Genomic DNA, 70,792 nt, shown 5'->3' with positions numbered 1-70,792 from the left:
ACTGACATCAGGAACCTGGCCTGGTGACTTTTGTTTCTCAGGGGAAAGTCCATGGTTTATATCCTGGACCAGTTGGACCGCAGGGACCGGCTGCTTGCTGAAATTCCGAAAGCACCAGGATGCCTCCCAGATGCAAGGTGTCCCCACAGGTAATTGTGTCTGGTTTGAGAGTGCCATGTGCCTCCTGCAAACTGACATCGGAAAGCTGGGCTGGTCACTTTGGTTTCTCTGGGGAAAGGCCACGATTCATGTCCAGGGCCTTGCGGCCCGGAGTGGCCCGCTGCCTGCTGAAATTCCGCACGGATCAGGATACCTCCCAGACCGAAACTAAAACCATAGGCAACTGTGGCTGGTTTGACAGTGCCAAGTGCCTCCAGCAAACTGACATCAGGAACCTGGCCTGGTAAGTTTTGTTTCTCTGGGGAAAGGCCATCGTTCTTGTCCGGAGCCAGTTGGCCCGGAGTGGCCGGCTGCCTGCTGAAATTCTGCATGGATCAGAATGCCGCCGAGATGCAAGGTGCCCCACAGGCACCTGTGGCTGGTTTGACAGTGCCAAGTGCTTCCTGCAAACTGACATCAGAAACCTGGCCTGGTGATTTTCTTTCTCCGGGGAAAGGCCATGGTTCATGTCCAGGGCCCGGTGGCCCGTACTTGCCTGCTGCCTTCTGAAATTCCACACGGATCAGGATACCTCCCAGATGTAAGGTGCCACCACAGGCAAATGTGGCTGGTTTGACAGTGCCAAGTGCCTCCTGCAAACTGACATCAGGAACCTGGCCTTGTGACTTTTGTTTCCCAGGGGAAAGGCCATCATTCTTGTTCAGAGCCCAGTGGCCCAGAGTGGCCGGCTGCCTGCTGAATTTCCGCACGGATCAGGATAGCTCCCAGATTCAAGGTGCCGCCACAGGCAACTGCGGCAGGTTTGACAGTGCCAAGTGCCTCCTGCAAACTGACATCAGGAACCTGGCCTGGTGACATTTATTTCTCTGGGGAAAGGCCATTGTACGTGTCCAAGGCCTAGTGGCCCAGAGTGGCCGGCTGCTTGCTGGAATTCTGCATGGATCAGGATGCCGCGGAGATGCAAGGTGCCCCCACAGGCACCTGTGGCTGGTTTGACAGTGCCAAGTGCCTCCTGCAAACTGACATCAGGAACCTGGCCTGGTGACTTTTGTTTCTCTGGGGAAAGGCCATCGTTCATATCCTACAAACTGTGGCCCAGAGTGGCCGGCTGCCTGCTGAAATTCCGCACGGATCAGGATACCTCCCAGATGCAAGGTGCCCCACGGGAAACTGTGGCTGGTTTGACAGTGCCAAGTGCCTCCTGTCAACTGACATCAAGAACCTGGCCTGGTGACTTTTGTTTCTCTGGGGAAAGGCCATGGTTGGTATCCTGAGCCTGGTGTCCTGGAGTGGCCGTCTGCCTGCTAAAATTCTGGACGGACCAGGATGCCGCCAAGATGCAAGGTGCCCCCAGAGGCAACTGTGGCTGGTTTGACAGTGCCAAGTGCTTCCTGCAAACTGACATCAGAAACCTGGCCTGGTGATTTTCTTTCCCGGGGAAAGGCCATGGTTCATGTCCAGGGCCCGGTGGCTCGCAGTTGCCTGCTGCCTGCTGAAATTCCACACGGATCCGGATACCTCCCTGATGCAAGTTGCCCCCACCGGCAACTGTGGCTGGTTTGACAGTGCCATGTGCCTCCTGCAAACTGACATCTGGAACCTGGCCTGGTGACTTTTGTTTCCCTGGGGAAAGGCCACAGATGATGTCCAGTGCCCCCTGGCCTGGAGTGGCCGACTGCCTGCTGAAATTCCGCACGGATCAGGATATCTCCCAGATGCAAGGTGCCCCCACAGGCACCTGTGGCTGGTTTGACAGTGCCAAGTGCCTCCTGCAAACTGACATCAGGAACCTGGCCTGGTGACTTTTGTTTCTCTGGGGAAAGGCCATCGTTCCTCTCCAGGGCCCGGTGGCTCGAGTGGGCGGATACCTGCTAAAATTCCGCACAGATCAGGATACCTCCCAGATGGAAGGTGCCCACCCAGGCAACTGTGGCTGGTTTGACAGTGCCAAGTGCCTCCTGCAAACTGACATCAGGAACCTGGCCTGGTGATTTTTCTTTGTCTGGGGAAAGGCCATTGTACGTGTCCAGGGCCTGTGGCCCGTAGTGGCTGGCCCCCTGCTGAAATTCCGAACGGATCAGGATACCTCCCAGACCGATAGTACCACCTCAGGCAACTGTGGCTGGTTTGACAGTGCCAAGTGCCTCCTGCAAACTGACATCAGGAACCTGGCCTGGTGACTTTTGTTTCTCTGGGGAAAAGCCATCATTCTTCTCCAGTGCCCGTTGGCCCGGAGTGGACGGGTGCCTGCTCAAATTCCGCACGGATCAGGATACCTCCCAGATGGAAAGTACCACCACAGGCAACTGTGGCTGGTTTGACAGTGCCAAGTGCCTCCTGCAAACTGACATCAGGAACCTGGCCTGGTGACTTTTGTTTCTCTGGGGAAAGGCCATCGTTCATATCCTACAAACTGTGGCCCAGAGTGGCCGGCTGCCTGCTGAAATTCCGCACGGATCAGGATACCTCCCAGATGCAAGGTGCCCCACGGGAAACTGTGGCTGGTTTGACAGTGCCAAGTGCCTCCTGCCAACTGACATCAAGAACCTGGCCTGGTGACTTTTGTTTCTCTGGGGAAAGGCCATGGTTGGTATGATGAGCCTCCTGTCCTGGAGTGGCCGTCTGCCTGCTAAAATTCTGGACGGACCAGGATGCCGCCAAGATGCAAGGTGCCCCCAGAGGCAACTGTGGCTGGTTTGACAGTGCCAAGTGCTTCCTGCAAACTGACATCAGAAACCTGGCCTGGTGATTTTCTTTCCCAGGGGAAAGGCCATGGTTCATGTCCAGGGCCCGGTGGCTCGCAGTTGCCTGCTGCCTGCTGAAATTCCACACGGATCCGGATACCTCCCAGATGCAAGGTGCCCCCACAGGCAACTTTGGCTGGTTTGACAGTGCCAAGTGCGTCCTGCAAATTGACATCAGGAACCTGGCCTGGTGAGTTTTGTTTCTCTGGGGAAAGGCTATTATTCTTGTTCAGAGCCCGGGGGCTCGGAGTGGCCAGCTGACTGCTGAAATTCCGCATGGATCAGGATACCTCCCAGGTTCAAGGTGCCGCCACAGGCAACTGTGGCTGGTTTGACAGTGCCAAGCGCCTCCTGCCAACTGACATCAGGAACCTGGCCTGGTGACTTTTGTTTCTCATGGGAAGTGCCATCGTTCGTGTCCCGGACCCGGAGGCCAGGAGTGGCCGGCTGCCTGCTGAAATTCCGAACGGATCAGGATACTGCCCAGATGCAATGTGCTCCCACAGGCAACTGTGGCTGGTTTGACAGTGCCAAGTGCCTCCTGCAAACTGACATCAGGAACCTGGCCTGGTGACTTTTGTTTCTCAGGGGAAAGTCCATGGTTTATATCCTGGACCAGTTGGACCGCAGGGACCGGCTGCTTGCTGAAATTCCGAAAGCACCAGGATGCCTCCCAGATGCAAGGTGTCCCCACAGGTAATTGTGTCTGGTTTGAGAGTGCCATGTGCCTCCTGCAAACTGACATCGGAAAGCTGGGCTGGTCACTTTGGTTTCTCTGGGGAAAGGCCACGATTCATGTCCAGGGCCTTGCGGCCCGGAGTGGCCCGCTGCCTGCTGAAATTCCGCACGGATCAGGATACCTCCCAGACCGAAACTAAAACCATAGGCAACTGTGGCTGGTTTGACAGTGCCAAGTGCCTCCAGCAAACTGACATCAGGAACCTGGCCTGGTAAGTTTTGTTTCTCTGGGGAAAGGCCATCGTTCTTGTCCGGAGCCAGTTGGCCCGGAGTGGACGGGTGCCTGCTCAAATTCCGCACGGATCAGGATACCTCCCTGATGGAAAGTGGCCCCACAGGCAACTGTGGCTGGTTTGACAGTGCCAAGTGCCTCCTGCAAACTGACATCAGGAACCTGGCCTGGTGACTTTTGTTTCTCTGGGGAAAAGCCATCATTCTTCTCCAGTGCCCGTTGGCCCGGAGTGGACGGGTGCCTGCTCAAATTCCGCACGGATCAGGATACCTCCCAGATGGAATGTACCACCACAGGCAACTGTGGCTGGTTTGACAGTGCCAAGTGCCTCCTGCAAACTGACATCAGGAGCCTGGCCTGGTGTCTTTTGTTTCTCAGGGGAAAGGCTTTCGCTCCTATCCATGGACGGGTGGCCAATAGTGGCTGGCTGCCTGCTGAAATTCCGCACGGTTGAAGATACCTCCCAGATGGAAAGTACCACCACAGGCAACTGTGGCTGGTTTGACAGTGCCAAGTGCCTCCTGCAAACTGACATCAGGAACCTGGCCTGGTGACTTTTGTTTCTCAGGGGAAAGGTCATCGTTCGTGTCCAGTGCCCGGTGGCCTGGAGTGGCCAGCCGCCTGTTGAAATTCCGCACGGATGAGGATAACTCCCAGATGAAAGGAGCCCCCAGAGGCAACTGTGGCTGGTTTGACAGTGCCAAGTGCCTCCTGCAAACTGACATCAGGAACCTGGCCTGGTGACTTTTGTTTCTCTGGGGAAAGGCCATGGTTCATGTCCACGGCCTGGTGGCCCGGAGTGTCCGGCTGCCTGCTGAAATTCCGCATGGATCAGGATGCCGCCGAGATGCAAGGTGCCCCACAGGCACCTGTGGCTGGTTTGACAGTGCCAAGTGCTTCCTGCAAACTGACATCAGAAACCTGGCCTGGTGATTTTCTTTCTCCGGGGAAAGGCCATGATTCATGTCCAGGGCCCGGTGGCCCGTACTTGCCTGCTGCCTGCTGAAATTCCACACGGATCAGGATACCTCCCAGATGTAAGGTGCCACCACAGGCAACTGTGGCTGGTTTAACAGTGCCAAGTGCCTCCTGCAAACTGACATCAGGAACCTGGCCTTGTGACTTTTGTTTCTCTGGGGAAAGGCCATCATTCTTGTTCAGAGCCCAGTGGCCCGGAGTGGCCGGCTGCCTGCTGAATTTCCGCACGGATCAGGATAGCTCCCAGATGCAATGTGCCGCCACAGGCAACTGTGGCAGGTTTGACAGTGCCAAGTGCCTCCTGCAAACTGACATCAGGAACCTGGCCTGGTGACATTTATTTCTCTGGGGAAAGGCCATTGTACGTGTCCAAGGCCTAGTGGCCCAGAGTGGCCGGCTGCTTGCTGGAATTCTGCATGGATCAGGATGCCGCGGAGATGCAAGGTGCCCCCACAGGCACCTGTGGCTGGTTTGACAGTGCCAAGTGCCTCCTGCAAACTGACATCAGGAACCTGGCCTGGTGACTTTTGTTTTTCTGGGGAAAGGCCATCGTTCATATCCTACAAACTGTGGCCCATAGTGGCCGGCTGCCTGCTGAAATTCCGCACGGATCAGGATACCTCCCAGATGCAAGGTGCCCCACGGGAAACTGTGGCTGGTTTGACAGTGCCAAGTGCCTCCTGCCAACTGACATCAAGAACCTGGCCTGGTGACTTTTGTTTCTCTGGGAAAAGGCCATGGTTGGTATCCTGAGCCTGGTGTCCTGGAGTGGCCGTCTGCCTGCTAAAATTCTGGACGGACCAGGATGCCGCCAAGATGCAAGGTGCCCCCACAGGCAACTGTGGCTGGTTTGACAGTGCCAAGTGTTTCCTGCAAACTGACATCAGAAACCTGGCCTGGTGATTTTCTTTCTCAGGGGAAAGGCCATGGTTCATGTCCAGGGCCCGGTGGCTCGGAGTGGCCAGCTGACTGCTGAAATTCCGCATGGATCAGGATACCTCCCAGATGCAAGGTGCCGCCACAGGCAACTGTGGCTGGTTTGACAGTGCCAAGTGCCTCCTGCAAACTGACATCAGGAACCTGGCCTGGTGATTTTTCTTTGTCTGGGGAAAGGCCATTGTACGTGTCCAGGGCCTGTGGCCCGTAGTGTCTGGCCCCCTGCTGAAATTCCGAACGGATCAGGATACCTCCCAGACCGATAGTACCACCTCAGGCAACTGTGGCTGGTTTGACAGTGCCAAGTGCCTCCTGCAAACTGACATCAGGAACCTGGCCTGGTGACTTTTGTTTCTCTGGGGAAAAGCCATCATTCTTCTCCAGTGCCCGTTGGCCCGGAGTGGACGGGTGCCTGCTCAAATTCCGCACGGATCAGGATACCTCCCAGATGGAAAGTACCACCACAGGCAACTGTGGCTGGTTTGACAGTGCCAAGTGCCTCCTGCAAACTGACATCAGGAACCTGGCCTGGTGACTTTTGTTTCTCTGGGGAAAGGCCATCGTTCATATCCTACAAACTGTGGCCCAGAGTGGCCGGCTGCCTGCTGAAATTCCGCACGGATCAGGATACCTCCCAGATGCAAGGTGCCCCACGGGAAACTGTGGCTGGTTTGACAGTGCCAAGTGCCTCCTGCCAACTGACATCAAGAACCTGGCCTGGTGACTTTTGTTTCTCTGGGGAAAGGCCATGGTTGGTATGATGAGCCTCCTGTCCTGGAGTGGCCGTCTGCCTGCTAAAATTCTGGACGGACCAGGATGCCGCCAAGATGCAAGGTGCCCCCAGAGGCAACTGTGGCTGGTTTGACAGTGCCAAGTGCTTCCTGCAAACTGACATCAGAAACCTGGCCTGGTGATTTTCTTTCCCAGGGGAAAGGCCATGGTTCATGTCCAGGGCCCGGTGGCTCGCAGTTGCCTGCTGCCTGCTGAAATTCCACACGGATCCGGATACCTCCCAGATGCAAGGTGCCCCCACAGGCAACTTTGGCTGGTTTGACAGTGCCAAGTGCGTCCTGCAAATTGACATCAGGAACCTGGCCTGGTGAGTTTTGTTTCTCTGGGGAAAGGCTATTATTCTTGTTCAGAGCCCGGGGGCTCGGAGTGGCCAGCTGACTGCTGAAATTCCGCATGGATCAGGATACCTCCCAGGTTCAAGGTGCCGCCACAGGCAACTGTGGCTGGTTTGACAGTGCCAAGCGCCTCCTGCCAACTGACATCAGGAACCTGGCCTGGTGACTTTTGTTTCTCATGGGAAGTGCCATCGTTCGTGTCCCGGACCCGGAGGCCAGGAGTGGCCGGCTGCCTGCTGAAATTCCGAACGGATCAGGATACTGCCCAGATGCAATGTGCTCCCACAGGCAACTGTGGCTGGTTTGACAGTGCCAAGTGCCTCCTGCAAACTGACATCAGGAACCTGGCCTGGTGACTTTTGTTTCTCAGGGGAAAGTCCATGGTTTATATCCTGGACCAGTTGGACCGCAGGGACCGGCTGCTTGCTGAAATTCCGAAAGCACCAGGATGCCTCCCAGATGCAAGGTGTCCCCACAGGTAATTGTGTCTGGTTTGAGAGTGCCATGTGCCTCCTGCAAACTGACATCGGAAAGCTGGGCTGGTCACTTTGGTTTCTCTGGGGAAAGGCCACGATTCATGTCCAGGGCCTTGCGGCCCGGAGTGGCCCGCTGCCTGCTGAAATTCCGCACGGATCAGGATACCTCCCAGACCGAAACTAAAACCATAGGCAACTGTGGCTGGTTTGACAGTGCCAAGTGCCTCCAGCAAACTGACATCAGGAACCTGGCCTGGTAAGTTTTGTTTCTCTGGGGAAAGGCCATCGTTCTTGTCCGGAGCCAGTTGGCCCGGAGTGGACGGGTGCCTGCTCAAATTCCGCACGGATCAGGATACCTCCCTGATGGAAAGTGGCCCCACAGGCAACTGTGGCTGGTTTGACAGTGCCAAGTGCCTCCTGCAAACTGACATCAGGAACCTGGCCTGGTGACTTTTGTTTCTCTGGGGAAAAGCCATCATTCTTCTCCAGTGCCCGTTGGCCCGGAGTGGACGGGTGCCTGCTCAAATTCCGCACGGATCAGGATACCTCCCAGATGGAATGTACCACCACAGGCAACTGTGGCTGGTTTGACAGTGCCAAGTGCCTCCTGCAAACTGACATCAGGAGCCTGGCCTGGTGTCTTTTGTTTCTCAGGGGAAAGGCTTTCGCTCCTATCCATGGACGGGTGGCCAATAGTGGCTGGCTGCCTGCTGAAATTCCGCACGGTTGAAGATACCTCCCAGATGGAAAGTACCACCACAGGCAACTGTGGCTGGTTTGACAGTGCCAAGTGCCTCCTGCAAACTGACATCAGGAACCTGGCCTGGTGACTTTTGTTTCTCAGGGGAAAGGTCATCGTTCGTGTCCAGTGCCCGGTGGCCTGGAGTGGCCAGCCGCCTGTTGAAATTCCGCACGGATGAGGATAACTCCCAGATGAAAGGAGCCCCCAGAGGCAACTGTGGCTGGTTTGACAGTGCCAAGTGCCTCCTGCAAACTGACATCAGGAACCTGGCCTGGTGACTTTTGTTTCTCTGGGGAAAGGCCATGGTTCATGTCCACGGCCTGGTGGCCCGGAGTGTCCGGCTGCCTGCTGAAATTCCGCATGGATCAGGATGCCGCCGAGATGCAAGGTGCCCCACAGGCACCTGTGGCTGGTTTGACAGTGCCAAGTGCTTCCTGCAAACTGACATCAGAAACCTGGCCTGGTGATTTTCTTTCTCCGGGGAAAGGCCATGATTCATGTCCAGGGCCCGGTGGCCCGTACTTGCCTGCTGCCTGCTGAAATTCCACACGGATCAGGATACCTCCCAGATGTAAGGTGCCACCACAGGCAACTGTGGCTGGTTTAACAGTGCCAAGTGCCTCCTGCAAACTGACATCAGGAACCTGGCCTTGTGACTTTTGTTTCTCTGGGGAAAGGCCATCATTCTTGTTCAGAGCCCAGTGGCCCGGAGTGGCCGGCTGCCTGCTGAATTTCCGCACGGATCAGGATAGCTCCCAGATGCAATGTGCCGCCACAGGCAACTGTGGCAGGTTTGACAGTGCCAAGTGCCTCCTGCAAACTGACATCAGGAACCTGGCCTGGTGACATTTATTTCTCTGGGGAAAGGCCATTGTACGTGTCCAAGGCCTAGTGGCCCAGAGTGGCCGGCTGCTTGCTGGAATTCTGCATGGATCAGGATGCCGCGGAGATGCAAGGTGCCCCCACAGGCACCTGTGGCTGGTTTGACAGTGCCAAGTGCCTCCTGCAAACTGACATCAGGAACCTGGCCTGGTGACTTTTGTTTTTCTGGGGAAAGGCCATCGTTCATATCCTACAAACTGTGGCCCATAGTGGCCGGCTGCCTGCTGAAATTCCGCACGGATCAGGATACCTCCCAGATGCAAGGTGCCCCACGGGAAACTGTGGCTGGTTTGACAGTGCCAAGTGCCTCCTGCCAACTGACATCAAGAACCTGGCCTGGTGACTTTTGTTTCTCTGGGAAAAGGCCATGGTTGGTATCCTGAGCCTGGTGTCCTGGAGTGGCCGTCTGCCTGCTAAAATTCTGGACGGACCAGGATGCCGCCAAGATGCAAGGTGCCCCCACAGGCAACTGTGGCTGGTTTGACAGTGCCAAGTGTTTCCTGCAAACTGACATCAGAAACCTGGCCTGGTGATTTTCTTTCTCAGGGGAAAGGCCATGGTTCATGTCCAGGGCCCGGTGGCTCGGAGTGGCCAGCTGACTGCTGAAATTCCGCATGGATCAGGATACCTCCCAGATGCAAGGTGCCGCCACAGGCAACTGTGGCTGGTTTGACAGTGCCAAGTGCCTCCTGCAAACTGACATCAGGAACCTGGCCTGGTGATTTTTCTTTGTCTGGGGAAAGGCCATTGTACGTGTCCAGGGCCTGTGGCCCGTAGTGGCTGGCCCCCTGCTGAAATTCCGAACGGATCAGGATACCTCCCAGACCGATAGTACCACCACAGGCAACTGTGGCTGGTTTGACAGTGCCAAGTGCCTCCTGCAAACTGACATCAGGAACCTGGCCTGGTGACTTTTCTTTGTCTGGGGAAAGGCCATCGTTCCTCTCCAGGGCCCGTAGTCCGGAGTGGCCGGCTGCCTGCTGAAATTCCTCATGGATCAGGATGCCTCCCACATGAAAGGTGCCCCCACAGGCAACTACGTCTGATTTGACAGTGCCATGTGCCTCCTGCAAACTGATATCAGGAACCTGGCCTGGTGATTTTTCTTTGTCTGGTGAAAGGCCATTGTACCTGTCCAGAGCCTGGTGGCCCGGAGTGGCCAGCTGCCTGCTGAAATTCCGAACGGATCACGATTCCTCCCAGAGCGAAAGTACCACCACAGGCAACTGTGGCTGGTTTGACAGTGCCAAGTGCCTCCTGCCAACTGACATCAGCAACCTTGCCAGGTGACTTTTGGTTCTCTGGGGAAAGGCCATCGTTCGTGTCCAGGGCCGGGTGTCCCTGGGTGTCCGGCTGCCTGCTGAAATTCCGAACGGATCAGGATACTGCCCAGATGCAATGTGCTCCCACAGGCAACTGTGGCTGGTTTGACAGTGCCAAGTGCCTCCAGCAAACTGACATCAGGAACCTGGCCTGGTAAGTTTTGTTTCTCTGGGGAAAGGCCATCGTTCTTGTCCGGAGCCCGCCAGCCCGGAGTGGCCGGCTGCCTGCTGAAATTCTGCATGGATCAGGATGCCGCCGAGATGCAAGGTGCCCCACAGGCACCTGTGGCTGGTTTGACAGTGCCAAGTGCTTCCTGCAAACTGACATCAGAAACCTGGCCTGGTGATTTTCTTTCTCCGGGGAAAGGCCATGGTTCATGTCCAGGGCCCGGTGGCCCGTACTTGCCTGCTGCCTTCTGAAATTCCACACGGATCAGGATACCTCCCAGATGTAAGGTGCCACCACAGGCAAATGTGGCTGGTTTGACAGTGCCAAGTGCCTCCTGCCAACTGACATCAGGAACCTGGCCTTGTGAGTTTTGTTTCTCTGGGGAAAGGCCATCATTCTTGTTCAGAGCCCAGTGGCCCAGAGTGGCCGGCTGCCTGCTGAATTTCCGCACGGATCAGGATAGCTCCCAGATTCAAGGTGCCGCCAAAGGCAACTGCGGCAGGTTTGACAGTGCCAAGTGCCTCCTGCAAACTGACATCAGGAACCTGGCCTGGTGACTTTTGTTTCTCTGGGGAAAGGCCATCGTTCATATCCTACAAACTGTGGCCCAGAGTGGCCGGCTGCCTGCTGAAATTCCGCACGGATCAGGATACCTCCCAGATGCAAGGTGCCCCACGGGAAACTGTGGCTGGTTTGACAGTGCCAAGTGCCTCCTGCCAACTGACATCAAGAACCTGGCCTGGTGACTTTTGTTTCTCTGGGGAAAGGCCATGGTTGGTATCCTGAGCCTCGTGTCCTGGAGTGGCCGTCTGCCTGCTAAAATTCTGGACGGACCAGGATGCCGCCAAGATGCAAGGTGCCCCCAGAGGCAACTGTGGCTGGTTTGACAGTGCCAAGTGCTTCCTGCAAACTGACATCAGAAACCTGGCCTGGTGATTTTCTTTCCCAGGGGAAAGGCCATGGTTCATGTCCAGGGCCCGGTGGCTCGCAGTTGCCTGCTGCCTGCTGAAATTCCACACGGATCCGGATACCTCCCTGATGCAAGTTGCCCCCACCGGCAACTGTGGCTGGTTTGACAGTGCCATGTGCCTCCTGCAAACTGACATCTGGAACCTGGCCTGGTGACTTTTGTTTCCCTGGGGAAAGGCCATAGATGATGTCCAGTGCCCCCTGGCCTGGAGTGGCCGACTGCCTGCTGAAATTCCGCACGGATCAGGATATCTCCCAGATGCAAGGTGCCCCCACAGGCACCTGTGGCTGGTTTGACAGTGCCAAGTGCCTCCTGCAAACTGACATCAGGAACCTGGCCTGGTGACTTTTGTTTCTCTGGGGAAAGACCATCGTTCCTCTCCAGGGCCCGGTGGCTCGAGTGGGCGGATACCTGCTAAAATTCCGCACAGATCAGGATACCTCCCAGATGGAAGGTGCCCGCCCAGGCAACAGTGGCTGGTTTGACAGTGCCAAGTGCCTCCTGCAAACTGACATCAGGAACCTGGCCTGGTGATTTTTCTTTGTCTGGGGAAAGGCCATTGTACGTGTCCAGGGCCTGTGGCCCGTAGTGGCTGGCCCCCTTCTGAAATTCCGAACGGATCAGGATACCTCCCAGACCGATAGTACCACCTCAGGCAACTGTGGCTGGTTTGACAGTGCCAAGTGCCTCCTGCCAACTGACATCAGCAACCTGGCCGGGTGACTTTTGTTTCTCTGGGGAAAGGCCGTGGTTAATGTACAGGGCCGGGTGTCCTGAGTGGCCGGCTGCCTGCTGAAATTCCGCACGGATCAGGATACCTCCCAGATGGAAAGTGGCCCCACAGGCAACTGTGGCTGGTTTGACAGTGCCAAGTGCCTCCTGCAAACTGACATCAGGAACCTGGCCTGGTGACTTTTGTTTCTCTGGGGAAAAGCCATCATTCTTCTCCAGTGCCTGTTGGCCCGGAGTGGACGGGTGCCTGCTCAAATTCCGCACGGATCAGGATACCTCCCAGATGGAAAGTACCACCACAGGCAACTGTGGCTGGTTTGACAGTGCCAAGTGCCTCCTGCAAACTGACATCAGGAGCCTGGCCTGGTGTCTTTTGTTTCTCAGGGGAAAGGCTTTCGTTCCTATCCATGGACGGCTGGCCAATAGTGGCTGGCTGTCTGCTGAAATTCCGCACGGTTGAAGATACCTCCCAGATGGAAAGTACCACCACAGGCAACTGTGGCTGGTTTGACAGTGCCAAGTGCTTCCTGCAAACTGACATCAGAAACCTGGCCTGGTGATTTTCTTTCTCAGGGGAAAGGCCATGGCTCATGTCCAGGGCCCGGTGGCCCCTACTTGCCTGCTGCCTGCTGAAATTCCACGCGGATCAGGATACCTCCCAGATGTAAGGTGCCACCACAGGCAACTGTGGCTGGTTTGACAGTGCCAAGTGCCTCCTGCAAACTGACATCAGGAACCTGGCCTTGTGAGTTTTGTTTCTCTGGGGAAAGGCCATCATTCTTGTTCAGAGCCCAGTGGCCCGTAGTGGCCGGCTGCCTGCTGAAATTCCGCACGGATCAGGATACCTCCCAGATTCAAGGTGCCGCCACAGGCAACTGTGGCTGGCTTTAGAGTGCCAAGTGCCTCCTGCAAACTGACATCAGGAACCTGGCCTTGTGAGTTTTGTTTCTCTGGGGAAAGGCCATCATTCTTTTCCGGGGCCCGCCTGCCCGGAGTGGCCGGCTGCCTTCTGAAATTCCACACGGTTGAGGATACCTCCCAGATGCAAGGTGGACCCACAGACAACTGTGGCTGGTTTGACAGTGCCAAGTGCCTCCTGCAAACTGACATCAGGAACCTGGCCTGGTGACTTTTGTTTCTCTGGGGAAAGGCCATGGTTCTTGTCCACGGCCTGGTGGCCCGGAGTGTCCGGCTGCCTCCTGAAATTCCGCATGGATCAGAATGCATCCAGGATGAAAAGTGCCCCCATAGGCAACTGTGGCTGGTTTGACAGTGCCAAGTGCCTCCTCCAAACAGACATCAGGAACCTCGCCTTGTAAGTTTTGTTTCTCTGGGGAAAGGCCATCGTTCTTGTCCGGGTTCCGCCGGCCCGGAGTCGCCGGCTGTCTGCTGAAATTCCACACGGTTGAGGCTACCTCCCAGATGCAAGGCGCCCCCACAGGCAACTGTGGCTGGTTTGACAGTGCCATGTGCCTCCTGCAAACTGACATCAGGAACCTGACCTTGTGACTTTCGCTTGTCTGGGGAAAGTCCATAGATGATGTCCAGTGCCCCCTGGCCCGGAGTGGCCGACTGCCTGCTGAAATTCCGCACGGATCAGGATACCTCCCAGATGCAAGGTGCCCCCACAGGCAACTGTGGCTTGTTTGACAGTGCCAAGCGCCTCCTGCAAACTGACATCAGGAACCTGGCCTGGTGAGTTTTGTTTCTCTGGGGAAAGGTCATGGTTCATATCCTGGACCCGTAGTCCAGGAGTGGCCGGCTGCCTGCTGAAATTCTGAACGGATTAGGATGCCGCCCTGATGCAAGGTACCACCACAGGAAACTGTGGCAGGTTTGACAGTGCCAAGTGCCTCCTGCAAACTGACATCAGGAACCTGACCTGGTAAGTTTTGTTTCTCTGGGGAAAGGCCATCGTTCCTGTCCGGGGCCCGCTGGCCCGGAGTGGCCGGCTGCCTGCTGAAATTCCACACGGTTGAGGATACCTCCTAGATGCAAGGTGGCCCCACAGGCAACTGTGGCTGGTTTGACAGTGCCAAGTGCCTCCTGCAAACTGACATCAGGAACCTGGCCTGGTGACTTTTGTTTCTCTGGGGAAAGACCATCGTTCCTCTCCAGGGCCCGGTGGCTCGAGTGGGCGGATACCTGCTAAAATTCCGCACAGATCAGGATACCTCCCAGATGGAAGGTGCCCGCCCAGGCAACAGTGGCTGGTTTGACAGTGCCAAGTGCCTCCTGCAAACTGACATCAGGAACCTGGCCTGGTGATTTTTCTTTGTCTGGGGAAAGGCCATTGTACGTGTCCAGGGCCTGTGGCCCGTAGTGGCTGGCCCCCTTCTGAAATTCCGAACGGATCAGGATACCTCCCAGACCGATAGTACCACCTCAGGCAACTGTGGCTGGTTTGACAGTGCCAAGTGCCTCCTGCCAACTGACATCAGCAACCTGGCCGGGTGACTTTTGTTTCTCTGGGGAAAGGCCGTGGTTAATGTACAGGGCCGGGTGTCCTGAGTGGCCGGCTGCCTGCTGAAATTCCGCACGGATCAGGATACCTCCCAGATGGAAAGTGGCCCCACAGGCAACTGTGGCTGGTTTGACAGTGCCAAGTGCCTCCTGCAAACTGACATCAGGAACCTGGCCTGGTGACTTTTGTTTCTCTGGGGAAAAGCCATCATTCTTCTCCAGTGCCTGTTGGCCCGGAGTGGACGGGTGCCTGCTCAAATTCCGCACGGATCAGGATACCTCCCAGATGGAAAGTACCACCACAGGCAACTGTGGCTGGTTTGACAGTGCCAAGTGCCTCCTGCAAACTGACATCAGGAGCCTGGCCTGGTGTCTTTTGTTTCTCAGGGGAAAGGCTTTCGTTCCTATCCATGGACGGCTGGCCAATAGTGGCTGGCTGTCTGCTGAAATTCCGCACGGTTGAAGATACCTCCCAGATGGAAAGTACCACCACAGGCAACTGTGGCTGGTTTGACAGTGCCAAGTGCTTCCTGCAAACTGACATCAGAAACCTGGCCTGGTGATTTTCTTTCTCAGGGGAAAGGCCATGGCTCATGTCCAGGGCCCGGTGGCCCCTACTTGCCTGCTGCCTGCTGAAATTCCACGCGGATCAGGATACCTCCCAGATGTAAGGTGCCACCACAGGCAACTGTGGCTGGTTTGACAGTGCCAAGTGCCTCCTGCAAACTGACATCAGGAACCTGGCCTTGTGAGTTTTGTTTCTCTGGGGAAAGGCCATCATTCTTGTTCAGAGCCCAGTGGCCCGTAGTGGCCGGCTGCCTGCTGAAATTCCACACGGATCAGGATACCTCCCAGATTCAAGGTGCCGCCACAGGCAACTGTGGCTGGCTTGAGAGTGCCAAGTGCCTCCTGCAAACTGACATCAGGAACCTGGCCTTGTGAGTTTTGTTTCTCTGGGGAAAGGCCATCATTCTTTTCCGGGGCCCGCCTGCCCGGAGTGGCCGGCTGCCTTCTGAAATTCCACACGGTTGAGGATACCTCCCAGATGCAAGGTGGACCCACAGACAACTGTGGCTGGTTTGACAGTGCCAAGTGCCTCCTGCAAACTGACATCAGGAACCTGGCCTGGTGACTTTTGTTTCTCTGGGGAAAGGCCATGGTTCTTGTCCACGGCCTGGTGGCCCGGAGTGTCCGGCTGCCTCCTGAAATTCCGCATGGATCAGAATGCATCCAGGATGAAAAGTGCCCCCATAGGCAACTGTGGCTGGTTTGACAGTGCCAAGTGCCTCCTCCAAACAGACATCAGGAACCTCGCCTTGTAAGTTTTGTTTCTCTGGGGAAAGGCCATCGTTCTTGTCCGGGTTCCGCCGGCCCGGAGTCGCCGGCTGTCTGCTGAAATTCCACACGGTTGAGGCTACCTCCCAGATGCAAGGCGCCCCCACAGGCAACTGTGGCTGGTTTGACAGTGCCATGTGCCTCCTGCAAACTGACATCAGGAACCTGACCTTGTGACTTTCGCTTGTCTGGGGAAAGTCCATAGATGATGTCCAGTGCCCCCTGGCCCGGAGTGGCCGACTGCCTGCTGAAATTCCGCACGGATCAGGATACCTCCCAGATGCAAGGTGCCCCCACAGGCAACTGTGGCTTGTTTGACAGTGCCAAGCGCCTCCTGCAAACTGACATCAGGAACCTGGCCTGGTGAGTTTTGTTTCTCTGGGGAAAGGTCATGGTTCATATCCTGGACCCGTAGTCCAGGAGTGGCCGGCTGCCTGCTGAAATTCTGAACGGATTAGGATGCCGCCCTGATGCAAGGTACCACCACAGGAAACTGTGGCAGGTTTGACAGTGCCAAGTGCCTCCTGCAAACTGACATCAGGAACCTGACCTGGTAAGTTTTGTTTCTCTGGGGAAAGGCCATCGTTCCTGTCCGGGGCCCGCTGGCCCGGAGTGGCCGGCTGCCTGCTGAAATTCCACACGGTTGAGGATACCTCCTAGATGCAAGGTGGCCCCACAGGCAACTGTGGCTGGTTTGACAGTGCCAAGTGCCTCCTGCAAACTGACATCAGGAACCTGGCCTGGTAACTTTTGTTTCTCTGGGGAAAGGCCATGGTTCTTGTCCACGGCCTGGTGGCCCGGAGTGTCCGGCTGCCTCCTGAAATTCCGCATGGATCAGAATGCCTCCCAGATGAAAAGTGCCCCCATAGGCAACTGTGGCTGGTTTGACAGTGCCAAGTGCCTCCTGCAAACTGACATCAGGAACCTGGCCTGGTAAGTTTTGTTTCTCTGGGGAAAGGCCATCGTTCTTGTCCGGGTTCCGCCGGCCCGGAGTGGCTGGCTGTCTGCTGAAATTCCACAGGGTTAAGGCTACCTCCCAGATGCAAGGCGCCCCCACAGGCAACTGTGGCTGGTTTGACAGTGCCATGTGCCTCCTGCAAACTGACATCAGGAACCTGGCCTGGTGACTTTTGTTTCTCTGGGGAAAAGCCATCATTCTTCTCCAGTGCCCGTTGGCCCGGAGTGGACGGGTGCCTGCTCAAATTCCGCACGGATCAGGATACCTCCCAGATGGAAAGTACCACCACAGGCAACTGTGGCTGGTTTGACAGTGCCAAGTGCCTCCTGCAAACTGACATCAGGAACCTGGCCTGGTGACTTTTGTTTCTCTGGGGAAAGGCCATCGTTCATATCCTACAAACTGTGGCCCAGAGTGGCCGGCTGCCTGCTGAAATTCCGCACGGATCAGGATACCTCCCAGATGCAAGGTGCCCCACGGGAAACTGTGGCTGGTTTGACAGTGCCAAGTGCCTCCTGCCAACTGACATCAAGAACCTGGCCTGGTGACTTTTGTTTCTCTGGGGAAAGGCCATGTTTGGTATGATGAGCCTCCTGTCCTGGAGTGGCCGTCTGCCTGCTAAAATTCTGGACGGACCAGGATGCCGCCAAGATGCAAGGTGCCCCCAGAGGCAACTGTGGCTGGTTTGACAGTGCCAAGTGCTTCCTGCAAACTGACATCAGAAACCTGGCCTGGTGATTTTCTTTCCCAGGGGAAAGGCCATGGTTCATGTCCAGGGCCCGGTGGCTCGCAGTTGCCTGCTGCCTGCTGAAATTCCACACGGATCCGGATACCTCCCAGATGCAAGGTGCCCCCACAGGCAACTTTGGCTGGTTTGACAGTGCCAAGTGCGTCCTGCAAATTGACATCAGGAACCTGGCCTGGTGAGTTTTGTTTCTCTGGGGAAAGGCTATTATTCTTGTTCAGAGCCCGGTGGCTCGGAGTGGCCAGCTGACTGCTGAAATTCCGCATGGATCAGGATACCTCCCAGGTTCAAGGTGCCGCCACAGGCAACTGTGGCTGGTTTGACAGTGCCAAGCGCCTCCTGCCAACTGACATCAGGAACCTGGCCTGGTGACTTTTGTTTCTCATGGGAAGTGCCATCGTTCGTGTCCCGTACCCGGAGGCCAGGAGTGGCCGGCTGCCTGCTGAAATTCCGAACGGATCAGGATACTGCCCAGATGCAATGTGCTCCCACAGGCAACTGTGGCTGGTTTGACAGTGCCAAGTGCCTCCTGCAAACTGACATCAGGAACCTGGCCTGGTGACTTTTGTTTCTCAGGGGAAAGTCCATGGTTTATATCCTGGACCAGTTGGACCGCAGGGACCGGCTGCTTGCTGAAATTCCGAAAGCACCAGGATGCCTCCCAGATGCAAGGTGTCCCCACAGGTAATTGTGTCTGGTTTGAGAGTGCCATGTGCCTCCTGCAAACTGACATCGGAAAGCTGGGCTGGTCACTTTGGTTTCTCTGGGGAAAGGCCACGATTCATGTCCAGGGCCTTGCGGCCCGGAGTGGCCCGCTGCCTGCTGAAATTCCGCACGGATCAGGATACCTCCCAGACCGAAACTAAAACCATAGGCAACTGTGGCTGGTTTGACAGTGCCAAGTGCCTCCAGCAAACTGACATCAGGAACCTGGCCTGGTAAGTTTTGTTTCTCTGGGGAAAGGCCATCGTTCTTGTCCGGAGCCCGCCAGCCCGGAGTGGCCGGCTGCCTGCTGAAATTCTGCATGGATCAGAATGCCGCCGAGATGCAAGGTGCCCCACAGGCACCTGTGGCTGGTTTGACAGTGCCAAGTGCTTCCTGCAAACTGACATCAGAAACCTGGCCTGGTGATTTTCTTTCTCCGGGGAAAGGCCATGGTTCATGTCCAGGGCCCGGTGGCCCGTACTTGCCTGCTGCCTTCTGAAATTCCACACGGATCAGGATACCTCCCAGATGTAAGGTGCCACCACAGGCAAATGTGGCTGGTTTGACAGTGCCAAGTGCCTCCTGCAAACTGACATCAGGAACCTGGCCTTGTGACTTTTGTTTCCCAGGGGAAAGGCCATCATTCTTGTTCAGAGCCCAGTGGCCCAGAGTGGCCGGCTGCCTGCTGAATTTCCGCACGGATCAGGATAGCTCCCAGATTCAAGGTGCCGCCACAGGCAACTGCGGCAGGTTTGACAGTGCCAAGTGCCTCCTGCAAACTGACATCAGGAACCTGGCCTGGTGACATTTATTTCTCTGGGGAAAGGCCATTGTACGTGTCCAAGGCCTAGTGGCCCAGAGTGGCCGGCTGCTTGCTGGAATTCTGCATGGATCAGGATGCCGCGGAGATGCAAGGTGCCCCCACAGGCACCTGTGGCTGGTTTGACAGTGCCAAGTGCCTCCTGCAAACTGACATCAGGAACCTGGCCTGGTGACTTTTGTTTCTCTGGGGAAAGGCCATCGTTCATATCCTACAAACTGTGGCCCAGAGTGGCCGGCTGCCTGCTGAAATTCCGCACGGATCAGGATACCTCCCAGATGCAAGGTGCCCCACGGGAAACTGTGGCTGGTTTGACAGTGCCAAGTGCCTCCTGTCAACTGACATCAAGAACCTGGCCTGGTGACTTTTGTTTCTCTGGGGAAAGGCCATGGTTGGTATCCTGAGCCTCGTGTCCTGGAGTGGCCGTCTGCCTGCTAAAATTCTGGACGGACCAGGATGCCGCCAAGATGCAAGGTGCCCCCAGAGGCAACTGTGGCTGGTTTGACAGTGCCAAGTGCTTCCTGCAAACTGACATCAGAAACCTGGCCTGGTGATTTTCTTTCCCAGGGGAAAGGCCATGGTTCATGTCCAGGGCCCGGTGGCTCGCAGTTGCCTGCTGCCTGCTGAAATTCCACACGGATCCGGATACCTCCCTGATGCAAGTTGCCCCCACCGGCAACTGTGGCTGGTTTGACAGTGCCATGTGCCTCCTGCAAACTGACATCTGGAACCTGGCCTGGTGACTTTTGTTTCCCTGGGGAAAGGCCACAGATGATGTCCAGTGCCCCCTGGCCTGGAGTGGCCGACTGCCTGCTGAAATTCCGCAGGGATCAGGATATCTCCCAGATGCAAGGTGCCCCCACAGGCACCTGTGGCTGGTTTGACAGTGCCAAGTGCCTCCTGCAAACTGACATCAGGAACCTGGCCTGGTGACTTTTGTTTCTCTGGGGAAAGGCCATCGTTCCTCTCCAGGGCCCGGTGGCTCGAGTGGGCGGATACCTGCTAAAATTCCGCACAGATCAGGATACCTCCCAGATGGAAGGTGCCCACCCAGGCAACTGTGGCTGGTTTGACAGTGCCAAGTGCCTCCTGCAAACTGACATCAGGAACCTGGCCTGGTGATTTTTCTTTGTCTGGGGAAAGGCCATTGTACGTGTCCAGGGCCTGTGGCCCGTAGTGGCTGGCCCCCTGCTGAAATTCCGAACGGATCAGGATACCTCCCAGACCGATAGTACCACCTCAGGCAACTGTGGCTGGTTTGACAGTGCCAAGTGCCTCCTGCAAACTGACATCAGGAACCTGGCCTGGTGACTTTTGTTTCTCTGGGGAAAAGCCATCATTCTTCTCCAGTGCCCGTTGGCCCGGAGTGGACGGGTGCCTGCTCAAATTCCGCACGGATCAGGATACCTCCCAGATGGAAAGTACCACCACAGGCAACTGTGGCTGGTTTGACAGTGCCAAGTGCCTCCTGCAAACTGACATCAGGAACCTGGCCTGGTGACTTTTGTTTCTCTGGGGAAAGGCCATCGTTCATATCCTACAAACTGTGGCCCAGAGTGGCCGGCTGCCTGCTGAAATTCCGCACGGATCAGGATACCTCCCAGATGCAAGGTGCCCCACGGGAAACTGTGGCTGGTTTGACAGTGCCAAGTGCCTCCTGCCAACTGACATCAAGAACCTGGCCTGGTGACTTTTGTTTCTCTGGGGAAAGGCCATGGTTGGTATGATGAGCCTCCTGTCCTGGAGTGGCCGTCTGCCTGCTAAAATTCTGGACGGACCAGGATGCCGCCAAGATGCAAGGTGCCCCCAGAGGCAACTGTGGCTGGTTTGACAGTGCCAAGTGTTTCCTGCAAACTGACATCAGAAACCTGGCCTGGTGATTTTCTTTCCCAGGGGAAAGGCCATGGTTCATGTCCAGGGCCCGGTGGCTCGCAGTTGCCTGCTGCCTGCTGAAATTCCACACGGATCCGGATACCTCCCAGATGCAAGGTGCCCCCACAGGCAACTTTGGCTGGTTTGACAGTGCCAAGTGCGTCCTGCAAATTGACATCAGGAACCTGGCCTGGTGAGTTTTGTTTCTCTGGGGAAAGGCTATTATTCTTGTTCAGAGCCCGGTGGCTCGGAGTGGCCAGCTGACTGCTGAAATTCCGCACGGATCAGGATACCTCCCAGGTTCAAGGTGCCGCCACAGGCAACTGTGGCTGGTTTGACAGTGCCAAGCGCCTCCTGCCAACTGACATCAGGAACCTGGCCTGGTGACTTTTGTTTCTCATGGGAAGTGCCATCGTTCGTGTCCCGTACCCGGAGGCCAGGAGTGGCCGGCTGCCTGCTGAAATTCCGAACGGATCAGGATACTGCCCAGATGCAATGTGCTCCCACAGGCAACTGTGGCTGGTTTGACAGTGCCAAGTGCCTCCTGCAAACTGACATCAGGAACCTGGCCTGGTGACTTTTGTTTCTCAGGGGAAAGTCCATGGTTTATATCCTGGACCAGTTGGACCGCAGGGACCGGCTGCTTGCTGAAATTCCGAAAGCACCAGGATGCCTCCCAGATGCAAGGTGTCCCCACAGGTAATTGTGTCTGGTTTGAGAGTGCCATGTGCCTCCTGCAAACTGACATCGGAAAGCTGGGCTGGTCACTTTGGTTTCTCTGGGGAAAGGCCACGATTCATGTCCAGGGCCTTGCGGCCCGGAGTGGCCCGCTGCCTGCTGAACTTCCGCACGGATCAGGATACCTCCCAGACCGAAACTAAAACCATAGGCAACTGTGGCTGGTTTGACAGTGCCAAGTGCCTCCAGCAAACTGACATCAGGAACCTGGCCTGGTAAGTTTTGTTTCTCTGGGGAAAGGCCATCGTTCTTGTCCGGAGCCAGTTGGCCCGGAGTGGACGGGTGCCTGCTCAAATTCCGCACGGATCAGGATACCTCCCTGATGGAAAGTGGCCCCACAGGCAACTGTGGCTGGTTTGACAGTGCCAAGTGCCTCCTGCAAACTGACATCAGGAACCTGGCCTGGTGACTTTTGTTTCTCTGGGGAAAAGCCATCATTCTTCTCCAGTGCCCGTTGGCCCGGAGTGGACGGGTGCCTGCTCAAATTCCGCACGGATCAGGATACCTCCCAGATGGAATGTACCACCACAGGCAACTGTGGCTGGTTTGACAGTGCCAAGTGCCTCCTGCAAACTGACATCCGGAGCCTGGCCTGGTGTCTTTTGTTTCTCAGGGGAAAGGCTTTCGCTCCTATCCATGGACGGGTGGCCAATAGTGGCTGGCTGCCTGCTGAAATTCCGCACGGTTGAAGATACCTCCCAGATGGAAAGTACCACCACAGGCAACTGTGGCTGGTTTGACAGTGCCAAGTGCCTCCTGCAAACTGACATCAGGAACCTGGCCTGGTGACTTTTGTTTCTCAGGGGAAAGGTCATCGTTCGTGTCCAGTGCCCGGTGGCCTGGAGTGGCCAGCCGCCTGTTGAAATTCCGCATGGATGAGGATAACTCCCAGATGAAAGGAGCCCCCAGAGGCAACTGTGGCTGGTTTGACAGTGCCAAGTGCCTCCTGCAAACTGACATCAGGAACCTGGCCTGGTGACTTTTGTTTCTCTGGGGAAAGGCCATGGTTCATGTCCACGGCCTGGTGGCCCGGAGTGTCCGGCTGCCTGCTGAAATTCCGCATGGATCAGGATGCCGCCGAGATGCAAGGTGCCCCACAGGCACCTGTGGCTGGTTTGACAGTGCCAAGTGCTTCCTGCAAACTGACATCAGAAACCTGGCCTGGTGATTTTCTTTCTCCGGGGAAAGGCCATGATTCATGTCCAGGGCCCGGTGGCCCGTACTTGCCTGCTGCCTGCTGAAATTCCACACGGATCAGGATACCTCCCAGATGTAAGGTGCCACCACAGGCAACTGTGGCTGGTTTAACAGTGCCAAGTGCCTCCTGCAAACTGACATCAGGAACCTGGCCTTGTGACTTTTGTTTCTCTGGGGAAAGGCCATCATTCTTGTTCAGAGCCCAGTGGCCCGGGGTGGCCGGCTGCCTGCTGAATTTCCGCACGGATCAGGATAGCTCCCAGATGCAATGTGCCGCCACAGGCAACTGTGGCAGGTTTGACAGTGCCAAGTGCCTCCTGCAAACTGACATCAGGAACCTGGCCTGGTGACATTTATTTCTCTGGGGAAAGGCCATTGTACGTGTCCAAGGCCTAGTGGCCCAGAGTGGCCGGCTGCTTGCTGGAATTCTGCATGGATCAGGATGCCGCCGAGATGCAAGGTGCCCCCACAGGCACCTGTGGCTGGTTTGACAGTGCCAAGTGCCTCCTGCAAACTGACATCAGGAACCTGGCCTGGTGACTTTTGTTTTTCTGGGGAAAGGCCATCGTTCATATCCTACAAACTGTGGCCCATAGTGGCCGGCTGCCTGCTGAAATTCCGCACGGATCAGGATACCTCCCAGATGCAAGGTGCCCCACGGGAAACTGTGGCTGGTTTGACAGTGCCAAGTGCCTCCTGCCAACTGACATCAAGAACCTGGCCTGGTGACTTTTGTTTCTCTGGGAAAAAGCCATGGTTGGTATCCTGAGCCTGGTGTCCTGGAGTGGCCGTCTGCCTGCTAAAATTCTGGACGGACCAGGATGCCGCCAAGATGCAAGGTGCCCCCAGAGGCAACTGTGGCTGGTTTGACAGTGCCAAGTGTTTCCTGCAAACTGACATCAGAAACCTGGCCTGGTGATTTTCTTTCTCAGGGGAAAGGCCATGGTTCATGTCCAGGGCCCGGTGGCTCGGAGTGGCCAGCTGACTGCTGAAATTCCGCATGGATCAGGATACCTCCCAGATGCAAGGTGCCGCCACAGGCAACTGTGGCTGGTTTGACAGTGCCAAGTGCCTCCTGCAAACTGACATCAGGAACCTGGCCTGGTGATTTTTCTTTGTCTGGGGAAAGGCCATTGTACGTGTCCAGGGCCTGTGGCCCGTAGTGGCTGGCCCCCTGCTGAAATTCCGAACGGATCAGGATACCTCCCAGACCGATAGTACCACCACAGGCAACTGTGGCTGGTTTGACAGTGCCAAGTGCCTCCTGCAAACTGACATCAGGAACCTGGCCTGGTGACTTTTCTTTGTCTGGGGAAAGGCCATCGTTCCTCTCCAGGGCCCGTAGTCCGGAGTGGCCGGCTGCCTGCTGAAATTCCTCATGGATCAGGATGCCTCCCACATGAAAGGTGCCCCCACAGGCAACTACGTCTGATTTGACAGTGCCATGTGCCTCCTGCAAACTGATATCAGGAACCTGGCCTGGTGATTTTTCTTTGTCTGGTGAAAGGCCATTGTACCTGTCCAGAGCCTGGTGGCCCGGAGTGGCCAGCTGCCTGCTGAAATTCCGAACGGATCACGATTCCTCCCAGAGCGAAAGTACCACCACAGGCAACTGTGGCTGGTTTGACAGTGCCAAGTGCCTCCTGCCAACTGACATCAGCAACCTTGCCAGGTGACTTTTGGTTCTCTGGGGAAAGGCCATCGTTCGTGTCCAGGGCCGGGTGTCCCTGGGTGTCCGGCTGCCTGCTGAAATTCCGAACGGATCAGGATACTGCCCAGATGCAATGTGCTCCCACAGGCAACTGTGGCTGGTTTGACAGTGCCAAGTGCCTCCAGCAAACTGACATCAGGAACCTGGCCTGGTAAGTTTTGTTTCTCTGGGGAAAGGCCATCGTTCTTGTCCGGAGCCCGCCAGCCCGGAGTGGCCGGCTGCCTGCTGAAATTCTGCATGGATCAGGATGCCGCCGAGATGCAAGGTGCCCCACAGGCACCTGTGGCTGGTTTGACAGTGCCAAGTGCTTCCTGCAAACTGACATCAGAAACCTGGCCTGGTGATTTTCTTTCTCCGGGGAAAGGCCATGGTTCATGTCCAGGGCCCGGTGGCCCGTACTTGCCTGCTGCCTTCTGAAATTCCACACGGATCAGGATACCTCCCAGATGTAAGGTGCCACCACAGGCAAATGTGGCTGGTTTGACAGTGCCAAGTGCCTCCTGCCAACTGACATCAGGAACCTGGCCTGGTGACTTTTGTTTCTCTGGGGAAAGGCCATCATTCTTGTTCAGAGCCCAGTGGCCCAGAGTGGCCGGCTGCCTGCTGAATTTCCGCACGGATCAGGATAGCTCCCAGATTCAAGGTGCCGCCACAGGCAACTGCGGCAGGTTTGACAGTGCCAAGTGCCTCCTGCAAACTGACATCAGGAACCTGGCCTGGTGACATTTATTTCTCTGGGGAAAGGCCATTGTACGTGTCCAAGGCCTAGTGGCCCAGAGTGGCCGGCTGCTTGCTGGAATTCTGCATGGATCAGGATGCCGCCGAGATGCAAGGTGCCCCCACAGGCACCTGTGGCTGGATTGACAGTGCCAAGTGCCTCCTGCAAACTGACATCAGGAACCTGGCCTGGTGACTTTTGTTTCTCTGGGGAAAGGCCATCGTTCATATCCTACAAACTGTGGCCCAGAGTGGCCGGCTGCCTGCTGAAATTCCGCACGGATCAGGATACCTCCCAGATGCAAGGTGCCCCACGGGAAACTGTGGCTGGTTTGACAGTGCCAAGTGCCTCCTGCCAACTGACATCAAGAACCTGGCCTGGTGACTTTTGTTTCTCTGGGGAAAGGCCATGGTTGGTATCCTGAGCCTGGTGTCCTGGAGTGGCCGTCTGCCTGCTAAAATTCTGGACGGACCAGGATGCCGCCAAGATGCAAGGTGCCCCCAGAGGCAACTGTGGCTGGTTTGACAGTGCCAAGTGCTTCCTGCAAACTGACATCAGAAACCTGGCCTGGTGATTTTCTTTCCCAGGGGAAAGGCCATGGTTCATGTCCAGGGCCCGGTGGCTCGCAGTTGCCTGCTGCCTGCTGAAATTCCACACGGATCCGGATACCTCCCTGATGCAAGTTGCCCCCACCGGCAACTGTGGCTGGTTTGACAGTGCCATGTGCCTCCTGCAAACTGACATCTGGAACCTGGCCTGGTGACTTTTGTTTCCCTGGGGAAAGGCCATAGATGATGTCCAGTGCCCCCTGGCCTGGAGTGGCCGACTGCCTGCTGAAATTCCGCACGGATCAGGATATCTCCCAGATGCAAGGTGCCCCCACAGGCACCTGTGGCTGGTTTGACAGTGCCAAGTGCCTCCTGCAAACTGACATCAGGAACCTGGCCTGGTGACTTTTGTTTCTCTGGGGAAAGACCATCGTTCCTCTCCAGGGCCCGGTGGCTCGAGTGGGCGGATACCTGCTAAAATTCCGCACAGATCAGGATACCTCCCAGATGGAAGGTGCCCGCCCAGGCAACAGTGGCTGGTTTGACAGTGCCAAGTGCCTCCTGCAAACTGACATCAGGAACCTGGCCTGGTGATTTTTCTTTGTCTGGGGAAAGGCCATTGTACGTGTCCAGGGCCTGTGGCCCGTAGTGGCTGGCCCCCTTCTGAAATTCCGAACGGATCAGGATACCTCCCAGACCGATAGTACCACCTCAGGCAACTGTGGCTGGTTTGACAGTGCCAAGTGCCTCCTGCAAACTGACATCAGGAACCTGGCCGGGTGACTTTTGTTTCTCTGGGGAAAGGCCGTGGTTAATGTACAGGGCCGGGTGTCCTGAGTGGCCGGCTGCCTGCTGAAATTCCGCACGGATCAGGATACCTCCCAGATGGAAAGTGGCCCCACAGGCAACTGTGGCTGGTTTGACAGTGCCAAGTGCCTCCTGCAAACTGACATCAGGAACCTGGCCTGGTGACTTTTGTTTCTCTGGGGAAAAGCCATCATTCTTCTCCAGTGCCCGTTGGCCCGGAGTGGACGGGTGCCTGCTCAAATTCCGCACGGATCAGGATACCTCCCAGATGGAAAGTACCACCACAGGCAACTGTGGCTGGTTTGACAGTGCCAAGTGCCTCCTGCAAACTGACATCAGGAGCCTGGCCTGGTGTCTTTTGTTTCTCAGGGGAAAGGCTTTCGTTCCTATCCATGGACGGCTGGCCAATAGTGGCTGGCTGTCTGCTGAAATTCCGCACGGTTGAAGATACCTCCCAGATGGAAAGTACCACCACAGGCAACTGTGGCTGGTTTGACAGTGCCAAGTGCTTCCTGCAAACTGACATCAGAAACCTGGCCTGGTGATTTTCTTTCTCAGGGGAAAGGCCATGGCTCATGTCCAGGGCCCGGTGGCCCCTACTTGCCTGCTGCCTGCTGAAATTCCACGCGGATCAGGATACCTCCCAGATGTAAGGTGCCACCACAGGCAACTGTGGCTGGTTTGACAGTGCCAAGTGCCTCCTGCAAACTGACATCAGGAACCTGGCCTTGTGAGTTTTGTTTCTCTGGGGAAAGGCCATCATTCTTGTTCAGAGCCCAGTGGCCCGTAGTGGCCGGCTGCCTGCTGAAATTCCGCACGGATCAGGATACCTCCCAGATTCAAGGTGCCGCCACAGGCAACTGTGGCTGGCTTGAGAGTGCCAAGTGCCTCCTGCAAACTGACATCAGGAACCTGGCCTTGTGAGTTTTGTTTCTCTGGGGAAAGGCCATCATTCTTTTCCGGGGCCCGCCTGCCCGGAGTGGCCGGCTGCCTTCTGAAATTCCACACGGTTGAGGATACCTCCCAGATGCAAGGTGGACCCACAGACAACTGTGGCTGGTTTGACAGTGCCAAGTGCCTCCTGCAAACTGACATCAGGAACCTGGCCTGGTGACTTTTGTTTCTCTGGGGAAAGGCCATGGTTCTTGTCCACGGCCTGGTGGCCCGGAGTGTCCGGCTGCCTCCTGAAATTCCGCATGGATCAGAATGCCTCCAGGATGAAAAGTGCCCCCATAGGCAACTGTGGCTGGTTTGACAGTGCCAAGTGCCTCCTCCAAACAGACATCAGGAACCTCGCCTGGTAAGTTTTGTTTCTCTGGGGAAAGGCCATCGTTCTTGTCCGGGTTCCGCCGGCCCGGAGTCGCCGGCTGTCTGCTGAAATTCCACACGGTTGAGGCTACCTCCCAGATGCAAGGCGCCCCCACAGGCAACTGTGGCTGGTTTGACAGTGCCATGTGCCTCCTGCAAACTGACATCAGGAACCTGACCTTGTGACTTTCGCTTGTCTGGGGAAAGTCCATAGATGATGTCCAGTGCCCCCTGGCCCGGAGTGGCCGACTGCCTGCTGAAATTCCGCACGGATCAGGATACCTCCCAGATGCAAGGTGCCCCCACAGGCAACTGTGGCTTGTTTGACAGTGCCAAGTGCCTCCTGCAAACTGACATCAGGAACCTGGCCTGGTGAGTTTTGTTTCTCTGGGGAAAGGTCATGGTTCATATCCTGGACCCGTAGTCCAGGAGTGGCCGGCTGCCTGCTGAAATTCTGAACGGATTAGGATGCCGCCCTGATGCAAGGTACCACCACAGGAAACTGTGGCAGGTTTGACAGTGCCAAGTGCCTCCTGCAAACTGACATCAGGAACCTGACCTGGTAAGTTTTGTTTCTCTGGGGAAAGGCCATCGTTCCTGTCCGGGGCCCGCTGGCCCGGAGTGGCCGGCTGCCTGCTGAAATTCCACACGGTTGAGGATACCTCCTAGATGCAAGGTGGCCCCACAGGCAACTGTGGCTGGTTTGACAGTGCCAAGTGCCTCCTGCAAACTGACATCAGGAACCTGGCCTGGTAACTTTTGTTTCTCTGGGGAAAGGCCATGGTTCTTGTCCACGGCCTGGTGGCCCGGAGTGTCCGGCTGCCTCCTGAAATTCCGCATGGATCAGAATGCCTCCCAGATGAAAAGTGCCCCCATAGGCAACTGTGGCTGGTTTGACAGTGCCAAGTGCCTCCTGCAAACTGACATCAGGAACCTGGCCTGGTAAGTTTTGTTTCTCTGGGGAAAGGCCATCGTTCTTGTCCGGGTTCCGCCGGCCCGGAGTGGCTGGCTGTCTGCTGAAATTCCACAGGGTTAAGGCTACCTCCCAGATGCAAGGCGCCCCCACAGGCAACTGTGGCTGGTTTGACAGTGCCATGTGCCTCCTGCAAACTGACATCAGGAACCTGGCCTGGTGACTTTTGTTTCTCTGGGGAAAGGCCATGGTTCGTATCCTGGATACGTAGGACCGGAGAGGCCGGCTGCCTGTTGAAATTCCTCACGGATCAGGATGCCGCCGAGATGCAAGATGCCCCCACAGGCACCTGTGGCTGGTTTGACAGTGCCAAGTGCCTCCTGCCAACTGACATCAGCAACCTTGCCAGGTGACTTTTGTTTCTCTGGGGAAAGGCCATCGTTCGTGTCCAGGGCCGGGTGTCCCTGGGTGTCCGGCTGCCTGCTGAAATTCCGAACGTATCAGGATACCGCCCAGATGCAATGTGCCCCCACAGGCAACTGTGGCTGGTTTGACAGTGCCAAGTGCCTCCTGCAAACTGACATCAGGAACCTGGCCTGGTGACTTTTGTTTCTCAGGGGAAAGTCCATGGTTTATATCCTGGACCAGTTGGACCGCAGCGACTGGCTGCTTGCTGAAATTCCGAAAGCACCAGGATGCCTCCCAGATGCAAGGTGTCGCCACAGGTAATTGTGTCTGGTTTGAGAGTGCCATGTGCCTCCTGCAAACTGACATCGGAAAGCTGGGCTGGTCACTTTGGTTTCTCTGGGGAAAGGCCACGATTCATGTCCAGGGCCTTGCGGCCCGGAGTGGCCCGCTGCCTGCTGAACTTCCGCACGGATCAGGATACCTCCCAGACCGAAACTAAAACCATAGGCAACTGTGGCTGGTTTGACAGTGCCAAGTGCCTCCAGCAAACTGACATCAGGAACCTGGCCTGGTAAGTTTTGTTTCTCTGGGGAAAGGCCATCGTTCTTGTCCGGGTTCCGCCGGCCCGGAGTGGCCGGCTGCCTGCTGAAATTCTGCATGGATCAGGATGCCGCCGAGATGCAAGGTGCCCCACAGGCACCTGTGGCTGGTTTGACAGTGCCAAGTGCTTCCTGCAAACTGACATCAGAAACCTGGCCTGGTGATTTTCTTTCTCCGGGGAAAGGCCATGGTTCATGTCCAGGGCCCGGTGGCCCGTACTTGCCTGCTGCCTTCTGAAATTCCACACGGATCAGGATACCTCCCAGATGTAAGGTGCCACCACAGGCAAATGTGGCTGGTTTGACAGTGCCAAGTGCCTCCTGCAAACTGACATCAGGAACCTGGCCTTGTGAGTTTTGTTTCTCTGGGGAAAGGCCATCATTCTTGTTCAGAGCCCAGTGGCCCGGAGTGGCCGGCTGCCTGCTGAATTTCCGCACGGATCAGGATAGCTCCCAGATTCAAGGTGCCGCCACAGGCAACTGTGGCAGGTTTGACAGTGCCAAGTGCCTCCTGCAAACTGACATCAGGAACCTGGCCTGGTGACATTTATTTCTCTGGGGAAAGGCCATTGTACGTGTCCAAGGCCTAGTGGCCCAGAGTGGCCGGCTGCTTGCTGGAATTCTGCATGGATCAGGATGCCGCCGAGATGAAAGGTGCCCCCAAAGGCACCTGTGGCTGGTTTGACAGTGCCAAGTGCCTCCTGCAAACTGACATCAGGAACCTGGCCTGGTGACTTTTGTTTCTCTGGGGAAAGGCCATCGTTCATATCCTACAAACTGTGGCCCAGAGTGGCCGGCTGCCTGCTGAAATTCCGCACGGATCAGGATACCTCCCAGATGCAAGGTGCCCCACGGGAAACTGTGGCTGGTTTGACAGTGCCAAGTGCCTCCTGCCAACTGACATCAAGAACCTGGCCTGGTGACTTTTGTTTCTCTGGGGAAAGGCCATGGTTGGTATCCTGAGCCTCGTGTCCTGGAGTGGCCGTCTGCCTGCTAAAATTCTGGACGGACCAGGATGCCGCCAAGATGCAAGGTGCCCCCAGAGGCAACTGTGGCTGGTTTGACAGTGCCAAGTGCTTCCTGCAAACTGACATCAGAAACCTGGCCTGGTGATTTTCTTTCCCAGGGGAAAGGCCATGGTTCATGTCCAGGGCCCGGTGGCTCGCAGTTGCCTGCTGCCTGCTGAAATTCCACACGTATCCGGATACCTCCCAGATGCAAGGTGCCCCCACAGGCAACTTTGGCTGGTTTGACAGTGCCAAGTGCGTCCTGCAAATTGACATCAGGAACCTGGCCTGGTGACTTTTGTTTCTCTGGGGAAAGGCTATTATTCTTGTTCAGAGCCCGGTGGCTGGGAGTGGCCAGCTGACTGCTGAAATTCCGCATGGATCAGGATACCTCCCAGGTTCAAGGTGCCGCCACAGACAACTGTGGCTGGTTTGACAGTGCCAAGCGCCTCCTGCCAACTGACATCAGGAACCTGGCCTGGTGACTTTTGTTTCTCATGGGAAGTGCCATCGTTCGTGTCCCGTACCCGGAGGCCAGGAGTGGCCGGCTGCCTGCTGAAATTCCGAACGGATCAGGATACTGCCCAGATGCAATGTGCTCCCACAGGCAACTGTGGCTGGTTTGACAGTGCCAAGTGCCTCCTGCAAACTGACATCAGGAACCTGGCCTTGTGACTTTTGTTTCTCAGGGGAAAGTCCATGGTTTATATCCTGGACCAGTTGGACCGCAGGGACCGGCTGCTTGCTGAAATTCCGAAAGCACCAGGATGCCTCCCAGATGCAAGGTGTCCCCACAGGTAATTGTGTCTGGTTTGAGAGTGCCATGTGCCTCCTGCAAACTGACATCGGAAAGCTGGGCTGGTGACTTTTGTTTCTCTGGGGAAAGGCCACGATTCATGTCCAGGGCCTTGCGGCCCGGAGTGGCCCGCTGCCTGCTGAAATTCCGCACGGATCAGGATACCTCCCAGACCGAAACTAAAACCATAGGCAACTGTGGCTGGTTTGACAGTGCCAAGTGCCTCCAGCAAACTGACATCAGGAACCTGGCCTGGTATGTTTTGTTTCTCTGGGGAAAGACCATCGTTCTTGTCCGGAGCCCGTTGGCCCGGAGTGGACGGGTGCCTGCTCAAATTCCGCACGGATCAGGATGCCTCCCAGATGGAAAGTGGCCCCACAGGCAACTGTGGCTGGTTTGACAGTGCCAAGTGCCTCCTGCAAACTGACATCAGGAACCTGGCCTGGTGACTTTTGTTTCTCTGGGGAAAAGCCATCATTCTTCTCCAGTGCCCGTTGGCCCGGAGTGGACGGGTGCCTGCTCAAATTCCGCACGGATCAGGATACCTCCCAGATGGAATGTACCACCACAGGCAACTGTGGCTGGTTTGTCAGTGCCAAGTGCCTCCTGCAAACTGACATCCGGAGCCTGGCCTGGTGTCTTTTGTTTCTCAGGGGAAAGGCTTTCGTTCCTATCCATGGACGGGTGGCCAATAGTGGCTGGCTGCCTGCTGAAATTCCGCAAGGTTGAGGATACCTCCCAGATGGAAAGTACCACCACAGGCAACTGTGGCTGGTTTGACAGTGCCAAGTGCCTCCTGCAAACTGACATCAGGAACCTGGCCTGGTGACTTTTGTTTCTCAGGGGAAAGGTCATCCTTCGTGTCCATTGCCCGGTGGCCTGGAGTGGCCAGCCGCCTGTTGAAATTCCGCACGGATGAGGATAACTCCCAGATGAAAGGAGCCCCCAGAGGCAACTGTGGCTGGTTTGACAGTGCCAAGTGCTTCCTGCAAACTGACATCAGAAACCTGCCCTGGTGATTTTCTTTCTCCGGGGAAAGGCCATGGTTCATGTCCAGGGCCCGGTGGCCCGTACTTGCCTGCTGCCTGCTGAAATTCCACACGGATCAGGATACCTCCCAGATGTAAGGTGCCACCACAGGCACCTGTGGCTGGTTTGACAGTGCCAAGTGCCTCCTGCAAACTGACATCAGGAACCTGGCCTGGTGACTTTTGTTTCTCTGGGGAAAGGCCATCGTTCATATCCTACAAACTGTGGCCCAGAGTGGCCGGCTGCCTGCTGAAATTCCGCACGGATCAGGATACCTCCCAGATGGAAAGTGCCCCACGGGAAACTGTGGCTGGTTTAACAGTGCCAAGTGCCTCCTGCCAACTGACATCAAGAACCTGGCCTGGTGACTTTTGTTTCTCTGGGGAAAGGCCATGGTTGGTATCCTGAGCCTGGTGTCCTGGAGTGGCCGTCTGCCTGCTAAAATTCTGGACGGACCAGGATGCCGCCAAGATGCAAGGTGCCCCCACAGGCAACTGTGGCTGGTTTGACAGTGCCAAGTGTTTCCTGCAAACTGACATCAGAAACCTGGCCTGGTGATTTTCTTTCTCAGGGGAAAGGCCATGGTTCATGTCCAGGGCCCGGTGGCTCGGAGTGGCCAGCTGACTGCTGAAATTCCGCATGGATCAGGATACCTCCCAGGTTCAAGGTGCCGCCACAGGCAACTGTGGCTGGTTTGACAGTGCCAAGCGCCTCCTGCCAACTGACATCAGGAACCTGGCCTGGTGACTTTTGTTTCTCATGGGAAGTGCCATCATTCGTGTCCCGTACTCGGAGGCCAGGAGTGGCCGGCTGCCTGCTGAAATACCGCACAGATCAGGATAGCTCCCAGATGCAAGGTGCCCCCACAGGCACCTGTGGCTGGTTTGACAGTGCCAAGTGCCTCCTGCAAACTGACATCAGGAACCTGGCCTGGTGATTTTTCTTTGTCTGGGGAAAGGCCATTGTACGTGTCCAGGGCCTGTGGTCCGTAGTGGCCGGCCCCCTGCTGAAATTCCGAACGGATCAGGATACCTCCCAGACCGATAGTACCACCACAGGCAACTGTGGCTGGTTTGACAGTGCCAAGTGCCTCCTGCAAACTGACATCAGGAACCTGGCCTGGTGACTTTTATTTCTCTGGGGAAAGGCCATCGTTCCTCTCCAGGGCCCGTAGTCCGGAGTGGCCGGCTGCCTGCTGAAATTCCTCATGGATCAGGATGCCTCCCACATGAAAGGTGCCCCCACAGGCAACTACGTCTGATTTGACAGTGCCATGTGCCTCCTGCAAACTGATATCAGGAACCTGGCCTGGTGATTTTTCTTTGTCTGGTGAAAGGCCATTGTACCTGTCCAGAGCCTGGTGGCCCGGAGTGGCCGGCTGCCTGCTGAAATTCCAAACGGATCACGATTCCTCCCAGAGCGAAAGTACCACCACAGGCAACTGTGGCTGGTTTGACAGTGCCAAGTGCCTCCTGCCAACTGACATCAAGAACCTGGCCTGGTGACTTTTGTTTCTCAGGGGAAAGTCCATGGTTTATATCCTGGACCAGTTGGACCGCAGGGACCGGCTGCTTGCTGAAATTCCGAAAGCACCAGGATGCCTCCCAGATGCAAGGTGTCCCCACAGGTAATTGTGTCTGGTTTGAGAGTGCCATGTGCCTCCTGCAAACTGACATCGGAAAGCTGGGCTGGTCACTTTGGTTTCTCTGGGGAAAGGCCACGATTCATGTCCAGGGCCTTGCGGCCCGGAGTGGCCCACTGCCTGCTGAAATTCCGCACGGATCAGGATACCTCCCAGACCGAAACTAAAACCATAGGCAACTGTGGCTGGTTTGACAGTGCCAAGTGCCTCCAGCAAACTGACATCAGGAACCTGGCCTGGTAAGTTTTGTTTCTCTGGGGAAAGGCCATCGTTCTTGTCCGGAGCCCGCCAGCCCGGAGTGGCCGGCTGCCTGCTGAAATTCTGCAGGGATCAGAATGCCGCCGAGATGCAAGGTGCCCCACAGGCACCTGTGGCTGGTTTGACAGTGCCAAGTGCTTCCTGCAAACTGACATCAGAAACCTGGCCTGGTGATTTTCTTTCTCCGGGGAAAGGCCATGGTTCATGTCCAGGGCCCGGTGGCCCGTACTTGCCTGCTGCCTGCTGAAATTCCACACGGATCAGGATACCTCCCAGATGTAAGGTGCCACCACAGGCAAATGTGGCTGGTTTGACAGTGCCAAGTGCCTCCTGCAAACTGACATCAGGAACCTGGCCTTGTGAGTTTTGTTTCTCTGGGGAAAGGCCATCATTCTTGTTCAGAGCCCAGTGGCCCAGAGTGGCCGGCTGCCTGCTGAATTTCCGCACGGATCAGGATAGCTCCCAGATTCAAGGTGCCGCCACAGGCAACTGCGGCAGGTTTGACAGTGCCAAGTGCCTCCTGCAAACTGACATCAGGAACCTGGCCTGGTGACATTTATTTCTCTGGGGAAAGGCCATTGTACGTGTCCAAGGCCTAGTGGCCCAGAGTGGCCGGCTGCTTGCTGGAATTCTGCATGGATCAGGATGCCGCCGAGATGCAAGGTGCCCCCACAGGCACCTGTGGCTGGTTTGACAGTGCCAAGTGCCTCCTGCAACCTGACATCAGGAACCTGGCCTGGTGACTTTTGTTTCTCTGGGGAAAGGCCATCGTTCATATCCTACAAACTGTGGCCCAGAGTGGCCGGCTGCCTGCTGAAATTCCGCACGGATCAGGATACCTCCCAGATGCAAGGTGCCCCACGGGAAACTGTGGCTGGTTTGACAGTGCCAAGTGCCTCCTGCCAACTGACATCAGGAACCTGGCCTGGTGACTTTTGTTTCTCTGGGGAAAGGCCATGGTTGGTATCCTGAGCCTGGTGTCCTGGAGTGGCCGTCTGCCTGCTAAAATTCTGGACGGACCAGGATGCCGCCAAGATGCAAGGTGCCCCCAGAGGCAACTGTGGCTGGTTTGACAGTGCCAAGTGCTTCCTGCAAACTGACATCAGGAACCTGGCCTGGTGATTTTCTTTCCCAGGGGAAAGGCCATGGTTCATGTCCAGGGCCCGGTGGCTCGCAGTTGCCTGCTGCCTGCTGAAATTCCACACGGATCCGGATACCTCCCTGATGCAAGTTGCCCCCACCGGCAACTGTGGCTGGTTTGACAGTGCCAAGTGCTTCCTGCAAACTGACATCAGGAACCTGGCCTGGTGACTTTTGTTTCTCAGGGGAAAGTCCATGGTTTATATCCTGGACCAGTTGGACCGCAGGGACCGGCTGCTTGCTGAAATTCCGAAAGCACCAGGATGCCTCCCAGATGCAAGGTGTCCCCACAGGTAATTGTGTCTGGTTTGAGAGTGCCATGTGCCTCCTGCAAACTGACATCGGAAAGCTGGGCTGGTCACTTTGGTTTCTCTGGGGAAAGGCCACGATTCATGTCCAGGGCCTTGCGGCCCGGAGTGGCCCGCTGCCTGCTGAAATTCCGCACGGATCAGGATACCTCCCAGACCGAAACTAAAACCATAGGCAACTGTGGCTGGTTTGACAGTGCCAAGTGCCTCCAGCAAACTGACATCAGGAACCTGGCCTGGTAAGTTTTGTTTCTCTGGGGAAAGGCCATCGTTCTTGTCCGGAGCCAGTTGGCCCGGAGTGGACGGGTGCCTGCTCAAATTCCGCACGGATCAGGATACCTCCCTGATGGAAAGTGGCCCCACAGGCAACTGTGGCTGGTTTGACAGTGCCAAGTGCCTCCTGCAAACTGACATCAGGAACCTGGCCTGGTGACTTTTGTTTCTCTGGGGAAAAGCCATCATTCTTCTCCAGTGCCCGTTGGCCCGGAGTGGCCAGCCGCCTGTTGAAATTCCGCACGGATGAGGATAACTCCCAGATGAAAGGAGCCCCCAGAGGCAACTGTGGCTGGTTTGACAGTGCCAAGTGCCTCCTGCAAACTGACATCAGGAACCTGGCCTGGTGACTTTTGTTTCTCTGGGGAAAGGCCATGGTTCTTGTCCACGGCCTGGTGGCCCGGAGTGTCCGGCTGCCTCCTGAAATTCCGCACGGATCAGAATGCCTCCAGGATGAAAGGTGCCCCCAGAGGCAACTGTGGCTGGTTTGACAGTGCCAAGTGCCTCCTGCAAACTGACATCAGGAACCTGGCCTGGTGACTTTTGTTTCTCGGGGGGAAAGGCCATCATTCTTTTCCGGGCCCTCTGGCCCGGAATGGCCGGCAGCCTGCTGAAATTCCGCACGGATCAGGATACCTCCCAGACCGAAACTAAAACCATAGGCAACTGTGGCTGGTTTGACAGTGCCAAGTGCCTCCTGCAAACTGACATCAGGAGCCTGGCCTGGTGTCTTTTGTTTCTCAGGGGAAAGGCTTTCGCTCCTATCCATGGACGGGTGGCCAATAGTGGCTGGCTGCCTGCTGAAATTCCGCACGGTTGAAGATACCTCCCAGATGGAAAGTACCACCACAGGCAACTGTGGCTGGTTTGACAGTGCCAAGTGCCTCCTGCAAACTGACATCAGGAACCTGGCCTGGTGACTTTTGTTTCTCAGGGGAAAGGTCATCGTTCGTGTCCAGTGCCCGGTGGCCTGGAGTGGCCAGCCGCCTGTTGAAATTCCGCACGGATGAGGATAACTCCCAGATGAAAGGAGCCCCCAGAGGCAACTGTGGCTGGTTTGACAGTGCCAAGTGCCTCCTGCAAACTGACATCAGGAACCTGGCCTGGTGACTTTTGTTTCTCTGGGGAAAGGCCATGGTTCATGTCCACGGCCTGGTGGCCCGGAGTGTCCGGCTGCCTGCTGAAATTCCACATGGATCAGGATGCCGCCGAGATGCAAGGTGCCCCACAGGCACCTGTGGCTGGTTTGACAGTGCCAAGTGCTTCCTGCAAACTGACATCAGAAACCTGGCCTGGTGATTTTCTTTCTCCGGGGAAAGGCCATGATTCATGTCCAGGGCCCGGTGGCCCGTACTTGCCTGCTGCCTGCTGAAATTCCACACGGATCAGGATACCTCCCAGATGTAAGGTGCCACCACAGGCAACTGTGGCTGGTTTAACAGTGCCAAGTGCCTCCTGCAAACTGACATCAGGAACCTGGCCTTGTGACTTTTGTTTCTCTGGGGAAAGGCCATCATTCTTGTTCAGAGCCCAGTGGCCCGGAGTGGCCGGCTGCCTGCTGAATTTCCGCACGGATCAGGATAGCTCCCAGATGCAATGTGCCGCCACAGGCAACTGTGGCAGGTTTGACAGTGCCAAGTGCCTCCTGCAAACTGACATCAGGAACCTGGCCTGGTGACATTTATTTCTCTGGGGAAAGGCCATTGTACGTGTCCAAGGCCTAGTGGCCCAGAGTGGCCGGCTGCTTGCTGGAATTCTGCATGGATCAGGATGCCGCCGAGATGCAAGGTGCCCCCACAGGCACCTGTGGCTGGTTTGACAGTGCCAAGTGCCTCCTGCAAACTGACATCAGGAACCTGGCCTGGTGACTTTTGTTTTTCTGGGGAAAGGCCATCGTTCATATCCTACAAACTGTGGCCCATAGTGGCCGGCTGCCTGCTGAAATTCCGCACGGATCAGGATACCTCCCAGATGCAAGGTGCCCCACGGGAAACTGTGGCTGGTTTGACAGTGCCAAGTGCCTCCTGCCAACTGACATCAAGAACCTGGCCTGGTGACTTTTGTTTCTCTGGGAAAAGGCCATGGTTGGTATCCTGAGCCTGGTGTCCTGGAGTGGCCGTCTGCCTGCTAAAATTCTGGACGGACCAGGATGCCGCCAAGATGCAAGGTGCCCCCACAGGCAACTGTGGCTGGTTTGACAGTGCCAAGTGTTTCCTGCAAACTGACATCAGAAACCTGGCCTGGTGATTTTCTTTCTCAGGGGAAAGGCCATGGTTCATGTCCAGGGCCCGGTGGCTCGGAGTGGCCAGCTGACTGCTGAAATTCCGCATGGATCAGGATACCTCCCAGATGCAAGGTGCCGCCACAGGCAACTGTGGCTGGTTTGACAGTGCCAAGTGCCTCCTGCAAACTGACATCAGGAACCTGGCCTGGTGATTTTTCTTTGTCTGGGGAAAGGCCATTGTACGTGTCCAGGGCCTGTGGCCCGTAGTGGCTGGCCCCCTGCTGAAATTCCGAACGGATCAGGATACCTCCCAGACCGATAGTACCACCACAGGCAACTGTGGCTGGTTTGACAGTGCCAAGTGCCTCCTGCAAACTGACATCAGGAACCTGGCCTGGTGACTTTTCTTTGTCTGGGGAAAGGCCATCGTTCCTCTCCAGGGCCCGTAGTCCGGAGTGGCCGGCTGCCTGCTGAAATTCCTCATGGATCAGGATGCCTCCCACATGAAAGGTGCCCCCACAGGCAACTACGTCTGATTTGACAGTGCCATGTGCCTCCTGCAAACTGATATCAGGAACCTGGCCTGGTGATTTTTCTTTGTCTGGTGAAAGGCCATTGTACGTGTCCAGAGCCTGGTGGCCCGGAGTGGCCAGCTGCGTGCTGAAATTCCGAACGGATCACGATTCCTCCCAGAGCGAAAGTACCACCACAGGCAACTGTGGCTGGTTTGACAGTGCCAAGTGCCTCCTGCCAACTGACATCAGCAACCTTGCCAGGTGACTTTTGGTTCTCTGGGGAAAGGCCATCGTTCGTGTCCAGGGCCGGGTGTCCCTGGGTGTCCGGCTGCCTGCTGAAATTCCGAACGGATCAGGATACTGCCCAGATGCAATGTGCTCCCACAGGCAACTGTGGCTGGTTCGACAGTGCCAAGTGCCTCCAGCAAACTGACATCAGGAACCTGGCCTGGTAAGTTTTGTTTCTCTGGGGAAAGGCCATCGTTCTTGTCCGGAGCCCGCCAGCCCGGAGTGGCCGGCTGCCTGCTGAAATTCTGCATGGATCAGGATGCCGCCGAGATGCAAGGTGCCCCACAGGCACCTGTGGCTGGTTTGACAGTGCCAAGTGCTTCCTGCAAACTGACATCAGAAACCTGGCCTGGTGATTTTCTTTCTCCGGGGAAAGGCCATGGTTCATGTCCAGGGCCCGGTGGCCCGTACTTGCCTGCTGCCTTCTGAAATTCCACACGGATCAGGATACCTCCCAGATGTAAGGTGCCACCACAGGCAAATGTGGCTGGTTTGACAGTGCCAAGTGCCTCCTGCCAACTGACATCAGGAACCTGGCCTTGTGAGTTTTGTTTCTCTGGGGAAAGGCCATCATTCTTGTTCAGAGCCCAGTGGCCCAGAGTGGCCGGCTGCCTGCTGAATTTCCGCATGGATCAGGATAGCTCCCAGATTCAAGGTGCCGCCACAGGCAACTGCGGCAGGTTTGACAGTGCCAAGTGCCTCCTGCAAACTGACATCAGGAACCTGGCCTGGTGACATTTATTTCTCTGGGGAAAGGCCATTGTACGTGTCCAAGGCCTAGTGGCCCAGAGTGGCCGGCTGCTTGCTGGAATTCTGCATGGATCAGGATGCCGCCGAGATGCAAGGTGCCCCCACAGGCACCTGTGGCTGGTTTGACAGTGCCAAGTGCCTCCTGCAAACTGACATCAGGAACCTGGCCTGGTGACTTTTGTTTCTCTGGGGAAAGGCCATCGTTCATATCCTACAAACTGTGGCCCAGAGTGGCCGGCTGCCTGCTGAAATTCCGCACGGATCAGGATACCTCCCAGATGCAAGGTGCCCCACGGGAAACTGTGGCTGGTTTGACAGTGCCAAGTGCCTCCTGCCAACTGACATCAAGAACCTGGCCTGGTGACTTTTGTTTCTCTGGGGAAAGGCCATGGTTGGTATCCTGAGCCTCGTGTCCTGGAGTGGCCGTCTGCCTGCTAAAATTCTGGACGGACCAGGATGCCGCCAAGATGCAAGGTGCCCCCAGAGGCAACTGTGGCTGGTTTGACAGTGCCAAGTGCTTCCTGCAAACTGACATCAGAAACCTGGCCTGGTGATTTTCTTTCCCAGGGGAAAGGCCATGGTTCATGTCCAGGGCCCGGTGGCTCGCAGTTGCCTGCTGCCTGCTGAAATTCCACACGGATCCGGATACCTCCCTGATGCAAGTTGCCCCCACCGGCAACTGTGGCTGGTTTGACAGTGCCATGTGCCTCCTGCAAACTGACATCTGGAACCAGGCCTGGTGACTTTTGTTTCCCTGGGGAAAGGCCATAGATGATGTCCAGTGCCCCCTGGCCTGGAGTGGCCGACTGCCTGCTGAAATTCCGCACGGATCAGGATATCTCCCAGATGCAAGGTGCCCCCACAGGCACCTGTGGCTGGTTTGACAGTGCCAAGTGCCTCCTGCAAACTGACATCAGGAACCTGGCCTTGTGACTTTTGTTTCTCTGGGGAAAGGCCATCGTTCTTCTCCAGGGCCCGGTGGCCCGTACTTGCCTGCTGCCTGCTGAAATTCCACACGGATCAGGATACCTCCCAGATGTAAGGTGCCACCACAGGCAACTGTGGCTGGTTTGACAGTGCCAAGTGCCTCCTGCAAACTGACATCAGGAACCTGGCCTTGTGAGTTTTGTTTCTCTGGGGAAAGGCCATCATTCTTGTTCAGAGCCCAGTGGCCCGTAGTGGCCGGCTGCCTGCTGAAATTCCGCACGGATCAGGATACCTCCCAGATTCAAGGTGCCGCCACAGGCAACTGTGGCTGGCTTGAGAGTGCCAAGTGCCTCCTGCAAACTGACATCAGGAACCTGGCCTTGTGAGTTTTGTTTCTCTGGGGAAAGGCCATCATTCTTTTCCGGGGCCCGCCTGCCCGGAGTGGCCGGCTGCCTTCTGAAATTCCACACGGTTGAGGATACCTCCCAGATGCAAGGTGGACCCACAGACAACTGTGGCTGGTTTGACAGTGCCAAGTGCCTCCTGCAAACTGACATCAGGAACCTGGCCTGGTGACTTTTGTTTCTCTGGGGAAAGGCCATGGTTCTTGTCCACGGCCTGGTGGCCCGGAGTGTCCGGCTGCCTCCTGAAATTCCGCATGGATCAGAATGCCTCCAGGATGAAAAGTGCCCCCATAGGCAACTGTGGCTGGTTTGACAGTGCCAAGTGCCTCCTCCAAACAGACATCAGGAACCTCGCCTGGTAAGTTTTGTTTCTCTGGGGAAAGGCCATCGTTCTTGTCCGGGTTCCGCCGGCCCGGAGTCGCCGGCTGTCTGCTGAAATTCCACACGGTTGAGGCTACCTCCCAGATGCAAGGCGCCCCCACAGGCAACTGTGGCTGGTTTGACAGTGCCATGTGCCTCCTGCAAACTGACATCAGGAACGTGACCTTGTGACTTTCGCTTGTCTGGGGAAAGTCCATAGATGATGTCCAGTGCCCCCTGGCCCGGAGTGGCCGACTGCCTGCTGAAATTCCGCACGGATCAGGATACCTCCCAGATGCAAGGTGCCCCCACAGGCAACTGTGGCTTGTTTGACAGTGCCAAGTGCCTCCTGCAAACTGACATCAGGAACCTGGCCTGGTAAGTTTTGTTTCTCTGGGGAAAGGCCATCGTTCTTGTCCGGGTTCCGCCGGCCCGGAGTGGCTGGCTGTCTGCTGAAATTCCACAGGGTTAAGGCTACCTCCCAGATGCAAGGCGCCCCCACAGGCAACTGTGGCTGGTTTGACAGTGCCATGTGCCTCCTGCAAACTGACATCAGGAACCTGGCCTGGTGACTTTTGTTTCTCTGGGGAAAGGCCATGGTTCGTATCCTGGATACGTAGGACCGGAGAGGCCGGCTGCCTGTTGAAATTCCTCACGGATCAGGATGCCGCCGAGATGCAAGATGCCCCCACAGGCACCTGTGGCTGGTTTGACAGTGCCAAGTGCCTCCTGCCAACTGACATCAGCAACCTTGCCAGGTGACTTTTGTTTCTCTGGGGAAAGGCCATCGTTCGTGTCCAGGGCCGGGTGTCCCTGGGTGTCCGGCTGCCTGCTGAAATTCCGAACGTATCAGGATACCGCCCAGATGCAATGTGCCCCCACAGGCAACTGTGGCTGGTTTGACAGTGCCAAGTGCCTCCTGCAAACTGACATCAGGAACCTGGCCTGGTGACTTTTGTTTCTCAGGGGAAAGTCCATGGTTTATATCCTGGACCAGTTGGACCGCAGCGACTGGCTGCTTGCTGAAATTCCGAAAGCACCAGGATGCCTCCCAGATGCAAGGTGTCGCCACAGGTAATTGTGTCTGGTTTGAGAGTGCCATGTGCCTCCTGCAAACTGACATCGGAAAGCTGGGCTGGTGACTTTGGTTTCTCTGGGGAAAGGCCACGATTCATGTCCAGGGCCTTGCGGCCCGGAGTGGCCCGCTGCCTGCTGAACTTCCGCACGGATCAGGATACCTCCCAGACCGAAACTAAAACCATAGGCAACTGTGGCTGGTTTGACAGTGCCAAGTGCCTCCAGCAAACTGACATCAGGAACCTGGCCTGGTAAGTTTTGTTTCTCTGGGGAAAGGCCATCGTTCTTGTCCGGAGCCCGCCAGCCCGGAGTGGCCGGCAGCCTGCTGAAATTCTGCATGGATCAGGATGCCGCCGAGATGCAAGGTGCCCCACAGGCACCTGTGGCTGGTTTGACAGTGCCAAGTGCTTCCTGCAAACTGACATCAGAAACCTGGCCTGGTGATTTTCTTTCTCCGGGGAAAGGCCATGGTTCATGTCCAGGGCCCGGTGGCCCGTACTTGCCTGCTGCCTTCTGAAATTCCACACGGATCAGGATACCTCCCAGATGTAAGGTGCCACCACAGGCAAATGTGGCTGGTTTGACAGTGCCAAGTGCCTCCTGCAAACTGACATCAGGAACCTGGCCTTGTGAGTTTTGTTTCTCTGGGGAAAGGCCATCATTCTTGTTCAGAGCCCAGTGGCCCGGAGTGGCCGGCTGCCTGCTGAATTTCCGCACGGATCAGGATAGCTCCCAGATTCAAGGTGCCGCCACAGGCAACTGTGGCAGGTTTGACAGTGCCAAGTGCCTCCTGCAAACTGACATCAGGAACCTGGCCTGGTGACATTTATTTCTCTGGGGAAAGGCCATTGTACGTGTCCAAGGCCTAGTGGCCCAGAGTGGCCGGCTGCTTGCTGGAATTCTGCATGGATCAGGATGCCGCCGAGATGAAAGGTGCCCCCAAAGGCACCTGTGGCTGGTTTGACAGTGCCAAGTGCCTCCTGCAAACTGACATCAGGAACCTGGCCTGGTGACTTTTGTTTCTCTGGGGAAAGGCCATCGTTCATATCCTACAAACTGTGGCCCAGAGTGGCCGGCTGCCTGCTGAAATTCCGCACGGATCAGGATACCTCCCAGATGCAAGGTGCCCCACGGGAAACTGTGGCTGGTTTGACAGTGCCAAGTGCCTCCTGCCAACTGACATCAAGAACCTGGCCTGGTGACTTTTGTTTCTCTGGGGAAAGGCCATGGTTGGTATCCTGAGCCTCGTGTCCTGGAGTGGCCGTCTGCCTGCTAAAATTCTGGACGGACCAGGATGCCGCCAAGATGCAAGGTGCCCCCAGAGGCAACTGTGGCTGGTTTGACAGTGCCAAGTGCTTCCTGCAAACTGACATCAGAAACCTGGCCTGGTGATTTTCTTTCCCAGGGGAAAGGCCATGGTTCATGTCCAGGGCCCGGTGGCTCGCAGTTGCCTGCTGCCTGCTGAAATTCCACACGTATCCGGATACCTCCCAGATGCAAGGTGCCCCCACAGGCAACTTTGGCTGGTTTGACAGTGCCAAGTGCGTCCTGCAAATTGACATCAGGAACCTGGCCTGGTGACTTTTGTTTCTCTGGGGAAAGGCTATTATTCTTGTTCAGAGCCCTGTGGCTGGGAGTGGCCAGCTGACTGCTGAAATTCCGCATGGATCAGGATACCTCCCAGGTTCAAGGTGCCGCCACAGACAACTGTGGCTGGTTTGACAGTGCCAAGCGCCTCCTGCCAACTGACATCAGGAACCTGGCCTGGTGACTTTTGTTTCTCATGGGAAGTGCCATCGTTCGTGTCCCGTACCCGGAGGCCAGGAGTGGCCGGCTGCCTGCTGAAATTCCGAACGGATCAGGATACTGCCCAGATGCAATGTGCTCCCACAGGCAACTGTGGCTGGTTTGACAGTGCCAAGTGCCTCCTGCAAACTGACATCAGGAACCTGGCCTGGTGACTTTTGTTTCTCAGGGGAAAGTCCATGGTTTATATCCTGGACCAGTTGGACCGCAGGGACCGGCTGCTTGCTGAAATTCCGAAAGCACCAGGATGCCTCCCAGATGCAAGGTGTCCCCACAGGTAATTGTGTCTGGTTTGAGAGTGCCATGTGCCTCCTGCAAACTGACATCGGAAAGCTGGGCTGGTGACTTTTGTTTCTCTGGGGAAAGGCCACGATTCATGTCCAGGGCCTTGCGGCCCGGAGTGGCCCGCTGCCTGCTGAAATTCCGCACGGATCAGGATACCTCCCAGACCGAAACTAAAACCATAGGCAACTGTGGCTGGTTTGACAGTGCCAAGTGCCTCCAGCAAACTGACATCAGGAACCTGGCCTGGTATGTTTTGTTTCTCTGGGGAAAGGCCATCGTTCTTGTCCGGAGCCCGTTGGCCCGGAGTGGACGGGTGCCTGCTCAAATTCCGCACGGATCAGGATGCCTCCCAGATGGAAAGTGGCCCCACAGGCAACTGTGGCTGGTTTGACAGTGCCAAGTGCCTCCTGCAAACTGACATCAGGAACCTGGCCTGGTGACTTTTGTTTCTCTGGGGAAAAGCCATCATTCTTCTCCAGTGCCCGTTGGCCCGGAGTGGACGGGTGCCTGCTCAAATTCCGCACGGATCAGGATACCTCCCAGATGGAATGTACCACCACAGGCAACTGTGGCTGGTTTGTCAGTGCCAAGTGCCTCCTGCAAACTGACATCCGGAGCCTGGCCTGGTGTCTTTTGTTTCTCAGGGGAAAGGCTTTCGTTCCTATCCATGGACGGGTGGCCAATAGTGGCTGGCTGCCTGCTGAAATTCCGCAAGGTTGAGGATACCTCCCAGATGGAAAGTACCACCACAGGCAACTGTGGCTGGTTTGACAGTGCCAAGTGCCTCCTGCAAACTGACATCAGGAACCTGGCCTGGTGACTTTTGTTTCTCAGGGGAAAGGTCATCCTTCGTGTCCATTGCCCGGTGGCCTGGAGTGGCCAGCCGCCTGTTGAAATTCCGCACGGATGAGGATAACTCCCAGATGAAAGGAGCCCCCAGAGGCAACTGTGGCTGGTTTGACAGTGCCAAGTGCTTCCTGCAAACTGACATCAGAAACCTGCCCTGGTGATTTTCTTTCTCCGGGGAAAGGCCATGGTTCATGTCCAGGGCCCGGTGGCCCGTACTTGCCTGCTGCCTGCTGAAATTCCACACGGATCAGGATACCTCCCAGATGTAAGGTGCCACCACAGGCACCTGTGGCTGGTTTGACAGTGCCAAGTGCCTCCTGCAAACTGACATCAGGAACCTGGCCTGGTGACTTTTGTTTCTCTGGGGAAAGGCCATCGTTCATATCCTACAAACTGTGGCCCAGAGTGGCCGGCTGCCTGCTGAAATTCCGCACGGATCAGGATACCTCCCAGATGGAAAGTGCCCCACGGGAAACTGTGGCTGGTTTAACAGTGCCGAGTGCCTCCTGCCAACTGACATCAAGAACCTGGCCTGGTGACTTTTGTTTCTCTGGGGAAAGGCCATGGTTGGTATCCTGAGCCTGGTGTCCTGGAGTGGCCGTCTGCCTGCTAAAATTCTGGACGGACCAGGATGCCGCCAAGATGCAAGGTGCCCCCAGAGGCAACTGTGGCTGGTTTGACAGTGCCAAGTGTTTCCTGCAAACTGACATCAGAAACCTGGCCTGGTGATTTTCTTTCTCAGGGGAAAGGCCATGGTTCATGTCCAGGGCCCGGTGGCTCGGAGTGGCCAGCTGACTGCTGAAATTCCGCATGGATCAGGATACCTCCCAGGTTCAAGGTGCCGCCACAGGCAACTGTGGCTGGTTTGACAGTGCCAAGCGCCTCCTGCCAACTGACATCAGGAACCTGGCCTGGTGACTTTTGTTTCTCATGGGAAGTGCCATCATTCGTGTCCCGTACTCGGAGGCCAGGAGTGGCCGGCTGCCTGCTGAAATACCGCACAGATCAGGATAGCTCCCAGATGCAAGGTGCCCCCACAGGCACCTGTGGCTGGTTTGACAGTGCCAAGTGCCTCCTGCAAACTGACATCAGGAACCTGGCCTGGTGATTTTTCTTTGTCTGGGGAAAGGCCATTGTACGTGTCCAGGGCCTGTGGTCCGTAGTGGCCGGCCCCCTGCTGAAATTCCGAACGGATCAGGATACCTCCCAGACCGATAGTACCACCACAGGCAACTGTGGCTGGTTTGACAGTGCCAAGTGCCTCCTGCAAACTGACATCAGGAACCTGGCCTGGTGACTTTTATTTCTCTGGGGAAAGGCCATCGTTCCTCTCCAGGGCCCGTAGTCCGGAGTGGCCGGCTGCCTGCTGAAATTCCTCATGGATCAGGATGCCTCCCACATGAAAGGTGCCCCCACAGGCAACTACGTCTGATTTGACAGTGCCATGTGCCTCCTGCAAACTGATATCAGGAACCTGGCCTGGTGATTTTTCTTTGTCTGGTGAAAGGCCATTGTACCTGTCCAGAGCCTGGTGGCCCGGAGTGGCCGGCTGCCTGCTGAAATTCCAAACGGATCACGATTCCTCCCAGAGCGAAAGTACCACCACAGGCAACTGTGGCTGGTTTGACAGTGCCAAGTGCCTCCTGCCAACTGACATCAAGAACCTGGCCTGGTGACTTTTGTTTCTCAGGGGAAAGTCCATGGTTTATATCCTGGACCAGTTGGACCGCAGGGACCGGCTGCTTGCTGAAATTCCGAAAGCACCAGGATGCCTCCCAGATGCAAGGTGTCCCCACAGGTAATTGTGTCTGGTTTGAGAGTGCCATGTGCCTCCTGCAAACTGACATCGGAAAGCTGGGCTGGTCACTTTGGTTTCTCTGGGGAAAGGCCACGATTCATGTCCAGGGCCTTGCGGCCCGGAGTGGCCCGCTGCCTGCTGAAATTCCGCACGGATCAGGATACCTCCCAGACCGAAACTAAAACCATAGGCAACTGTGGCTGGTTTGACAGTGCCAAGTGCCTCCAGCAAACTGACATCAGGAACCTGGCCTGGTAAGTTTTGTTTCTCTGGGGAAAGGCCATCGTTCTTGTCCGGAGCCCGCCAGCCCGGAGTGGCCGGCTGCCTGCTGAAATTCTGCAGGGATCAGAATGCCGCCGAGATGCAAGGTGCCCCACAGGCACCTGTGGCTGGTTTGACAGTGCCAAGTGCTTCCTGCAAACTGACATCAGAAACCTGGCCTGGTGATTTTCTTTCTCCGGGGAAAGGCCATGGTTCATGTCCAGGGCCCGGTGGCCCGTACTTGCCTGCTGCCTGCTGAAATTCCACACGGATCAGGATACCTCCCAGATGTAAGGTGCCACCACAGGCAAATGTGGCTGGTTTGACAGTGCCAAGTGCCTCCTGCAAACTGACATCAGGAACCTGGCCTTGTGAGTTTTGTTTCTCTGGGGAAAGGCCATCATTCTTGTTCAGAGCCCAGTGGCCCAGAGTGGCCGGCTGCCTGCTGAATTTCCGCACGGATCAGGATAACTCCCAGATTCAAGGTGCCGCCACAGGCAACTGCGGCAGGTTTGACAGTGCCAAGTGCCTCCTGCAAACTGACATCAGGAACCTGGCCTGGTGACATTTATTTCTCTGGGGAAAGGCCATTGTACGTGTCCAAGGCCTAGTGGCCCAGAGTGGCCGGCTGCTTGCTGGAATTCTGCATGGATCAGGATGCCGCCGAGATGCAAGGTGCCCCCACAGGCACCTGTGGCTGGTTTGACAGTGCCAAGTGCCTCCTGCAACCTGACATCAGGAACCTGGCCTGGTGACTTTTGTTTCTCTGGGGAAAGGCCATCGTTCATATCCTACAAACTGTGGCCCAGAGTGGCCGGCTGCCTGCTGAAATTCCGCACGGATCAGGATACCTCCCAGATGCAAGGTGCCCCACGGGAAACTGTGGCTGGTTTGACAGTGCCAAGTGCCTCCTGCCAACTGACATCAAGAACCTGGCCTGGTGACTTTTGTTTCTCTGGGGAAAGGCCATGGTTGGTATCCTGAGCCTCGTGTCCTGGAGTGGCCGTCTGCCTGCTAAAATTCTGGACGGACCAGGATGCCGCCAAGATGCAAGGTGCCCCCAGAGGCAACTGTGGCTGGTTTGACAGTGCCAAGTGCTTCCTGCAAACTGACATCAGAAACCTGGCCTGGTGATTTTCTTTCCCAGGGGAAAGGCCATGGTTCATGTCCAGGGCCCGGTGGCTCGCAGTTGCCTGCTGCCTGCTGAAATTCCACACGGATCCGGATACCTCCCTGATGCAAGTTGCCCCCACCGGCAACTGTGGCTGGTTTGACAGTGCCATGTGCCTCCTGCAAACTGACATCAGGAACCTGGCCTGGTGACTTTTGTTTCCCAGGGGAAAGGCCATACATGATGTCCAGTGCCTTCTGGCCTGGAGTGGCCGACTGTCTGCTGAAATTCTGCATGGATCAGGATGCCGCCGAGATGCAAGGTGCCCCACAGGCACCTGTGGCTGGTTTGACAGTGCCAAGTGCTTCCTGCAAACTGACATCAGAAACCTGGCCTGGTGATTTTCTTTCTCCGGGGAAAGGCCATGATTCATGTCCAGGGCCCGGTGGCCCGTACTTGCCTGCTGCCTGCTGAAATTCCACACGGATCAGGATACCTCCCAGATGTAAGGTGCCACCACAGGCAACTGTGGCTGGTTTAACAGTGCCAAGTGCCTCCTGCAAACTGACATCAGGAACCTGGCCAAGTGACTTTTGTTTCTCTGGGGAAAGGTCATGGTTCATATCCTGGACCCGTAGTCCCGGAGGGGCCGGCTGCCTGCTGAAATTCCGAACGGATTAGGATGCCGCCCAGATGCAAGGTACCACCACAGGCAACTGTGGCAGGCTTGACAGTGCCAAGTGCCTCCTGCAAACTGACATCAGGAACCTGGCCTGGTGACTTTTGTTTCTCTGGGGAAAAGCCGTGGTTCATATCCTGGACCCGTAGTCCCGGAGGGGCCGGCCGCCTGCTGAAATTCCGAACGGATTAGGATGCCGCCCAGATGCAAGGTACCACCACAGGCAACTGTGGCAGGCTTGACAGTGCCAAGTGCCTCCTGCAAACTGACATCAGGAACCTGGCCTGGTGACTTTTGTTTCTCTGGGGAAAAGCCGTGGTTCATGTCCAGGGCCTGGTGGCCCGGAGTGGCCGGCCGCCTGCTGAAATTCCGCATGGATCAGGATGCCTCCCAGATGAAAAGTGCCCCCACAGGCACCTGTGGCTGGTTTGACAGTGCCAAGTGCCTCCTGCCAACTGACATCAGGAACCTGGCCTGGTGACTTTTGTTTCTCTGGGGAAAGGCCATCGTTCCTCTCCAGGGCCTGGTGGCCTGGAGTGGCCGACTGCCTGCTGAAATTCCGCACGGATCAGGATAACTCCCAGATGCAAGGTGCTCATAGAGGTACGTGTGGCTGGTTTGACAGTGCCAAGTGCCTCCTGCAAACAGACATCAGGAACCTGGCCTGGTAGGTTTTGTTTCTCTGGGGAAAGGCCATCGTTCTTGTCCGGGGCCCGCCGGCCCGGAGTGGCCGGCTGCCTGCTGAAATTCCACACGGTTGAGGCTACCTCCCAGATGCAAGGCGGCCCCACTGGCAACTGTGGCTGGTTTGACAGTGCCATGTGCCTCCTGCAAACTGACATCAGGAACCTGGCCTGGTGACTTTCGTTTCTCTGGGGAAAGACGATGATTCTTGTCCAGGGCCTTGCGGCCTGGAGTGCCTGGCTGCCTGCTGAAATTCCGCAAGGATCAGGATGCCTCCCAGATGGAAAGTGCCCCCACAGGCAACTGTGGCTGGTTTGACAGTGCCAAGTGCCTCCTGCAAACTGACATCAGGAACCTGGCCAGGTGACTTTTGTTTCTCTGGGGAAAGGCCATGGTTCATATCCTGGACACGTAGGACCAGAGAGGCCGGCTGCCTGCTGAAATTCCTCACGGATCAGGATGCCGCCGAGATGCAAGGTGCCCCCACAGGCATCTGTGGCTGGTTCGACAGTGCCAAGTGCCTCCTGCCAACTGACATCAGGAACCTGGCCTGGTGACTTTTGTTTCTCTGGGGAAAGGCCATCGTTCCTCTCCAGGGCCTGGTGGCCTGGAGTGGCCGACTGCCTGCTGAAATTCCGCACGGATCAGGATAACTCCCAGATGCAAGGTGCTCATAGAGGTACGTGTGGCTGGTTTGACAGTGCCAAGTGCCTCCTGCAAACAGACATCAGGAACCTGGCCTGGTAGGTTTTGTTTCTCTGGGGAAAGGCCATCGTTCTTGTCCGGGGCCCGCCGGCCCGGAGTGGCCGGCTGCCTGCTGAAATTCCACACGGTTGAGGCTACCTCCCAGATGCAAGGCGGCCCCACTGGCAACTGTGGCTGGTTTGACAGTGCCATGTGCCTCCTGCAAACTGACATCAGGAACCTGGCCTGGTGACTTTCGTTTCTCTGGGGAAAGACGATGATTCTTGTCCAGGGCCTTGCGGCCTGGAGTGCCTGGCTGCCTGCTGAAATTCCGCAAGGATCAGGATGCCTCCCAGATGGAAAGTGCCCCCACAGGCAACTGTGGCTGGTTTGACAGTGCCAAGTGCCTCCTGCAAACTGACATCAGGAACCTGGCCAGGTGACTTTTGTTTCTCTGGGGAAAGGCCATGGTTCATATCCTGGACACGTAGGACCAGAGAGGCCGGCTGCCTGCTGAAATTCCTCACGGATCAGGATGCCGCCGAGATGCAAGGTGCCCCCACAGGCATCTGTGGCTGGTTCGACAGTGCCAAGTGCCTCCTGCAAACTGACATCAGGAACCTGGCCTGGTCAGTTTTGTTTCTCTGGGAAAAGGCCATGGTTAATGTACAGGGCCGGGTGTCCCGGAGAGGCCGGCTGCCTGCTGAAATTCCGCACGGATCAGGATACCTCAAATATGGAAAGTGCCCCCACAGGCAACGGTGGCTGGTTTGACAGTGCCAAGTGCCTCCTGCAAACTGACATCAGGAACCTGGCCTGGTGACTTTTGTTTCTCTGGGGAAAGGCCATAGATGATGTCCAGTGCCCCCTGGCCCAGAGTGGCCGACTGCCTGCTGAAATTCCGCACGGATCAGGATACCTCCCAGATGGAAAGTGGCGCCACAGGCAACTGTGGCTGGTTTGACAGTGCCAAGTGCCTCCTGCAAACTGACATCAAGAACCTGGCCAGGATACATTTGTTTCTCTGGGGAAAGGCCATGGTTCATATCCTGGACACGTAGGACCGGAGAGGCCGGCTGCCTGCTGAAATTCCTCACGGATCAGAATACCTCCCATATGGAAAGTGCCCCCAGAGGCAACGGTGGCTGGTTTGACAGTGCCAAGTGCCTCCTGCAAACTGACATCAGGAACCTGGCCTGGTGACTTTTGTTTCTCTGGGGAAAGGCCATAGATGATGTCCAGTGCCCCCTGGCCCGGAGTGGCCGGCTGCCTGCTGAAATTCCGAACTGTTTAGGATGCCGCCCAGATGCAAGGTACCACCACAGGCAACTGTGGCAGGTTTGACAGTGCCAAGTGCCTCCTGCAAACTGACATCAGGAACCTGGCCTGGTGACTTTTGTTTCTCTGGGGAAAGGCCATCGTTCCTGTCCGGGGCCCGCCGGGCCGGAGTGGCCGGCTGCCTGCTGAAATTCCACACGGTTGAGGATACCTCCCAGATGCAAGATGGCCCCACAGGCAACTGTGGCTGGTTTGACAGTGCCAAGTGCCTCCTGCAAACAGACATCAGGAACCTGGCCTGGTAACTTTTGTTTCTCTGGGGAAAGGCCATGGTTCTTGTCCACGGCCTGGTGGCCCGGAGTGTCCGGCTGCCTCCTGAAATTCCGCACGGATCAGAATGCCTCCAGGATGAAAGGTGCCCCCAGAGGCAACTGTGGCTGGTTTGACAGTGCCAAGTGCCTCCTGCAAACTGACATCAGGAACCTGGCCTGGTGACTTTTGTTTCTCGGGGGGAAAGGCCATCATTCTTTTCCGGGCCCTCTGGCCCGGAATGGCCGGCAGCCTGCTGAAATTCCGCACGGATCAGGATACCTCCCAGACCGAAACTAAAACCATAGGCAACTGTGGCTGGTTTGACAGTGCCAAGTGCCTCCTGCAAACTGACATCAGGAACCTGGCCTGGTGACTTTTGTTTCTCTGGGGAAAGGTCATGGTTCATATCCTGGACCCGTAGTCCCGGAGGGGCCGGCTGCCTGCTGAAATTCCGAACGGATTAGGATGCCGCCCAGATGCAAGGTACCACCACAGGCAACTGTGGCAGGTTTGACAGTGCCAAGTGCCTCCTGCAAACTGACATCAGGAACCTGGCCTGGTGACTTTTGTTTCTCTGGGGAAAAGCCGTGGTTCATATCCTGGACCCGTAGTCCCGGAGGGGCCGGCCGCCTGCTGAAATTCCGAACGGATTAGGATGCCGCCCAGATGCAAGGTACCACCACAGGCAACTGTGGCAGGCTTGACAGTGCCAAGTGCCTCCTGCAAACTGACATCAGGAACCTGGCCTGGTGACTTTTGTTTCTCTGGGGAAAGGCCATGGTTCTTGTCCACGGCCTGGTGGCCCGGAGTGTCCGGCTGCCTCCTGAAATTCCTCACGGTTCAGAATGCCTCCCAGATGAAAAGTGCCCCCAGAGGCAACTGTGGCTGGTTTGACAGTGCCAAGTGCCTCCTGCAAACTGACATCAGGAACCTGGCCTGGTAGGTTTTGTTTCTCTGGGGAAAGGCCATGGTTCTTGTCCACGGCCTGGTGGCCCGGAGTGTCCGGCTGCCTCCTGAAATTCCTCACGGTTCAGAATGCCTCCCAGATGAAAAGTGCCCCCAGAGGCAACTGTGGCTGGTTTGACAGTGCCAAGTGCCTCCTGCAAACTGACATCAGGAACCTGGCCAGGTGACTTTTGTTTCTCTGGGGAAAGGCCATGGTTCATATCCTGGACACGTAGGACCAGAGAGGCCGGCTGCCTGCTGAAATTCCTCACGGATCAGGATGCCGCCGAGATGCAAGGTGCCCCCACAGGCATCTGTGGCTGGTTCGACAGTGCCAAGTGCCTCCTGCAAACTGACATCAGGAACCTGGCCTGGTCAGTTTTGTTTCTCTGGGGAAAGGCCATGGTTAATGTACAGGGCCGGGTGTCCCGGAGAGGCCGGCTGCCTGCTGAAATTCCGAACGGATCAGGATACCTCCCAGATGGAAAGTGGCGCTACAGGCAACTGTGGCAGGTTTGACAGTGCCAAGTGCCTCCTGCAAACTGACATCAGGAACCTGGCCAGGTGACTTTTGTTTCTCTGGGGAAAGGCCATGGTTCATATCCTGGACACGTAGGACCGGAGAGGCCGGCTGCCTGCTGAAATTCCTCACGGATCAGGATACCTCAAATATGGAAAGTGCCCCCACAGGCAACGGTGGCTGGTTTGACAGTGCCAAGTGCCTCCTGCAAACTGACATCAGGAACCTGGCCTGGTGACTTTTGTTTCTCTGGGGAAAGGCCATAGATGATGTCCAGTGCCCCCTGGCCCAGAGTGGCCGACTGCCTGCTGAAATTCCGCACGGATCAGGATACCTCCCAGATGGAAAGTGGCGCCACAGGCAACTGTGGCTGGTTTGACAGTGCCAAGTGCCTCCTGCAAACTGACATGAAGAACCTGGCCAGGATACATTTGTTTCTCTGGGGAAAGGCCATGGTTCATATCCTGGACACGTAGGACAGGAGAGGCCGGCTGCCTGCTGAAATTCCTCACGGATCAGAATACCTCCCATATGGAAAGTGCCCCCAGAGGCAACGGTGGCTGGTTTGACAGTGCCAAGTGCCACCTGCAAACTGACATCAGGAACCTGGCCTGGTGAGTTTTGTTTCTCTGGGGAAAGGCCATCATTCTTGTTCAGAGCCCAGTGGCCCAGAGTGGCCGGCTGCCTGCTGAATTTCCGCACGGATCAGGATAGCTCCCAGATTCAAGGTGCCGCCACAGGCAACTGCGGCAGGTTTGACAGTGCCAAGTGCCTCCTGCAAACTGACATCAGGAACCTGGCCTGGTGACATTTATTTCTCTGGGGAAAGGCCATTGTACGTGTCCAAGGCCTAGTGGCCCAGAGTGGCCGGCTGCTTGCTGGAATTCTGCATGGATCAGGATGCCGCCGAGATGCAAGGTGCCCCCACAGGCACCTGTGGCTGGTTTGACAGTGCCAAGTGCCTCCTGCAAACTGACATCAGGAACCTGGCCTGGTGACTTTTGTTTCTCTGGGGAAAGGCCATCGTTCATATCCTACAAACTGTGGCCCAGAGTGGCCGGCTGCCTGCTGAAATTCCGCACGGATCAGGATACCTCCCAGATGCAAGGTGCCCCACGGGAAACTGTGGCTGGTTTGACAGTGCCAAGTGCCTCCTGCCAACTGACATCAAGAACCTGGCCTGGTGACTTTTGTTTCTCTGGGGAAAGGCCATGGTTGGTATCCTGAGCCTCGTGTCCTGGAGTGGCCGTCTGCCTGCTAAAATTCTGGACGGACCAGGATGCCGCCAAGATGCAAGGTGCCCCCAGAGGCAACTGTGGCTGGTTTGACAGTGCCAAGTGCTTCCTGCAAACTGACATCAGAAACCTGGCCTGGTGATTTTCTTTCCCAGGGGAAAGGCCATGGTTCATGTCCAGGGCCCGGTGGCTCGCAGTTGCCTGCTGCCTGCTGAAATTCCACACGGATCCGGATACCTCCCTGATGCAAGTTGCCCCCACCGGCAACTGTGGCTGGTTTGACAGTGCCATGTGCCTCCTGCAAACTGACATCAGGAACCTGGCCTGGTGACTTTTGTTTCCCAGGGGAAAGGCCATACATGATGTCCAGTGCCTTCTGGCCTGGAGTGGCCGACTGTCTGCTGAAATTCTGCATGGATCAGGATGCCGCCGAGATGCAAGGTGCCCCACAGGCACCTGTGGCTGGTTTGACAGTGCCAAGTGCTTCCTGCAAACTGACATCAGAAACCTGGCCTGGTGATTTTCTTTCTCCGGGGAAAGGCCATGATTCATGTCCAGGGCCCGGTGGCCCGTACTTGCCTGCTGCCTGCTGAAATTCCACACGGATCAGGATACCTCCCAGATGTAAGGTGCCACCACAGGCAACTGTGGCTGGTTTAACAGTGCCAAGTGCCTCCTGCAAACTGACATCAGGAACCTGGCCAAGTGACTTTTGTTTCTCTGGGGAAAGGTCATGGTTCATATCCTGGACCCGTAGTCCCGGAGGGGCCGGCTGCCTGCTGAAATTCCGAACGGATTAGGATGCCGCCCAGATGCAAGGTACCACCACAGGCAACTGTGGCAGGCTTGACAGTGCCAAGTGCCTCCTGCAAACTGACATCAGGAACCTGGCCTGGTGACTTTTGTTTCTCTGGGGAAAAGCCGTGGTTCATATCCTGGACCCGTAGTCCCGGAGGGGCCGGCCGCCTGCTGAAATTCCGAACGGATTAGGATGCCGCCCAGATGCAAGGTACCACCACAGGCAACTGTGGCAGGCTTGACAGTGCCAAGTGCCTCCTGCAAACTGACATCAGGAACCTGGCCTGGTGACTTTTGTTTCTCTGGGGAAAAGCCGTGGTTCATGTCCAGGGCCTGGTGGCCCGGAGTGGCCGGCCGCCTGCTGAAATTCCGCATGGATCAGGATGCCTCCCAGATGAAAAGTGCCCCCACAGGCACCTGTGGCTGGTTTGACAGTGCCAAGTGCCTCCTGCCAACTGACATCAGGAACCTGGCCTGGTGACTTTTGTTTCTCTGGGGAAAGGCCATCGTTCCTCTCCAGGGCCTGGTGGCCTGGAGTGGCCGACTGCCTGCTGAAATTCCGCACGGATCAGGATAACTCCCAGATGCAAGGTGCTCATAGAGGTACGTGTGGCTGGTTTGACAGTGCCAAGTGCCTCCTGCAAACAGACATCAGGAACCTGGCCTGGTGACATTTATTTCTCTGGGGAAAGGCCATTGTACGTGTCCAAGGCCTAGTGGCCCAGAGTGGCCGGCTGCTTGCTGGAATTCTGCATGGATCAGGATGCCGCCGAGATGCAAGGTGCCCCCACAGGCACCTGTGGCTGGTTTGACAGTGCCAAGTGCCTCCTGCAAACTGACATCAGGAACCTGGCCTGGTGACTTTTGTTTCTCTGGGGAAAGGCCATCGTTCATATCCTACAAACTGTGGCCCAGAGTGGCCGGCTGCCTGCTGAAATTCCGCACGGATCAGGATACCTCCCAGATGCAAGGTGCCCCACGGGAAACTGTGGCTGGTTTGACAGTGCCAAGTGCCTCCTGCCAACTGACATCAAGAACCTGGCCTGGTGACTTTTGTTTCTCTGGGGAAAGGCCATGGTTGGTATCCTGAGCCTCGTGTCCTGGAGTGGCCGTCTGCCTGCTAAAATTCTGGACGGACCAGGATGCCGCCAAGATGCAAGGTGCCCCCAGAGGCAACTGTGGCTGGTTTGACAGTGCCAAGTGCTTCCTGCAAACTGACATCAGAAACCTGGCCTGGTGATTTTCTTTCCCAGGGGAAAGGCCATGGTTCATGTCCAGGGCCCGGTGGCTCGCAGTTGCCTGCTGCCTGCTGAAATTCCACACGGATCCGGATACCTCCCTGATGCAAGTTGCCCCCACCGGCAACTGTGGCTGGTTTGACAGTGCCATGTGCCTCCTGCAAACTGACATCAGGAACCTGGCCTGGTGACTTTTGTTTCCCAGGGGAAAGGCCATACATGATGTCCAGTGCCTTCTGGCCTGGAGTGGCCGACTGTCTGCTGAAATTCTGCATGGATCAGGATGCCGCCGAGATGCAAGGTGCCCCACAGGCACCTGTGGCTGGTTTGACAGTGCCAAGTGCTTCCTGCAAACTGACATCAGAAACCTGGCCTGGTGATTTTCTTTCTCCGGGGAAAGGCCATGATTCATGTCCAGGGCCCGGTGGCCCGTACTTGCCTGCTGCCTGCTGAAATTCCACACGGATCAGGATACCTCCCAGATGTAAGGTGCCACCACAGGCAACTGTGGCTGGTTTAACAGTGCCAAGTGCCTCCTGCAAACTGACATCAGGAACCTGGCCAAGTGACTTTTGTTTCTCTGGGGAAAGGTCATGGTTCATATCCTGGACCCGTAGTCCCGGAGGGGCCGGCTGCCTGCTGAAATTCCGAACGGATTAGGATGCCGCCCAGATGCAAGGTACCACCACAGGCAACTGTGGCAGGCTTGACAGTGCCAAGTGCCTCCTGCAAACTGACATCAGGAACCTGGCCTGGTGACTTTTGTTTCTCTGGGGAAAAGCCGTGGTTCATATCCTGGACCCGTAGTCCCGGAGGGGCCGGCCGCCTGCTGAAATTCCGAACGGATTAGGATGCCGCCCAGATGCAAGGTACCACCACAGGCAACTGTGGCAGGCTTGACAGTGCCAAGTGCCTCCTGCAAACTGACATCAGGAACCTGGCCTGGTGACTTTTGTTTCTCTGGGGAAAAGCCGTGGTTCATGTCCAGGGCCTGGTGGCCCGGAGTGGCCGGCCGCCTGCTGAAATTCCGCATGGATCAGGATGCCTCCCAGATGAAAAGTGCCCCCACAGGCACCTGTGGCTGGTTTGACAGTGCCAAGTGCCTCCTGCCAACTGACATCAGGAACCTGGCCTGGTGACTTTTGTTTCTCTGGGGAAAGGCCATCGTTCCTCTCCAGGGCCTGGTGGCCTGGAGTGGCCGACTGCCTGCTGAAATTCCGCACGGATCAGGATAACTCCCAGATGCAAGGTGCTCATAGAGGTACGTGTGGCTGGTTTGACAGTGCCAAGTGCCTCCTGCAAACAGACATCAGGAACCTGGCCTGGTAGGTTTTGTTTCTCTGGGGAAAGGCCATCGTTCTTGTCCGGGGCCCGCCGGCCCGGAGTGGCCGGCTGCCTGCTGAAATTCCACACGGTTGAGGCTACCTCCCAGATGCAAGGCGGCCCCACTGGCAACTGTGGCTGGTTTGACAGTGCCATGTGCCTCCTGCAAACTGACATCAGGAACCTGGCCTGGTGACTTTCGTTTCTCTGGGGAAAGACGATGATTCTTGTCCAGGGCCTTGCGGCCTGGAGTGCCTGGCTGCCTGCTGAAATTCCGCAAGGATCAGGATGCCTCCCAGATGGAAAGTGCCCCCACAGGCAACTGTGGCTGGTTTGACAGTGCCAAGTGCCTCCTGCAAACTGACATCAGGAACCTGGCCAGGTGACTTTTGTTTCTCTGGGGAAAGGCCATGGTTCATATCCTGGACACGTAGGACCAGAGAGGCCGGCTGCCTGCTGAAATTCCTCACGGATCAGGATGCCGCCGAGATGCAAGGTGCCCCCACAGGCATCTGTGGCTGGTTCGACAGTGCCAAGTGCCTCCTGCCAACTGACATCAGGAACCTGGCCTGGTGACTTTTGTTTCTCTGGGGAAAGGCCATCGTTCCTCTCCAGGGCCTGGTGGCCTGGAGTGGCCGACTGCCTGCTGAAATTCCGCACGGATCAGGATAACTCCCAGATGCAAGGTGCTCATAGAGGTACGTGTGGCTGGTTTGACAGTGCCAAGTGCCTCCTGCAAACAGACATCAGGAACCTGGCCTGGTAGGTTTTGTTTCTCTGGGGAAAGGCCATCGTTCTTGTCCGGGGCCCGCCGGCCCGGAGTGGCCGGCTGCCTGCTGAAATTCCACACGGTTGAGGCTACCTCCCAGATGCAAGGCGGCCCCACTGGCAACTGTGGCTGGTTTGACAGTGCCATGTGCCTCCTGCAAACTGACATCAGGAACCTGGCCTGGTGACTTTCGTTTCTCTGGGGAAAGACGATGATTCTTGTCCAGGGCCTTGCGGCCTGGAGTGCCTGGCTGCCTGCTGAAATTCCGCAAGGATCAGGATGCCTCCCAGATGGAAAGTGCCCCCACAGGCAACTGTGGCTGGTTTGACAGTGCCAAGTGCCTCCTGCAAACAGACATCAGGAACCTGGCCTGGTAACTTTTGTTTCTCTGGGGAAAGGCCATGGTTCTTGTCCACGGCCTGGTGGCCCGGAGTGTCCGGCTGCCTCCTGAAATTCCGCACGGATCAGAATGCCTCCAGGATGAAAGGTGCCCCACGGGAAACTGTGGCTGGTTTGACAGTGCCAAGTGCCTCCTGCCAACTGACATCAAGAACCTGGCCTGGTGACTTTTGTTTCTCGGGGGGAAAGGCCATGGTTGGTATCCTGAGCCTGGTGTCCTGGAGTGGCCGTCTGCCTGCTAAAATTCTGGACGGACCAGGATGCCGCCAAGATGCAAGGTGCCCCCACAGGCAACTGTGGCTGGTTTGACAGTGCCAAGTGTTTCCTGCAAACTGACATCAGAAACCTGGCCTGGTGATTTTCTTTCTCAGGGGAAAGGCCATGGTTCATGTCCAGGGCCCGGTGGCTCGGAGTGGCCAGCTGACTGCTGAAATTCCGCATGGATCAGGATACCTCCCAGATGCAAGGTGCCGCCACAGGCAACTGTGGCTGGTTTGACAGTGCCAAGTGCCTCCTGCAAACTGACATCAGGAACCTGGCCTGGTGATTTTTCTTTGTCTGGGGAAAGGCCATTGTACGTGTCCAGGGCCTGTGGCCCGTAGTGGCTGGCCCCCTGCTGAAATTCCGAACGGATCAGGATACCTCCCAGACCGATAGTACCACCACAGGCAACTGTGGCTGGTTTGACAGTGCCAAGTGCCTCCTGCAAACTGACATCAGGAACCTGGCCTGGTGACTTTTCTTTGTCTGGGGAAAGGCCATCGTTCCTCTCCAGGGCCCGTAGTCCGGAGTGGCCGGCTGCCTGCTGAAATTCCTCATGGATCAGGATGCCTCCCACATGAAAGGTGCCCCCACAGGCAACTACGTCTGATTTGACAGTGCCATGTGCCTCCTGCAAACTGATATCAGGAACCTGGCCTGGTGATTTTTCTTTGTCTGGTGAAAGGCCATTGTACGTGTCCAGAGCCTGGTGGCCCGGAGTGGCCAGCTGCGTGCTGAAATTCCGAACGGATCACGATTCCTCCCAGAGCGAAAGTACCACCACAGGCAACTGTGGCTGGTTTGACAGTGCCAAGTGCCTCCTGCCAACTGACATCAGCAACCTTGCCAGGTGACTTTTGGTTCTCTGGGGAAAGGCCATCGTTCGTGTCCAGGGCCGGGTGTCCCTGGGTGTCCGGCTGCCTGCTGAAATTCCGAACGGATCAGGATACTGCCCAGATGCAATGTGCTCCCACAGGCAACTGTGGCTGGTTCGACAGTGCCAAGTGCCTCCAGCAAACTGACATCAGGAACCTGGCCTGGTAAGTTTTGTTTCTCTGGGGAAAGGCCATCGTTCTTGTCCGGAGCCCGCCAGCCCGGAGTGGCCGGCTGCCTGCTGAAATTCTGCATGGATCAGGATGCCGCCGAGATGCAAGGTGCCCCACAGGCACCTGTGGCTGGTTTGACAGTGCCAAGTGCTTCCTGCAAACTGACATCAGAAACCTGGCCTGGTGATTTTCTTTCTCCGGGGAAAGGCCATGGTTCATGTCCAGGGCCCGGTGGCCCGTACTTGCCTGCTGCCTTCTGAAATTCCACACGGATCAGGATACCTCCCAGATGTAAGGTGCCACCACAGGCAAATGTGGCTGGTTTGACAGTGCCAAGTGCCTCCTGCCAACTGACATCAGGAACCTGGCCTTGTGAGTTTTGTTTCTCTGGGGAAAGGCCATCATTCTTGTTCAGAGCCCAGTGGCCCAGAGTGGCCGGCTGCCTGCTGAATTTCCGCATGGATCAGGATAGCTCCCAGATTCAAGGTGCCGCCACAGGCAACTGCGGCAGGTTTGACAGTGCCAAGTGCCTCCTGCAAACTGACATCAGGAACCTGGCCTGGTGACATTTATTTCTCTGGGGAAAGGCCATTGTACGTGTCCAAGGCCTAGTGGCCCAGAGTGGCCGGCTGCTTGCTGGAATTCTGCATGGATCAGGATGCCGCCGAGATGCAAGGTGCCCCCACAGGCACCTGTGGCTGGTTTGACAGTGCCAAGTGCCTCCTGCAAACTGACATCAGGAACCTGGCCTGGTGACTTTTGTTTCTCTGGGGAAAGGCCATCGTTCATATCCTACAAACTGTGGCCCAGAGTGGCCGGCTGCCTGCTGAAATTCCGCACGGATCAGGATACCTCCCAGATGCAAGGTGCCCCACGGGAAACTGTGGCTGGTTTGACAGTGCCAAGTGCCTCCTGCCAACTGACATCAAGAACCTGGCCTGGTGACTTTTGTTTCTCTGGGGAAAGGCCATGGTTGGTATCCTGAGCCTCGTGTCCTGGAGTGGCCGTCTGCCTGCTAAAATTCTGGACGGACCAGGATGCCGCCAAGATGCAAGGTGCCCCCAGAGGCAACTGTGGCTGGTTTGACAGTGCCAAGTGCTTCCTGCAAACTGACATCAGAAACCTGGCCTGGTGATTTTCTTTCCCAGGGGAAAGGCCATGGTTCATGTCCAGGGCCCGGTGGCTCGCAGTTGCCTGCTGCCTGCTGAAATTCCACACGGATCCGGATACCTCCCTGATGCAAGTTGCCCCCACCGGCAACTGTGGCTGGTTTGACAGTGCCATGTGCCTCCTGCAAACTGACATCTGGAACCAGGCCTGGTGACTTTTGTTTCCCTGGGGAAAGGCCATAGATGATGTCCAGTGCCCCCTGGCCTGGAGTGGCCGACTGCCTGCTGAAATTCCGCACGGATCAGGATATCTCCCAGATGCAAGGTGCCCCCACAGGCACCTGTGGCTGGTTTGACAGTGCCAAGTGCCTCCTGCAAACTGACATCAGGAACCTGGCCTTGTGACTTTTGTTTCTCTGGGGAAAGGCCATCGTTCTTCTCCAGGGCCCGGTGGCCCGTACTTGCCTGCTGCCTGCTGAAATTCCACACGGATCAGGATACCTCCCAGATGTAAGGTGCCACCACAGGCAACTGTGGCTGGTTTGACAGTGCCAAGTGCCTCCTGCAAACTGACATCAGGAACCTGGCCTTGTGAGTTTTGTTTCTCTGGGGAAAGGCCATCATTCTTGTTCAGAGCCCAGTGGCCCGTAGTGGCCGGCTGCCTGCTGAAATTCCGCACGGATCAGGATACCTCCCAGATTCAAGGTGCCGCCACAGGCAACTGTGGCTGGCTTGAGAGTGCCAAGTGCCTCCTGCAAACTGACATCAGGAACCTGGCCTTGTGAGTTTTGTTTCTCTGGGGAAAGGCCATCATTCTTTTCCGGGGCCCGCCTGCCCGGAGTGGCCGGCTGCCTTCTGAAATTCCACACGGTTGAGGATACCTCCCAGATGCAAGGTGGACCCACAGACAACTGTGGCTGGTTTGACAGTGCCAAGTGCCTCCTGCAAACTGACATCAGGAACCTGGCCTGGTGACTTTTGTTTCTCTGGGGAAAGGCCATGGTTCTTGTCCACGGCCTGGTGGCCCGGAGTGTCCGGCTGCCTCCTGAAATTCCGCATGGATCAGAATGCCTCCAGGATGAAAAGTGCCCCCATAGGCAACTGTGGCTGGTTTGACAGTGCCAAGTGCCTCCTCCAAACAGACATCAGGAACCTCGCCTGGTAAGTTTTGTTTCTCTGGGGAAAGGCCATCGTTCTTGTCCGGGTTCCGCCGGCCCGGAGTCGCCGGCTGTCTGCTGAAATTCCACACGGTTGAGGCTACCTCCCAGATGCAAGGCGCCCCCACAGGCAACTGTGGCTGGTTTGACAGTGCCATGTGCCTCCTGCAAACTGACATCAGGAACGTGACCTTGTGACTTTCGCTTGTCTGGGGAAAGTCCATAGATGATGTCCAGTGCCCCCTGGCCCGGAGTGGCCGACTGCCTGCTGAAATTCCGCACGGATCAGGATACCTCCCAGATGCAAGGTGCCCCCACAGGCAACTGTGGCTTGTTTGACAGTGCCAAGTGCCTCCTGCAAACTGACATCAGGAACCTGGCCTGGTGAGTTTTGTTTCTCTGGGGAAAGGTCATGGTTCATATCCTGGACCCGTAGTCCAGGAGTGGCCGGCTGCCTGCTGAAATTCTGAACGGATTAGGATGCCGCCCTGATGCAAGGTACCACCACAGGAAACTGTGGCAGGTTTGACAGTGCCAAGTGCCTCCTGCAAACTGACATCAGGAACCTGACCTGGTAAGTTTTGTTTCTCTGGGGAAAGGCCATCGTTCCTGTCCGGGGCCCGCTGGCCCGGAGTGGCCGGCTGCCTGCTGAAATTCCACACGGTTGAGGATACCTCCTAGATGCAAGGTGGCCCCACAGGCAACTGTGGCTGGTTTGACAGTGCCAAGTGCCTCCTGCAAACTGACATCAGGAACCTGGCCTGGTAACTTTTGTTTCTCTGGGGAAAGGCCATGGTTCTTGTCCACGGCCTGGTGGCCCGGAGTGTCCGGCTGCCTCCTGAAATTCCGCATGGATCAGAATGCCTCCCAGATGAAAAGTGCCCCCATAGGCAACTGTGGCTGGTTTGACAGTGCCAAGTGCCTCCTGCAAACTGACATCAGGAACCTGGCCTGGTGACTTTTGTTTCTCTGGGGAAAGGCCATGGTTCGTATCCTGGATACGTAGGACCGGAGAGGCCGGCTGCCTGTTGAAATTCCTCACGGATCAGGATGCCGCCGAGATGCAAGATGCCCCCACAGGCACCTGTGGCTGGTTTGACAGTGCCAAGTGCCTCCTGCCAACTGACATCAGCAACCTTGCCAGGTGACTTTTGTTTCTCTGGGGAAAGGCCATCGTTCGTGTCCAGGGCCGGGTGTCCCTGGGTGTCCGGCTGCCTGCTGAAATTCCGAACGTATCAGGATACCGCCCAGATGCAATGTGCCCCCACAGGCAACTGTGGCTGGTTTGACAGTGCCAAGTGCCTCCTGCAAACTGACATCAGGAACCTGGCCTGGTGACTTTTGTTTCTCAGGGGAAAGTCCATGGTTTATATCCTGGACCAGTTGGACCGCAGCGACTGGCTGCTTGCTGAAATTCCGAAAGCACCAGGATGCCTCCCAGATGCAAGGTGTCGCCACAGGTAATTGTGTCTGGTTTGAGAGTGCCATGTGCCTCCTGCAAACTGACATCGGAAAGCTGGGCTGGTCACTTTGGTTTCTCTGGGGAAAGGCCACGATTCATGTCCAGGGCCTTGCGGCCCGGAGTGGCCCGCTGCCTGCTGAACTTCCGCACGGATCAGGATACCTCCCAGACCGAAACTAAAACCATAGGCAACTGTGGCTGGTTTGACAGTGCCAAGTGCCTCCAGCAAACTGACATCAGGAACCTGGCCTGGTAAGTTTTGTTTCTCTGGGGAAAGGCCATCGTTCTTGTCCGGAGCCCGCCAGCCCGGAGTGGCCGGCAGCCTGCTGAAATTCTGCATGGATCAGGATGCCGCCGAGATGCAAGGTGCCCCACAGGCACCTGTGGCTGGTTTGACAGTGCCAAGTGCTTCCTGCAAACTGACATCAGAAACCTGGCCTGGTGATTTTCTTTCTCCGGGGAAAGGCCATGGTTCATGTCCAGGGCCCGGTGGCCCGTACTTGCCTGCTGCCTTCTGAAATTCCACACGGATCAGGATACCTCCCAGATGTAAGGTGCCACCACAGGCAAATGTGGCTGGTTTGACAGTGCCAAGTGCCTCCTGCAAACTGACATCAGGAACCTGGCCTTGTGAGTTTTGTTTCTCTGGGGAAAGGCCATCATTCTTGTTCAGAGCCCAGTGGCCCGGAGTGGCCGGCTGCCTGCTGAATTTCCGCACGGATCAGGATAGCTCCCAGATTCAAGGTGCCGCCACAGGCAACTGTGGCAGGTTTGACAGTGCCAAGTGCCTCCTGCAAACTGACATCAGGAACCTGGCCTGGTGACATTTATTTCTCTGGGGAAAGGCCATTGTACGTGTCCAAGGCCTAGTGGCCCAGAGTGGCCGGCTGCTTGCTGGAATTCTGCATGGATCAGGATGCCGCCGAGATGAAAGGTGCCCCCAAAGGCACCTGTGGCTGGTTTGACAGTGCCAAGTGCCTCCTGCAAACTGACATCAGGAACCTGGCCTGGTGACTTTTGTTTCTCTGGGGAAAGGCCATCGTTCATATCCTACAAACTGTGGCCCAGAGTGGCCGGCTGCCTGCTGAAATTCCGCACGGATCAGGATACCTCCCAGATGCAAGGTGCCCCACGGGAAACTGTGGCTGGTTTGACAGTGCCAAGTGCCTCCTGCCAACTGACATCAAGAACCTGGCCTGGTGACTTTTGTTTCTCTGGGGAAAGGCCATGGTTGGTATCCTGAGCCTCGTGTCCTGGAGTGGCCGTCTGCCTGCTAAAATTCTGGACGGACCAGGATGCCGCCAAGATGCAAGGTGCCCCCAGAGGCAACTGTGGCTGGTTTGACAGTGCCAAGTGCTTCCTGCAAACTGACATCAGAAACCTGGCCTGGTGATTTTCTTTCCCAGGGGAAAGGCCATGGTTCATGTCCAGGGCCCGGTGGCTCGCAGTTGCCTGCTGCCTGCTGAAATTCCACACGTATCCGGATACCTCCCAGATGCAAGGTGCCCCCACAGGCAACTTTGGCTGGTTTGACAGTGCCAAGTGCGTCCTGCAAATTGACATCAGGAACCTGGCCTGGTGACTTTTGTTTCTCTGGGGAAAGGCTATTATTCTTGTTCAGAGCCCGGTGGCTGGGAGTGGCCAGCTGACTGCTGAAATTCCGCATGGATCAGGATACCTCCCAGGTTCAAGGTGCCGCCACAGACAACTGTGGCTGGTTTGACAGTGCCAAGCGCCTCCTGCCAACTGACATCAGGAACCTGGCCTGGTGACTTTTGTTTCTCATGGGAAGTGCCATCGTTCGTGTCCCGTACCCGGAGGCCAGGAGTGGCCGGCTGCCTGCTGAAATTCCGAACGGATCAGGATACTGCCCAGATGCAATGTGCTCCCACAGGCAACTGTGGCTGGTTTGACAGTGCCAAGTGCCTCCTGCAAACTGACATCAGGAACCTGGCCTGGTGACTTTTGTTTCTCAGGGGAAAGTCCATGGTTTATATCCTGGACCAGTTGGACCGCAGGGACCGGCTGCTTGCTGAAATTCCGAAAGCACCAGGATGCCTCCCAGATGCAAGGTGTCCCCACAGGTAATTGTGTCTGGTTTGAGAGTGCCATGTGCCTCCTGCAAACTGACATCGGAAAGCTGGGCTGGTGACTTTTGTTTCTCTGGGGAAAGGCCACGATTCATGTCCAGGGCCTTGCGGCCCGGAGTGGCCCGCTGCCTGCTGAAATTCCGCACGGATCAGGATACCTCCCAGACCGAAACTAAAACCATAGGCAACTGTGGCTGGTTTGACAGTGCCAAGTGCCTCCAGCAAACTGACATCAGGAACCTGGCCTGGTATGTTTTGTTTCTCTGGGGAAAGGCCATCGTTCTTGTCCGGAGCCCGTTGGCCCGGAGTGGACGGGTGCCTGCTCAAATTCCGCACGGATCAGGATGCCTCCCAGATGGAAAGTGGCCCCACAGGCAACTGTGGCTGGTTTGACAGTGCCAAGTGCCTCCTGCAAACTGACATCAGGAACCTGGCCTGGTGACTTTTGTTTCTCTGGGGAAAAGCCATCATTCTTCTCCAGTGCCCGTTGGCCCGGAGTGGACGGGTGCCTGCTCAAATTCCGCACGGATCAGGATACCTCCCAGATGGAATGTACCACCACAGGCAACTGTGGCTGGTTTGTCAGTGCCAAGTGCCTCCTGCAAACTGACATCCGGAGCCTGGCCTGGTGTCTTTTGTTTCTCAGGGGAAAGGCTTTCGTTCCTATCCATGGACGGGTGGCCAATAGTGGCTGGCTGCCTGCTGAAATTCCGCAAGGTTGAGGATACCTCCCAGATGGAAAGTACCACCACAGGCAACTGTGGCTGGTTTGACAGTGCCAAGTGCCTCCTGCAAACTGACATCAGGAACCTGGCCTGGTGACTTTTGTTTCTCAGGGGAAAGGTCATCCTTCGTGTCCATTGCCCGGTGGCCTGGAGTGGCCAGCCGCCTGTTGAAATTCCGCACGGATGAGGATAACTCCCAGATGAAAGGAGCCCCCAGAGGCAACTGTGGCTGGTTTGACAGTGCCAAGTGCTTCCTGCAAACTGACATCAGAAACCTGCCCTGGTGATTTTCTTTCTCCGGGGAAAGGCCATGGTTCATGTCCAGGGCCCGGTGGCCCGTACTTGCCTGCTGCCTGCTGAAATTCCACACGGATCAGGATACCTCCCAGATGTAAGGTGCCACCACAGGCACCTGTGGCTGGTTTGACAGTGCCAAGTGCCTCCTGCAAACTGACATCAGGAACCTGGCCTGGTGACTTTTGTTTCTCTGGGGAAAGGCCATCGTTCATATCCTACAAACTGTGGCCCAGAGTGGCCGGCTGCCTGCTGAAATTCCGCACGGATCAGGATACCTCCCAGATGGAAAGTGCCCCACGGGAAACTGTGGCTGGTTTAACAGTGCCGAGTGCCTCCTGCCAACTGACATCAAGAACCTGGCCTGGTGACTTTTGTTTCTCTGGGGAAAGGCCATGGTTGGTATCCTGAGCCTGGTGTCCTGGAGTGGCCGTCTGCCTGCTAAAATTCTGGACGGACCAGGATGCCGCCAAGATGCAAGGTGCCCCCAGAGGCAACTGTGGCTGGTTTGACAGTGCCAAGTGTTTCCTGCAAACTGACATCAGAAACCTGGCCTGGTGATTTTCTTTCTCAGGGGAAAGGCCATGGTTCATGTCCAGGGCCCGGTGGCTCGGAGTGGCCAGCTGACTGCTGAAATTCCGCATGGATCAGGATACCTCCCAGGTTCAAGGTGCCGCCACAGGCAACTGTGGCTGGTTTGACAGTGCCAAGCGCCTCCTGCCAACTGACATCAGGAACCTGGCCTGGTGACTTTTGTTTCTCATGGGAAGTGCCATCATTCGTGTCCCGTACTCGGAGGCCAGGAGTGGCCGGCTGCCTGCTGAAATACCGCACAGATCAGGATAGCTCCCAGATGCAAGGTGCCCCCACAGGCACCTGTGGCTGGTTTGACAGTGCCAAGTGCCTCCTGCAAACTGACATCAGGAACCTGGCCTGGTGATTTTTCTTTGTCTGGGGAAAGGCCATTGTACGTGTCCAGGGCCTGTGGTCCGTAGTGGCCGGCCCCCTGCTGAAATTCCGAACGGATCAGGATACCTCCCAGACCGATAGTACCACCACAGGCAACTGTGGCTGGTTTGACAGTGCCAAGTGCCTCCTGCAAACTGACATCAGGAACCTGGCCTGGTGACTTTTATTTCTCTGGGGAAAGGCCATCGTTCCTCTCCAGGGCCCGTAGTCCGGAGTGGCCGGCTGCCTGCTGAAATTCCTCATGGATCAGGATGCCTCCCACATGAAAGGTGCCCCCACAGGCAACTACGTCTGATTTGACAGTGCCATGTGCCTCCTGCAAACTGATATCAGGAACCTGGCCTGGTGATTTTTCTTTGTCTGGTGAAAGGCCATTGTACCTGTCCAGAGCCTGGTGGCCCGGAGTGGCCGGCTGCCTGCTGAAATTCCAAACGGATCACGATTCCTCCCAGAGCGAAAGTACCACCACAGGCAACTGTGGCTGGTTTGACAGTGCCAAGTGCCTCCTGCCAACTGACATCAAGAACCTGGCCTGGTGACTTTTGTTTCTCAGGGGAAAGTCCATGGTTTATATCCTGGACCAGTTGGACCGCAGGGACCGGCTGCTTGCTGAAATTCCGAAAGCACCAGGATGCCTCCCAGATGCAAGGTGTCCCCACAGGTAATTGTGTCTGGTTTGAGAGTGCCATGTGCCTCCTGCAAACTGACATCGGAAAGCTGGGCTGGTCACTTTGGTTTCTCTGGGGAAAGGCCACGATTCATGTCCAGGGCCTTGCGGCCCGGAGTGGCCCGCTGCCTGCTGAAATTCCGCACGGATCAGGATACCTCCCAGACCGAAACTAAAACCATAGGCAACTGTGGCTGGTTTGACAGTGCCAAGTGCCTCCAGCAAACTGACATCAGGAACCTGGCCTGGTAAGTTTTGTTTCTCTGGGGAAAGGCCATCGTTCTTGTCCGGAGCCCGCCAGCCCGGAGTGGCCGGCTGCCTGCTGAAATTCTGCAGGGATCAGAATGCCGCCGAGATGCAAGGTGCCCCACAGGCACCTGTGGCTGGTTTGACAGTGCCAAGTGCTTCCTGCAAACTGACATCAGAAACCTGGCCTGGTGATTTTCTTTCTCCGGGGAAAGGCCATGGTTCATGTCCAGGGCCCGGTGGCCCGTACTTGCCTGCTGCCTGCTGAAATTCCACACGGATCAGGATACCTCCCAGATGTAAGGTGCCACCACAGGCAAATGTGGCTGGTTTGACAGTGCCAAGTGCCTCCTGCAAACTGACATCAGGAACCTGGCCTTGTGAGTTTTGTTTCTCTGGGGAAAGGCCATCATTCTTGTTCAGAGCCCAGTGGCCCAGAGTGGCCGGCTGCCTGCTGAATTTCCGCACGGATCAGGATAACTCCCAGATTCAAGGTGCCGCCACAGGCAACTGCGGCAGGTTTGACAGTGCCAAGTGCCTCCTGCAAACTGACATCAGGAACCTGGCCTGGTGACATTTATTTCTCTGGGGAAAGGCCATTGTACGTGTCCAAGGCCTAGTGGCCCAGAGTGGCCGGCTGCTTGCTGGAATTCTGCATGGATCAGGATGCCGCCGAGATGCAAGGTGCCCCCACAGGCACCTGTGGCTGGTTTGACAGTGCCAAGTGCCTCCTGCAACCTGACATCAGGAACCTGGCCTGGTGACTTTTGTTTCTCTGGGG

Source organism: Passer domesticus, chromosome 3 (genome assembly GCF_036417665.1).
Source record: "Passer domesticus isolate bPasDom1 chromosome 3, bPasDom1.hap1, whole genome shotgun sequence".
Lineage (NCBI taxonomy): Eukaryota > Metazoa > Chordata > Aves > Passeriformes > Passeridae > Passer > Passer domesticus.
Note: the sequence above shows the minus strand (reverse complement) of the source record.